Source organism: Enhydra lutris, unplaced genomic scaffold (genome assembly GCF_002288905.1).
Source record: "Enhydra lutris kenyoni isolate GAN:26980312 unplaced genomic scaffold, ASM228890v2 scaffoldscaffold65, whole genome shotgun sequence".
Classification (NCBI taxonomy): domain Eukaryota; kingdom Metazoa; phylum Chordata; class Mammalia; order Carnivora; family Mustelidae; genus Enhydra; species Enhydra lutris.
Window position 1 is genome coordinate 1,243,725 of NW_019154149.1, and position 72,089 is coordinate 1,315,813.

At 38.7% G+C, this 72,089-nt stretch overlaps 1 protein-coding gene across 11 annotated transcripts; it reads right to left on the bottom strand.

The window, feature by feature from the left end:
* Positions 1-6,943: 6,943 nt before the first annotated feature.
* Positions 6,944-44,565, bottom strand: LOC111158949 (fragile X mental retardation 1). 11 transcript variants are annotated; one of them, XM_022521297.1, is made up of 17 exons: positions 44,453-44,565; positions 35,052-35,104; positions 31,663-31,756; positions 29,006-29,077; positions 28,578-28,726; positions 27,521-27,614; positions 27,318-27,434; positions 24,928-25,098; positions 24,755-24,833; positions 20,552-20,661; positions 19,529-19,663; positions 18,954-19,016; positions 16,558-16,644; positions 13,846-14,041; positions 12,113-12,295; positions 11,552-11,634; positions 6,944-9,344 (listed from the first exon to the last, which is right to left on the bottom strand). In XM_022521297.1, exons 1-17 carry the CDS (start codon positions 44,501-44,503, stop codon positions 9,234-9,236), a joined length of 1,848 nt encoding a protein of 615 aa, XP_022377005.1. In that variant the 5' UTR covers positions 44,504-44,565; the 3' UTR covers positions 6,944-9,233. The 11 variants fall into 11 exon arrangements, with proteins under 11 accessions (XP_022377005.1, XP_022377002.1, XP_022377012.1 ...); XM_022521294.1 differs by having other exon boundaries at positions 6,944-9,395; XM_022521301.1 differs by having other exon boundaries at positions 9,234-9,344; positions 12,113-12,220.
* Positions 44,566-72,089: the final 27,524 nt, after the last annotated feature.

A 72,089-nucleotide genomic window follows, 5' to 3' on the forward strand; every position in this document is an offset into this window, starting at 1 on the left:
TTCCCGAAGGCCTCAGGATGGCAGATGCTTCCTGTGGACCCCACCTCTGTGTTACCTTAATGTTCCTGTTCTGAATTTTCAATCCTTAAATGTATGTCTAGCCAATCTCTATATTAAATTCTCTGTTAAAAGCACTAGTGTGATTTTCAGTTTCCCAACAGGACCATTACTGATACCCTGATGTGATGGAATTAGGTTTAGTGACAACAACCCATCACAGGATGGGAATGTTGGAATTGAGAATCACACTTTTTTTCTATAGTGAGACAATGTGTCCCCACCAGGACAAATAACTGTCATTCAAAAGGCAGGTACCATTCAGTGGTGTAGCTAGTATTTGCAAGGCCAACAGTTTTTCCTGATTAGGCTGTGGAATAGCTCTTTGGGCAGTTGCTTATATAGCCCCCAAGCCGGGCACTCAAGTGACCTGGTCCTGGTCTCTATCCTAATTCAAGGTCTTGCCACCTGTGCAGAGTTGAGGGCATGCATAGAGAGCTGTGAGGGCCACCGGAAAATTAACATCAAGAGAGGGGCACCTGGGTGGCTCAGTCAGATAAGTGTCTGACTCTTGATTTCAGCTCAGGTCTTCATCTCAGGGTGGTGAGTTCAAGCCCTTCATTAGGCTCCACCCTGGGCGCAGTCTACTTAAAAACAAAATATCATCAATATAATATAGCGGACTTGCCCAACTCATTACTGATACATTGCAGTTATTAAGTATTGCTGGGGAAGTTCAAAATACCCGAGGCAGGACAATAAAGGTAAACTTCATGCTTTGTCAGGTGAAAACAAAATAATTTTTTTTCTTCCTAGAGAAATCTGGAGAAGACATTAGCAATGTCTAGGGCAGCTCTGAGAATAATATAACGTGAGCCACATATGTAATTAAAAATTTTCGGGGCACCTGGGTGGCTCAGTCCATTAAGGATCTGCCTTCGGCTCAGGTCATGATCACAGGGTCCCGGAATCAAGGCCCCCATCAGGCTTCCTGCTCAGTGGGGAGTCTGCTTCTCCCCCTCTCCCTCTGCATGTCTCCCCAGCTTGTGCTCTCTCTCTCTGAAATAAATTAAAAAAAAAATCTCCAAAAAAATTTTTTCTAGTAGACCAATTTAAAAAAAAAAAAAAGACAGTAAAAAGAGGCAGGTATGTTAATGACATAGTTTAGCTAACTCAATAGATCCAAAATATTAACAATGCAGTATTTAAATGTAAAAAAAAAACTAGTTAGATAATCTTCAAACTAAGTCTTCAGAATCCATTGTATATTCTGCACTTAACAGAACATCTCAGTTCAGACCAGCCATGTTTCAAGCGCTCAAAAGCCGCCACAAGTGGCTAGTGGTTGAAGAACTGGACGGTGCCACGCTAAGGCCACATACCAGATGCCAGGCTGCCATCAGTTCAGTCACCTGCTGTGTATCAGATGCTCTGAGTGTCATGGCAGCCACCACTAAAACCATAGCGATGTGCAATCGGGGGCGACAGGCACGGGATTTACTCACTGGCTAAAGAGGACTGGGAATTGGAAGACACTGTGACCTACCACTCCCTCCTGGCAATGGGATAAGCCTTGTATATATTCTTTCTCACCTACTGGTATGTGATTCTGTTTCAACTGCCCAGTCGTGGCAGGCTTTGGCAATACAAGAGGCTCTGCATTTACTGGGAAAGATGGCAATAGCCACACCCACTCAGTAGGTCACTGTACCACGCTGGGTTGAGGGAGCCCAGCATGTCCATACCTATTATGTAGTAATTGTGCCGAGTCTCTTGGCTGTAAGTAAAACCCACCTCAAACCCTGCCAGGGAAATTCATTTACTGTGCACTTACTGGTCCAAGAACAACAGTGCTTTGGGCTCTAGTGTCTGCTAGGTCTCGGTCTGCTGAATCCTCCCCACACGTGTTCTAGGCTGTAAGGACCAGGACAGAAAGTCAGCAATCCCCTTGAAGAGGGCAGAGGACTGGGCCCTGGGCCAAGTTCACTTTTGAATGAACTCAAATCTGAATCGAAGGGCCAGCTAGCGGTTGGGCTAGAAAATCAGTCTCCTGGGTGGCACAGAGGCCTGCTGGAGATGGGGAGTCTTCGACAGTCTCTTTCAGCAGTGTTAAGCTATGGCTAACCACTTGGCTTCCTCCTCTGGAGTCTTCTCCAAGGAGGCTTTGCAGATTTGCTGGCCAGGCAGTAGGGAAAACGAATGGCCTCCATCTCCAAAGGGAATTGCCCCCATCCAGGACCTCCTGGCATCAGCTCTCTATAGGGGTGTGCTTGATGGAGAATAAGTTATTGATGGGGTGTTTGGGCCGTGCAGTCAGTTGAGCGCCCAACTCTTGATGTTGGCTCAGGTCATGATCTCAGGATTGTGCGATCGAGCCCGGTTTTGGTGGGGGGGGGGCGCAGGCGGGACTCTGCACTCAGCAGGGAGTCTGCTTGTGATTCTCTCCCCCTTCCACTCTCCCCCCATTCCCCGCTGGCTCGCTCACGTTCTCTCTAGAATAAATAAATCTTAAAAGAGTAAGTTCTTGTTGTTTCCTGGACACTTCCTTTGTTCTCTCTGCAACCTCCTTATAGTGATCTGGGTTACTTAGCCCTTAGCCCAACGACCTCACTACTTGTCCCATTTCCTTACTTAGCGATCCCTTCGTTCAAGCCCCAGAACCATAACATGCTGCCTGAGGGAGCCTCAAAAGAGATCTGAAGTGGTGCTTTGATGCCTTCCCACTTTTGCTGAGACCTGGGGCACCTTACAGGGCCCTTTATCTCTTCCCCCTTTGGATAGGGCCTAAGTCAGCCTCTGGAGGATTATCCCAACCCTTACTCCCTGACAGGAGTAAAATTAGGGCTGTCTTCCTCACGTGAGACGCCATCAGCCTTGTCAGCGGTCTCTGAATTAAAGTCATTTGCTCACAACTTATCTCAATGCCCAGGGTTTTCCTACAAGCATGGTAATAGTGCCAGAGTGCCTCAAGGCCGCTAGGACCTCAGCAGGGATGTCTCACTCTGGATTCAGTGTCTCAGGAAGTCTCCTCTTTGCGGATGTGTGAATCTGACTTCCGTGAGCATCCAATTCAAGCCCAGGGCAGGCACATCTGCTCTCTCCTCATTGGTCAGGCTAGCTAATTCACTCGGCAAAAGGGAACCCTGTGGTAAACCCCAAATGCTGGTCATTCAGTGTCACTCACCTCATGGGTGCAACTTCTTCATCATGAGATTTGTGTGACTGTCCGTGTACCTCAACCCCACCCCTGACAGGCCCCTGGGTGGTACACTGCATAACGAACAGGGTTCAAATCCAAGAAGTTAGACTGAATCAACTATTCTAAGGGCACTTGGGACCAAGGGCTCTTTTGTCCTGATTTCTTTCTTCTTAGGGCTCACAGGGCTGGCTGCCTTGAGAGCGCTGAGGGATCCAATCATTTCAATCTGCCTTACATGGAGGGGCTCACAGGTCCAGGGCCTTCGCAGTAACATGTTCACCAGCGACTGCAGCTCGGCTAGGTTTCCTACTGCCCTCGGTGGGTTGCTATCCATCCTGGTATGGCTTAGTTGATTCCTTTTTCAGTTTCCCAAAGGCCGGAGCTGGAACAAGTGGCATTTGCCTCACGCTGGGCACCATCTGTGAAAGGGTGGGTGAAGGCGAACACCACACCACCATCCGAAAGGAAGCGGTTTTAATAAGGAAAATTACCAGCAAGAGGCGGCACAGGCATGCCCATTTTCTCTTGCAGAGATGCAAAGGTCACAGGAGAAGGTTATTGCTTCTCTGGGGGTATACCCTTCCGCAGGACAAGCCTGACAGCAACCTTGTATGCAGACGATCAAATCAGGGCTTAAAACTGCCGGCTGTCAGGGGAGCTGTCTGGGAACCCAGGCCGCTGGCACCTGTGACCCTGTGGGAAGCTGGCTTTGCACTGTGGGGCAAAAGAGCCTCCTGAGAGTTGGATTTGGGCCCAGTCCCTCCTGCCAGCTAGTTACAAGGTAACTTGACAGGGGCTCCCAGAGTCATGGGACAATCCTGTCTGTGCGCCACACTTTAAGTGGAAACCGGGTCATTTCAGACCCTTCCAAGACACCGTGAGGTCCAACTCCTAACATGGCACTGTAGGCCTCCCTGACAGTACCTCGACTCACCTCTCTCTCCCTCAAATTCTGTGCCCTAGCCACATGGAAGTCTTGGAAGCTTCCCAAATACAGATTTCCTCATGAGTGGATTATTGCCCTCAGCACCTGTACACCTGGCTAACTCCTCCAATCTGTTTTAAGTAAGACTCCCTTCACCTGAGAAGTAGTCCCTTCCTGGCTCCACACCATCCTGATCCCGGCGGGTCCCTCTGCATGCTCCCACCTTGCCCTGAGCATTTTAGCGCTTACTGTGTACTGTATGCCCATAGACTCAAGCTCTCCCGTTTGACAGTGAACTTCTTAAAGGTCTGAGATATTATCCCTGCATCCCTAAGAAACTTGTCACAGGCCTGCTATATAATAAATATTTAGTAATGATTTAATGATATGAAATCAGGGGGATGGTTCATTACCACGGACTCTCTGTAGCTTTCTCCACATAAAACATGAATACTTATACATGAAACTTGAATGCATATACAACTTTGGAGTTGAGATACCTTAGCAACCATTCCTTTAACACATGAAAAACTGAAACATGGAGTTGAAATGACTTATGCAGTAACCACAGAGCCAGTCTATGCCCCGGACAAGTGTGGAATCTACCCTGCGATTCCATTTTCCGCAACATAACTCCCTATGTCCTTTCCTGTCATGTAGTGGCTACAATGCGTTTGCAACTTTTAATGATACATATTCCTTGAGAACCAGTACTGTCCATTGACACAGTATCTTACAGGTTTTGATTTCCGGGGAAATCTGACAAAGATGCCTTAGTATTTATCAAAGGAACTTTATACTTGAAGAAGTAACACTGGAATTTTTTGTTTCCTTCCTGCATAAGCCATCCAAATTTTGAATAATGCTGAATCATTATCATATACCCCAATTCCCAGGATTCTGTTTAACGGTCTCTTGTTGACACTCAGTCTTCCAATTTTCAACCTACCCCTGTAATCAAATCTATGGTATACACAAATTGGTGGGAAAACCTTTAAGCACTCAATTTTGAAATTTAGTCTTTAATCATTTAGCAAGTGCAACTTGCAGAGTTTTAATGCCTTTCCCACGAACATAAGACTCCTTCGCACTAGATTACAGGGGTAGGTTGAAAATTGGAGAAATTTTTTTACCATTTCTTTCTGAGAACTTGCCATGAAGAAATGGGAAAAAAATTTCTTTTTAAAAACAGATTTATTGGGACGCCTGGGTAGCTCAGTGGGTTAATCCGCTGCCTTCGGCTCAGGTCACGATCCCAGGGTCCTGGGATCGAGTCCCACATCAGGCTCCTTGCTTGGCAGGGAGCCTGCTTCTCTCTCTGTCTCTGCCTGCTTGTGTGTACTCTCGCTGACAAAGAAATAAATAAAATCTTAAAAAAAATAAAAAATTAAAAAAAATAGCTTGAGAGAGAGAACGAGCAAGAGGGGCAGAGGAAGAGAGAATCTCAAGCAGACTCCGAGTGCTGAGCGTGACGCGGGGCTCAATCTCACAACCCTGAGACTACCACCTGAGCAGAAACCAAGAGTCAGATGCTTCTGGGTGACGGTGCCACCCAGGCGCTGCAGAAAGAAAATTTTAAAAAATAAACATACAGTGGAAAAGATGCTCAAGATTTAAGTAATGGTACCTGTGGGGTACCTGAGTGTCTCAGTCGGTGAAGTGGCTGCCTTCAACTCAGGTCATGATCCCAGGGGGGATCGAGCCCGGCATCAGGCTCCCTGCTCAATGGGGAGCCTGTATCTCCCCCTCCTCCCCATGCTCATACTATCTCTTTCAAATAAATAAACTCTGAGAATAAATAAGTACTGGTACCTGTTAAGCTTTTTGAGCGATAAAGATCAGCATCTGCTAATGGCTATTTCAGAGTAACTGGTTATCTGAGGCATCAGAAGGTCATGAAGGAAAGATGCTATTTATGGCCACGAGACAAATGGACTCAACAGGGATCAAATCAGTACACTGACTCCACTAGTCCTAAGCACTAGGAGCTCTAAGATCATGATCAGATGGGAGAAAGGCCTCTGAGTAAGCCAAATTGAGTGTCAAGGCGGATGTTGCCAACAGGCTTTTCATACGTAGCACTGAAGACCACTGTGAAACCAGGAAAACCCAACCAAATTACTCGTAGATTGGTTTTAACCTACCACATCTAATGGACTGTGTTCAGCTCTTCTGGCCCTGGAAATGTTCAGAACGAGGCAGAAGGCAGAACAAGGTAGCAGAAAACCAGGTAAGTAGGAGAATGAAAACCCAGAAAGGCAGAAAACGAAGATGGAGTTTTCAGAGGGGGAACCGGGGAGAGGAGAGGCAGGCCATCAATATAGAAGAGACTGTCCTGCATCCTTAAATCATTTTGGATGCTAACACAGAGAACTCTGACTCGATCTCCTCTCCACTTTTAACCTTTTATCTCAGCTGTGCCCGAGTTCCTTGAAGTGACTACAACAGCCATTTCAGGCACCTTCTACCTACAAACCCATCATTTATTTTATTATGGTTTTCTTTTTTAAACTACACAGACACATTTAGTACTTTCAAATGGCAGGGTTTATTCATGTGTGCACAGACAGGAGTATGTGTTCAATATGGTTTGGTGGCACCTATGAAATTAATGTGTTGAAATATTATGACTGGGAATACGGAGAAGCATTTTCTAGTGGTTACGTTTTTGCCTTTTAAGGGCATGTAAAACATTATTTGCAAGGCTTATATGCCCTGAATGATAAATAACTCCCCCCGCAGATACTGCTAATATTTGTTATATTTAGAAATTTAAGACCAGGAGCAAACATCTGTCAGACTAATTTTTTGCTTTTTCATAAGTGCAACTTTTTAATAAAAATTTACATCTAGATAAACAATCTTCAGATTTTTGAAACTTTAATAAGATTTTAAAAACATGACTTAGAACTGAAAAACATACACGTTTAGCACACAAATATTGTAATACGAATCAACTCCAACTCCATTTGAAAACATGTGAATCAAATTACAGTTTTAGAAGTTAGTAATTCACATTTAAGCAAGTTAGCGCCTTGCTGAATTCAGCCTTTGTAAAAAAAAGAGACTTAGTGCATATTGTAATGGCACAATGTGCTTTTGTACCATTTTGTTGATTTTTTTTCCACCTTATTAAACAAGATCAAGTTCTTGAAAGTTGGTAGATAACAGCTAACTTCCTAAGACATGTGAAACTTCCAGTGGTAACAGTTACATTTTGTAACAGAACACTTTCTATAGATTTCTTTTCCTATCTTAAAATTTTAAAAGCAATCATTTGTAAGGATTGCATCAACATCAATTTAGCAGAGGAAGATCAAACTTTATTGAAACTGCTTGCATACAAAATATATTGCACTATAACCAAACAAATGTCAACATAAAATCCAATCTGTTGTCGCTAATATGTACAGAGAATATTGCCCAAGAGCAGTTACATTACAAGGTCATTCTACCTTGGTTAATTATCTACAGTATTTTAAACCAAACAGCTTACAGATGATGTGTGCAAGGTACCAATTTCTGTTTTCAAATACTATACATTCCCAGAATAAATAACTAAAAATCAACATTAATGTTTGGCAATACTTTTAAAAGACTTTTTAATATTCTTGAAATCATGTGCAGTTTGTTGCCATTTTTATATGCTTATTTGTATGCAAGGAAAAGTAACTGTAAAATGAAAAATTCAAAGAAACAAACTCACAAAATACATCAGAGGCAGAACTTCGGTTCACACGGCTCTGTACAGACTCAGTGGTACCCCTACTTGGAGTTATTCTTTAAGAAAAATATAATATCTGAAGAGTGAAGGTCCTTCACATATTTTTCCTCAGTAAATTTCATTCATAAAAAAGACTCAAAAACAGAACCAAAACCCAACACATCAAAAAAAAAAAAAACTAAAGAAAAGAAGTATTTGTTAACCAATTCTAGTCTGCTTTCCAATTCCACTTATACATTAGAGCTCATATTTCAAGGCTTACATTTAACCTGCTTCCAATGTTTTTTTAGACAAAGTACCTGTACTTCACAGGATTATTATGCACACATGAAAATGACCTTTCTATCTCCCCCAAATAACCTTGAAATTAAAATATGAAAAGCTTCACAAAACTTGGGGAGGACAAAATAAAAAAAAGGCTCTAAGTTAAAATTGGTCATCAGGCCAAAGAGCAGGCATATCCTACTAACTTTCGACCAGGAAGATTTGTTCCTAGCTGAAAACATTTTATTTTAGCCTCTCTCAAATGAAAAGATAGTTATTTCTTCTCCTGTCTATACAGAAAAATTACACATCCCTCTCAGTAACACTATTTGTCAAACTTCAGTGCAACAAAACAAAAACAAAAACAAGTTCTATTCTTTATACTGCCTAACCTGATGTTTCTGTACGGAAAAAAAATATGGAAAGCATGCATTCTTCTATAAAGTACTAATGTTTGACAGGGTTTGCTACATCTTTAACATTTAGTGTTTCCAACTTATCTTCCCTGAACTCTGCATCCAAATATAATATTCCTACCTGCCAAGATATAAAAAAGGCACAGATCATACAACTTTTTTTTTTTTTTTTTTTTTTTTTTGCTAATGAAAATGACAAACGTCACATCACACACATCTCAGGGTCCACTAAAATACTGGAAAAGTGGACCAAACATAAACTGACACAGGACATGAAATGACATAGTATTTCATGGACTTCTATAGGAGATTGAAAACAGAACTGTAATATGATTACTAAAAATGCTATTTATTCAGAAAAACTGAAATGTACCGGCAAGTTATCACCCGATGCAGGAAAATGGTCCAAATTAACAAAAAATATCACTGCTCAGTACTTTAAAAAATAAACCAAACTAAAATCCTGCCCTGAAGTGCTAATGTATACTTAAAAGCAATGTTTCAAAATTTCAACGTATCTTTTTGTGCAAATTTGACAATTGTTGCTTATGGCCAATACCAAAAAAATAAAATTCATAACAGAATTTGTATTCATTTCATGCCCTGTGCCATCTTGCCTACTATTTGTCTTTGGCCTAACAAAGTTTTCTAATATGGAATAAGAGTTATGGAAATGGTTTAGGAAATATAACTTCAGAATTATGCAGTTTAGGGTACTCCGTTCACAAGTGGTTGCTGACCATCCACGTTGTCTGGCTTTTCCTTCTTCTGGTTACGATCTTTACCCGTGCGCAGCCGATTACCTTCACTGGAGGTATTCTGTAATGTTTTAGTGTGGACACTCCTTTCATTATTGCAGTCAACTCTGATCTAAAACAAGTTATAGTTGTTATATACACAGACCATATCCTATTGTAATCTGTAATTGGCCTGACAAGAAATTTAAGCCTAAGTGTAAGTTCCACATGGTAAAAGGGGAAATGGGAGTGAGAATAGAGAAAGTGCAAGAAATTAAAGTTAGGAAGGATTTTTTATTTATTTTATGATTTTTAAAACACTCTTCTTCTTTAACTGGAACATACTGGTCATCTCACTGCGTCCAAACTTAGATAAAAACTCACAATCCTACCGTGTCTTCTTCTAAGCAGAATAAAATAGTGAGAAACAAAATAGTTAAAATTAATTACTATTACTAATTATGAGATAACATATAACTATAATACTAGAGTTCAAAAGAATGGGTTATTCTTAAAGACTGTGAAACCCACGAGGGACCCAGATTGATGCCTTCCTATTCCCCTTTACCAGGATAAGAACTCAACTTGCTTATTAAGTAACTAGCCTTTAGTTTACACCAGAATTATCTATCATAGGTAAGATTAACCTCTCTATACTAAGGCTCCCACTGTCTTAGAGTAGAAAAATTTGAGCCTTGCTTTCTTATAGCTTGTATTTTCAGTAAGGCAAGTCAGATAATCATAAGACTTGAACTCTGAAGAATAATAATGATACAGGGAAATTCGACAACACTAATGTGTGAAAGGACTGGAATGCCAAGACATGTGTAAAGATGAATGCAATTCAGAAAACAGTATCCTAAGATTTATGAAATAGTTTAAGTGCCAACACGGAACACTTAAAACACTGCTAACAATTCCAGATGCTGTATAAAAGAAGATAATATTGACCAATGGGCTTAAAACAACTACAACTATTGATCTGCTTGAAATACAAATGCTACATAGATCTCAAAATGGATTGCTCTAATTTCAAAGTGCGTTCAAGTGCTGGGTCTCAGTGTGCATTCTAAATGTCCATCAAAGGCTTAGGGCTTTGACTTGGATCTATTCTCCTACATGGAAAACACAAACCTTTTTATTCTCTGTCCCATTTTAATTATAAATACAATTATGAATATGCACCCTTTTAACCAATATGATCAGGCTGCCAAATTCCTGGAACATGTCACTTTAAGCAGAGAATTAAAAGGCCAGCAGATAAAGGCCTTCTATCTCTGCAAAATACATGTACGTACATCATTTCCTCATCTCTTTACCTAGATCTAAGGTCTTTTCTATTCCTTAAGAACCTGCCAACAGTTAACACCTATTTACAACTACCAGGAATCCTATGGAATATTCTGTCATGAAATTTGTGCTCTTGAAAAGCATCTCACTAATCTTGAATGTTGGTCCTAAACCGATCCATAGTCAATAAGGAACCCTAACTACTTGGATTAAGAATTTAAGAAGCAGAGGAGAATACGGGTTCTGGGAATCATATACCAGAGTTCAAATATCATTCCACCATATGATCATTATGTGACTGTGGACAAAGGACTGAATCTTTCTAAAAGCTTCAGTTTACTCACCTAAAGAATAAAAAATAAACCTACTTACCTCAGGGGGCTGCTGAAAGAGTAAATAAGGTAACACACACACACACAAAGCACTTAGCAATGGTGTCTGACATGCTCAGGAGTAATTTTAAAGTTAACAATGGATTCAGCATAGGTGATGGCCAACTGAAAAGGGATCTCAGAATAGAGGCTGGTTATAAACCAACAGCTAGCTGATTCGCACGTACTAGCTGAGAGCACCAGCAGCCCTGTCTACCACAATTACTACCTATGAGACAGACACCTCCTTTTCCTTACTCAAAGAGATCACCCTATCCCTGCAACTCAGGGGAAGTGGGGTCCACAGGGTTACTCAGGTCTCTCAGTACATTCCGGGATATCCCTTTCCTTGGGGGAATTGCAGGGAACCACCAATGTGGCATTCAAGTCCTAATAGACTGTCAAAGTCTTCACAAATGCTTAAGACTGCATAGTCTCTAGAGAAATTTTCTTGGTATATTTGTCACAAAGAACGAAGACTGCCCACAATTATAATGCCGAAAGGAAAACATGTCACATGTATCAATTCCGCAACTTTTCAACATGTTTAAAAATCAAGTAAAATAAACTTGTAAGTCTCAAACTACAGTAATTCAAATAATTTAGATGTAAAGAGGCACCAGTTTACCTGGAGGGATCCATCTGCTGTTCTTCCTTTAGCCTCTCTTGGATTACGTGGGCGATTATCTGTTCGGGAGTGATCGTCGTTTCCTACAGGGTCAATTTTAAAAGGTTCAACAGTTAACTGATTCTGATGTGCTTATTAGAAGTTCTTTATTCCTACACTCTCAATTTATTTAGACCACAGAATCCAAAACATAATCAACAATCTAGTGATTCCAGTTACATAATGCTTAGAAATCTAGCATGCAACTAAGAAGCAGAAAATATTTCAAAGGCATTACAATTCTGCATCAACCATGTCGCAGGTCAACCTGAGCTAATGTTCGCATTATGTGCAGAATCCCCAAAGAAGCTGAACTAGTTATCAGTGTTTATTTTTACATTCTACACAAGCCATGGGAAGGCTGACGTTCCATTGATTACTGCTGAGCCCTTCTTCTGCTGCCCAGTAGAAAACAGGAAAAATGGGGTTTTAAGTAATATATCCTTGAATCACCAAGATTTTTCACGGAACTTCGGCTGTTAAAATTCGCCTTTAATTATTAAGAAATGAACATCTCTGTACCTTTGAAGCCACCTCCACGTCCTCTTCCTCCCTGTCCTCTTCCTCCACCGCCACGTCGTCGTCCGTCTCCTCTGCGTAGAAAGTTCTCCCTCTCTTCCTCTGTTGGAGCTAATGACCAATCACTGAGTTCGTCTCTGTGGTCAGATTCTGTTTCAGAAGCATTTGATGCTTCAGAATTAGTTCCTATCGAGAGTTAAAAGTTACATACCGTTGTCCGACTTAAAAAAAAAAAAAAGTTAGGTTAACAGAAGCTTCCAGAGACGTTTCAGGGGTAATCCAATACTCTTCCCAATTTATAAACCCAAAGAGTATCATCACCTTCCATTTTGTAAAACAAATTATCTTAAATTCAAAATGAAGGGTTTCACAGTATTTGAGGTAATTTTGGTTTTAAATGTTTTTGGTTCTCGTAAAAAAAAAAAAAAAAGGTATTTTATTAGCCATCTAAGTTCAAACCTGAGTATGCCACATCATTAAACAGCTGTGCTCCTTTAAACATCTGCGCTCTCTGGAGGAAGAGTTGTCTACAACAGTTAAATGCAATACCTTGATAAATAAACCTCTATAAAGAGAGTTCCTTTTAACAAGGTTTGGCCCAGGGACAGCGGGGAATGCAGACATTTTGGTCACCTCTGAGAGGGTGGCGAAGGCCAACATGGTAACTCTCTCAGGGAAGGGTCTTCTGTGGGATCCGGGATTGAACTTAGCTGAAAGGGGATATGCTTGCCTGATGCTTGGTCCACAACCTTCCCTCCCTCTCCCACTGAAATAATTTATCATTAATAAGGGAATTATTCAGATAAGCTCATTAAGCATGAGGGGGTGGATTAATGATGTAGGGGGGATGGGAGTGGGAGAAAAGAGCTCCACGGTGAGGTGGGACTTCAACAGCAAAAAGGACAGACTGTTGGGAGCGGGGTTAGGGGTTAGGTTCAAGGTTTGCCTTAGGAGTAGGTGTCTGTCTCCCCCACTCCAGAATATCAACTCTACTACCTCTCTCTCTTCCTCTGTTGGAGCTAATGACCAATTATAGCTTCACCATTATAGCTTCTTTCCTGTGGATCTTGAAGGCTTTTCCATCTTAAAGAGTTCCTTTTTGAAATGCAAATATTTGTGAGATGGATTATACCTTATACCACCATTAGCAAGTTACATAGTAGATACACAGTTGAGCAAGAAAGACAGTAGGCACTGGCAGGTGGGGACAGTGTTCAGTGGAAGGTACTGGGAGAGAAGAAAGAAGCACGGACAGAAGAGCTGGGAAGGCAAAGAGAAACTTTGCCTACTTCTTGACTGTGCCTAGGGCTGACTTTGGCCATGACACTCAAAATCACCTTATGAGCCATAGGATGCAGAGCCCTGATTTACACAGTCCATCCAGCAAGTATGACCAGCACATGCCTGACAAAAAATGAGCCACAGTACACAAATGAAAATAATTTTGGCTATACAGTAATAAAATCAGGAAAGGCCTTAAGAAAGTCATCAACACACAAGGGCTTAAGCAGATTTATCCCCAAGTCAGAACGTGGACAGAACTCACACCTGCCCTGTAAACTCTAAGTGTTATCATCAGGTTTTAACTCTGTCTCTTGCAACACAATTTGACCCACTGTGAATCGGAAACCATGTAGTGAGAAACCGTTATAATGGGGTTCTAATGAATATTAGAGATTAGCAGCTATTAAGTCTAGGAACAGATAAAGTTACTGAGTAAAATGCTTAGTTTGTACCTGAAGTATATCCAGGACCGCGTCTGCCGTGCCCCCTATTTCTGTAAGGTCTACTACCTCGACCCATTCCTTGACCATCATCAGTCACATAGCCTTTTTCCTTATCTGTACGATTTGGTGGTGGTCTAGAACTAGCTCCAATCTGTCGCAACTGCTCATCAATTTGTAATCTCTCCAAACGCAACTGGTCTACTTCCTATTTAAAATATACAAGATAACAGTAAAAATAATTTGACATTTTACTTAATAATACCTTTCTCCTTTTCATCAGATTAAAAAATATACTGGAAATATTTCAATTTCAGTTCTAAATGTATAGTAAACACTATTACACAGAATTATCAGGAAATTGAATGGTGTCCTTAAAAAGAAAAATTACTATAGATAACAGATTATTGATGTCCATTAATTAGAGATATAACAAAAATACTCAGCATTAAAATTCTACTGAATAGAATTTAAAGTTGTTTGATTTGGCACTATTATCCAATAGAATCTGCTAAGGCACAGATATGCTAGTTGGGGACTTCTTGATGATAGGATATTGAATAAAGCAACTCTAAAATGTAGGTAAATGACATTTACGGTTTATCAAGCTAACCTGAAAAAAAATCACACACTGTAAATAATCTTAATCGAAATATATTTGCCAGCTAGTATCTTAATTTATGAAGCACTGAGTTTGGGCCATCCTCTGCTTTCAAAGAACATATATTATGGTAGGTCTTTGGATATGATTACAACATTAAGGAAAAATTATTTTCAGGGAACTGAAAATGCTCCTATTCCTTATATGGCAGGGAAGTGGGGGATACAACTATTTAAGAGCTAACCAAAAAAGTTAGATCTTAACATCATGCCTTGAAACCTCTTAAAGACTACAACTATGCTAGAACAAGTACAATGAACTGTATTAATGTTGATCAAAATATACACCTGGGGTCAATTTACAGACCCTTACACATAGTGCTTCTGATTGGTTTGATATGTTGGGTTCTGTCAAATCAAGATGAAGCCTCAATTCTAACCCCTGTCCTTCCAATCTACCCATAAAACATCTCCTTTTCTGGCTATTAGGGAACTGTATCCATAACTTTAATAGTACTGGATGTCTGAGTAAAGCAGTGGCCATCATAGGGACTGCTGACATGGACAGTCACTGGATAAGCCCCTGTTAAGCCAAGTTCTTAAAATCTTGGTTGTGGAAGCTTCTGGAAAATAAAGGGCAGATACATTTAATCTGTGCTCTGAACCAGAATTTCTGTTTTACAAAGGACTTGAGCAATGAGAGAGTGAGTAGTTTACTCCACGAGTATAGTTATAACTCATGGAATGGGTGTTATCTTGCAAAACAGAATGGTAGTCCAGGTTATCCCACTGGGGCAAAGCAGTCACCTTTTGGTGAGAGATGCCAGGCCCAATCAAGGGAAGATCTGGTGATGAAAAGAATGGCAACAGGACAGCTGCTGATAACCAAAAAAGATATTCAATTGTGAAGAATAAATAAAAAGATCTAAAAAAGAACATTAGTCAAAAGAACAAGGGATTGATTACAATGCAACCCTAACTCTCCAGGTCATCGTAATTATTTAAGCTAAGAATATGAAAAAAAAAACCACACACACACAGAACAGATTACAAATAAAATACACACTTTAAAACAAAAATAAATAAGCAAACTAACGGGGTATCCTACCCATGCAAACCTTGCTGGATGAAACCTTCCCATTTTCAATTATTAACTGACCACAATAAGATGAATGAAATGCCTAACTACTGTACATTTTCCCCCTTATGTGCATCCAAAAATTGTTTCTTTCTTTCAAGAAATCAGTAAAAACATTCTTAAGATAGGATCATAAATAAAACAGAAAGCTAGATTATTTTGAAAATCCTATTTAGTACTAGTCACTTGTAATTTTGATGCATATGAATATAAAGAAGAAATTATAAAAGTGACATGGGTAAGATTTTATTTCATTGACTTATACAATATCTTGGCTAAAAGAAATTTTTAAAAGCATCCAGTATAGGAGAAGTGACTTGCCTAAAGTCACATAAGCTAGTTCATGGTAGGACAGAGACTAGAAGCAAATCACTAGACTGCCAATCCAGTGCTCTTTCCACTATACCTCGTAGCTTCCCAGGTCCTGATTTCCAGTTTGCAATCTAGAGAAAGTATAACTGTACAAATACTAACTAAAAAGAGCATCTACAAGACACGAGCTGTTTATATTTTGTATAACAGAGTGTAGAGAAAAATACAAAGGATAAACATTTAAACAGAGGACTTCATGAAACACTGGGATTTCCTTAATAAATAACATAAAAGGGACAAACAAAGGCAAGTGTTAACAGACAAAATCTGGCCTGGAAAAAACTCAGAGGCTAGAAAGGATCAACTGGATGAAAAGGCTATGTACAAGAGTACCTACATTGAGTGTTAAGGGTTTAACAGAAAAATAATGGGAAATGGGATTTATTGAGAACTGGGATATTGGTCCTTAAATTTATAATGATAGAAAATGGACTTGAGTTTTCAAAAGAAATATAATAAGCAAAACAGAGTGAATATTTGCTCTATTACCTTTTAGAGGTCATTCATTATAATGTACAGGCTAGAATGAAACTTCACTGCTGAAAAGACTGACTCCTGGAGTTTTTATATTTTAGTACAAAAGGATTAGAAGTTAAAGTTCTTCTTGCTCTCACCTTTAAATAGTTCAGGTGATAATCCAGAAGAACAGTGGCATTAGCAATGCTGTCCTTTGTTCCCACAAAAACAAATGGTACCATACCCTGAAAAATAAACGGCAACAATAATCCTATAAAATTAATAATGGATTAATCTGACAAAAATGCAAATAATAACTAAATCCCTAGCACAGGGCCTGACAAACAGTAGGTACACAAATGTTTGTTGAAAATATAAATCAATACATGGAAACAAAAGTAGTTGGCATATTATACACATCTACTGTGAATAATGACACATCAATACAGCAACCCCTTGAGTGTACCAGATTATTATGTTTTAAATGCTACTATTAAATGTTGGCAAAATCACAAATTATGTAATTCAAAATTATACAAGCTCTGACATGAGATGCATAAACAAAACGAATACTTTAAAGTACTCTAATTCATACACTACAGGTTTTATCTGGATCAAATTCTTTACAGAGAAATTCAAAGTTAAATACTAGGGCACAAAAGTAAAACTAAATCCATTTTGCTAACCAAGTCAAGAGAGTACAAACAAAAACACAAACAAGAAGAATTAGGGTAAATCCCCTGCACTAATTATTCTGTGCAGGGGATTGAGGGTAAGAGGCAGATCCATGAGCACAAAATTGAACATTTCAATAATGTACTCTAAAAATTGTAAAAGGCTGAATCATAAGGAAAGTTTGATCTTTTCTCTATGGTACTACTTTAATATAAAGACAGATTTTCAAAAAGGAGTATACAAAAAAACTTATACTTCTAGCCCATCAGTACAAATGAGGGAAAAAAAAGTTCTAAAGAAGCCAAGGTGTTGTGCAAACTTAATAGCTGGCAATTAGGACATTCAAAATCGAGAATACTTCAATATTTTACTACTGGAGAAATACACATGGTTATTGATATTCACACACGTGACCACAGATGACCATATGGTGGCTTTGATGAGGACATAATTTTCTAGCCGAAGTTTCTAGGTGTGAAAAATCAAGAAGCTGTCTCTTTAGCAAGCATCACCTCTTTTATATAAAAAGAGCATTCATCTGATAGGTGTGGTTACTGCTGGGCTGCTTAAATGTATGTGGGGCTGGAATAGTTTTTTTTTTTTTTTCTTTTCCCTTCCACATTAACATGGCTGTTGATGTGGGAGGGGAAAAAAAAAAAAAAACCAAACCTGAACAATTAGGAATTAATGCTTGTAAAATGACCTTTATCTGGTAGGCAAGGCACTGCTTCCCAGTAGCAATGACCAGCTGAAGAGTCAGGTGCCACTGAAAACCCATGGGCTTCGTATGGATTTTTTTGCACTGAATAATATATGAACTATGGAAATGATCAGGCCTATGCATCAGATCTCCTTTTCTCAAAAACATTTTTGACTGTTTTTTCCCCAACTGATGTTGTTACAAAGCAGTTAAACCTTATCATTTTCCAAAATGTCGTATGATGAAATGTTACACTCTTCCCTCTAGATCACGTATGTCCAAAATAAACTTTAAAACCCTATGTTACAGGTTTAGTCTGATCACTTTGGAGCAAATAGTTTTAAAACATTTTCTTCTTCCCCATGTCCAAACTGTTTTTGTACCCAAATCTCACTCTAATTTGAGCACATCACTAGGGAACTAGAATAGTCAAATGAAGAAGGGCCAAGAGCACAACAGCGGCCTTCAATATGGATGCAAGGAGAAAGGGATTCCTTGCCTGGGCTAAGAAATGAGTTGCCCAGCAGAGAGGAATATCCCATCCACTTGTGGTTATATTTCTCTTTATAAAATGACAGTTCTTGCTTTTAGTCTCTGGTGAGCCATGACATTTTTCCCATAAATAGTTCTCACGGGCCAGGTAGGGGGCCCTGCACCCTCAAAGAACTCATGTTGTGGCCGAAGAGATTAACATGTGAATGTCTATGTAGGAAGTGCTACTGAGAGGGATGAGCACACTGGAACACAGAAGGGGGAAAGGCCCTTGGGCCAGTCAGGGGGAGGAGACCTGTGGCAAGTACACAAGGAAAGCTGCACAAGGAGTAAGGTCAAAGCAAATTGGGAAGCTGGAGGGTAAAGAGCACTCTGGTGAAGGATACATATGCATACAGAGGCAATAGTGTTCAGAGAACTCTAAGTACTTCAGTATGGTTCAAGCCACTCTGGAAGGCAAAGGAGGGGAATGATAAGAGGTGACACTGGACAGGTGAGCATCAAAGAAAGGCCTGATAAGCAACAGGAAGGAACTTGAGCTTTCTCCCCAGGGCAATGGATAAACATACCCCAAAACACTCCTCCACCATCCCCCAACCCTGCTGATCATTTGTAGTCTTTCTTAACAAGGGGAATAAACATTAAAATATAAAATTAAAATGTATTTTTCAAGGAATGTTTTCCTACCTGCCAAGCCTTGAGTTCAGGTTTCTGGGATTCCCCTGCTACAATTGATGAAACCACTAACACCTAAAGCAGTATAAGGAATGCAAGTGATGTCATTAACTATAACAAATGATACACAGAAGCCTGAACGCAGGACTTTCACTGTAGGACTTCTAAACCCATTTCTAAATAGTTAGGTTAGTTCAAATATTGAAAACCAGTTTCTAAAATATGATTCTAAGTAGTAACTAAATGTATCTAACAGAAGGTACATTTTGAGCTACCACAACCTGCAAAATTTCAAGAAACAGCATGAAAAAATGAAAGACCACCCTCAAAAGAAAAAAATGTGATCATTAATTGTAACCCCATATTTTATGTTTATACCATCATATTTGTCACTGTGAGTAAACTGAGAAGTAGGTATCACTTTGGTTTGTAACCTCATAAGATGGCAATCAGATTTCAAAAAAAAAAAAAAAAAATACATGAGTAGTCTATAAGCCTAACCAGAGAAAACACCCAAAACACCAACTGTGACATCTGGGTCAAAGAAATTCCTTTTAATATAATTCAAAGTGACAAATATTTCTTACCCTCTGGACTTTTGTACTGTTAGGTTGAGAAAAATGAGTACTGTTTTCCTTTATATCTATATGCTTTTTTTCTTCTGGGGGAGTAAGTCCAACCCTTGAGTTACTGGAAGGTAGGGAATTTGGTGGCATGATTTCCTTGGTAAAAAACAAAACAAAAGGGAAAAGAACCAATTTAAAAGACTGTATTTAGCCCCATTTTTATATCAATGATCATATTTTAAGAATATAAGTTATTATAAACATTTTTGGCAGAAAGAATTAGAGAATGCAAATATTATGCAGTAAAACCCCCAAAACATCAAACATCAGCTAAAAGACCTTTCACAAAAGGAAAGACTAGATAATATGTGAAAATATGGCAAAATTTGACCTTTATCTGGTAGGCAAGGCACTGCTTCCCAGTAGCAATGACCAGCTGAAGAGTCAAGTGCCACTGAAAACCCATGGGCTTCGTATGGATTTTTTTGCACTGAATAATATGAATTTGGGGGGATTTTATTTTAAACAGTATCGTTGTACAGAAAAGCATACCCTTACCTCCCACAACCCACATAAATACTTTAAAGGTTGCTACCAAAAACCATATATTCATGAAGATGAAAGTGAGGGTTATAAAATTTAATGACTGGGAAGAGATTATTGTGCCCAGATAAAAACGTAAAGAACAGAAAATAAACATACATACACACAAACTAAAAAAGAAAAAGGATAAAAGCCAGAAAACCTGATTAGTGTCCCAACTTGGTCTCTGTCAGCAACATCAAAGTTATATTTGAAAAGTGCCTTATACTCTTTTTAGAATTTATGACCATCCGTTTAAAAGACTGAGAAAGATTTGAAGGCATTCAAGTGACTAGTCCCAAGTCACTCTCCAGCTACAACAATGACTAGCATGACTGTCAGAATTTTGGTATTCCTAGCATGTGCATACTATACTATAGAAGCCTCTAAATTAACACATTGAAAAAAAAACAGTAAGAAACTTTTATCAGACAAACCAGGAACACATGCACTATAACATACCTCTTCTTGTGGAACACTTTTCTCATTTTCAGCTTCAATTCTCACCCTCACAACTCCCGACTTGTCCACAATTTCCTGAATCAGTTTTCCATTTTTTCCTATTACTTTGCCTAAGAAATGAGTAATTCATGTTTGGTTTTAAAAACATATATCTCAAACCAGTAAGCGTACCCCACTCTAAACTATCACATAAAATGTAAGATTTCAAAACCAAAACAGAAACTCTTTTCAAAAAGACAGAGTTAAACAGGCTTTCTGTTTATTAGATTGTCTGTCACTGTTTAAACTACTTTGGTCAAGTATCAGAGGTATTTAAATCTCATGAATTGATGGGATAATTTTGAATTTTTTTTTTAAGATTTTATTTATTTATTTGACAGACAGAGATCACAAGTAGGCAGAGAAGCAGACAGATAGAGAGAGGAGGAAGCAGGCTCCCTGCAGAGCACAGAGCCCAATGTGGGGCTCGATCCCAGGACACTAGGACCATGACCTGAGCCAAAGGCAGAGGCTTTAACCCACTGAGCCACCCAGGTGCCCCTAATTTTGAATTTTTAAGGAAGTTTGAAGATAGGCTCTTATTTTGCCTAAAAGGGTCTACTTGAAACTTGCTGGTACAGTGGTATATATCACTCTTTCTGAAAAGTTCTATGAAAAGAAATAAGGGAAAGGACAGATAATAGAAAATACATTTGCTTATTCATTTGGCAATTTTAGTTCTGTCTGTACCTGATTTAAATCTGCTTCTTTGCCCATGACAAATATTTTTAGAATTTTGTATGTCACATTTATAAAAGATACTCCAAGTTTAAAAGGGACTTAGGCAGCTGTACATACATCTAAAAGAAGTACACATTTTCCAGGCCAATGTGTTAACATAATATTACTCCTGTGTATCACTCATAGATTGTATCAGTATATTAAAAGGTGAAGTGTGACTTCTTAATCTTTTATTAGCCACAAAATAAAAGATTAAGAAATCACATTTTATTAAGATAACTCAAAACTACAATGAAAAACTCAAAACTACAGTTCAAGATTAACTATTATTCAATACCATCTGTTAAAACTCCAAAGACTTTGAATACTGGTAATAAATAGGCAATCTTCCCCTCATTTTAGAAAACTCAGTCATACCCTTTAACTGGGAAATGACTGCTTTCATAGCCATCATAATCCATTAGTGTAAAGCAAGACCCTGCAAATAAAAGAACTATTGGTTCCAGAAGTCCACATGTGAATTACATCGGCTTCTGAGTGCCTTCCCAAGGTACCTAAAAAGCACCCTTATACCGGCCAAGACCATCATGTGCTTGTCCCAGTATCTCCTCTAAGGCAGGGATGGGGAAAAATCTGGAAGCCAAAATTTGCTTTTGAGTCAATGCTACAGAAGAAACCAGGGAAAGCGTCACAACAGGAACTTGTGGTTCTTCTCATCAGCATTACCCCGGCACTCCAGCCACGTCAGACAGCCTCATTCGCCCTTATAACCTTTTCTGAACTGCTAAGTGGTCAGGGAACAGAATGGACATTAAATCAGGACTCCTGATATAGGCAGGGCCTTTTGTCAATTATTTCTGCTACTCCTGTCTTCAAATGAAGAGAGGTTTTTACACGGTGTTGTCCCACAGTTTGTTTTTAATCTATAACACTTACATTTTCATGAATTAATGTGATTTTAAAAAAGGTCTCAATGAGTCAGGAAAAAGAAAATTGAGCTTGGCACACGTTGCTGTTAATAGCTTAACTATCCTAAGTATTGTGTCAACTATAATTAACTGAATAATTAAACCAATTCACTGTCAAAGTGGATGAAAAACAAGCAAATTTTTAGAAAAGAATGACAAATCCATGTACGTGCTAGACAGAGTTTGTGAAAAATAAAGAGATCATAAATCATACTGTGGGACTCAACGAAAACTCATGCAATACTAATTAGACATCTCCCTAAAGATGTGTCCTGCCAACTCTCTTATACAAAAATGCTTTCTGAAAACTCTCAACATTCCAATCTCTAAAACAGACTTGCTTTATTTTATTCACCAGAAACAAAAGAAAACCGAGGCTGATTGTACTTCAGCAGGCTTTCTGGTGAAAGGTCACTGCTGGAACCCTCTTCTCTTTAGGTATGACCAGCGGTAGAATCTATTTTTAATAACAGATAATGCAATTCTATATACCACATGGTTATTTCTAAATCCCAACTGACAGCTTACTACAATTTTGCTCTACTGAACTGGATGGAATTGATCTAAATAAGGAGGAGAAAAGAGAAGTAACATTTACAGAGTCCCATACTATGTTCAGAGCTTATCTAAACCTTTCTATCAATATCTTCCTGTTTAGTTATCATGGCAACTCTGTGAGGTGGACACTATTATTCACATTTTTTAGAGGTAAGGAAAATAAAATTCAAGGGGGCGGAGTCAGTTACAAGGTCAAATTACCAAAAAGTAGAGGTAGCGACTGAAATCTACATTCAACTCCAACTCCAACACCTAAGAACTTACCCCTAGAGGCATCATGCCATGTCCCAAATGAACTGTAGTGAATGAATCTAACACATAAGTTTCTGTTTGGTAATTACTGAAAAAACTGTCTACTGGCTATATAAGAATTTCTAAATTTAAAATAACTTTTCTAACTATACATGTATACAATTGCTTGGCAAACTGTAACTAAAAGGAAAATAAGCATCATTCAAAACCCCAATTATCCTGAGGTAATAAGGACAGTGCTACACACACATAAAACTGTGTCCAAGTTACCTCAATAACATCACGTTCTTTAGCTGTCTGTACAACACAGCTGAATGAATAATTCTGCATCAATTTCACTGGTATTTACCCTTGAACTAATTTTATTCAAGAGAAAAATATTATTCCAAGTGTTTTTTAATGGCATAGGAAGATGTTTATTAATTCTATGCTGACAAAAATTTAAAGCAGGCTAAGCAGGACTGAAACTATGGGAACAAAATGCATGGAAGTTCTTATTTTCTTGTTCTTTAAACTTTCCAAAGGGCATGCATTACTTTTTATAATCAGTTGTGATTTCAAGTTCAGTAAATTAAAAATGTATAGGCAGTATGTCCCAATTTTATGTATAAAGTCATATGGAGTGTTCTTGATTAAAAAACAAAACAAAACAAAACCAAAAACCTGCAACTGGCTTGGTATGTTCTGCTAAAGAGATCTTCAGCATTTGAGAATATTGGTAGAGAGTTTCTGGTATTTGCTGGTACCTGTGATGATGATAGTAATGAAACAAAAGTATTCAAAGTCAAAATGAAGAACTACCATTGGTGTTGCAAAAAGTCCCAAAGACATTCAGAGTTACTTTTAGCTTTGCAACTCATTAGATTTAAGTAACCTACATTCAGATTCTCAATTCAGAGATAATTCAGAATGCTATCATTTTATAGTCCCATCAGAGAGATCAAATAAATACAAATATCCTCCAAATTATAAAGCCCTCAAATGTCATTCATTTTGAAAAAAAATGGTTTAAGATCGATTTTTTAAAAGATTTATTTATTTATTTGAGAGAGAGAGAACACACAGGGGGTAAGGGCAGAGGGAGAGATTCCCAAGCAGATTCTGTACAGCACACAGAGCCCAATGCAGGGCTCAATCCCACAACTCCAAGGTCACCAATTGAGCTGAGACCAAGAGTTTGGCTGTTTAACCGACTGAACCACTCAGGCGTCCCTGAAGATTTATTTATTCGACAGAGAGAGAGCACACAGGAGCGTGAGTGGGGGAGACAGAAAGACGGGGAGACAAGCAGACTCCCCGCTGAGCATTGAGCCTGACATGGGACCTCGATCTCACGACGCTGAGATCATGACCTGAGCCGAAATCAAGAGCTGGATGCCTAACTCACTAAGCCACTCAGGTGTCCCTTGAAAAAATGTTTAATTTTAAGACACAGAAACTACACACTTAAGAGGCTGTACAAAATTTATTCTTCCAGGCTCTAACAGGTTTGAACTAGCAAAGCAGTATCTTTTGTATACCTAATTTTTGAGTAGCATATTTATCAAATATTTTCTGTATACTGTAACAACAAACCATATTTCAAAGATTAAGCTTCAATTAAATGACTCTCCAAGTGAGTGAACATGGAATTCTAGCAGTATAACTGAACTATTTCCCTAACTGGTGTTTTTGTAGTGTATGTCAACAGTAATTTCTGACTCACCGACCAAGTTCCTTGGAACTTGTATGACATCTTCAGCAAATTCAAGAAAGCTTCTAGCCTTCTTCACTGCATCCTGATCCTAACAACAAAGGGGAAAAGATTTAAGATAAAAGATTAGCCATATGAAATACTGTTTATTATTTTAGAAAAAAACTACATAGTAAAATATTTACCTCTCCATAAATATGAAATGTGCAGGTGTCTTCATCTAGATCAATAGCAGTGACCCCAGGTACTTTTCTAGCTTGCTGAATATTAGCACCATGAGTACCAATAGCTAGACCCATCAGATCTTCTCGTACGATAAACTGTTCATGAAACCTTGAGGCAAGTTGCCTTGAACTCTGAAGAGAAATGCACGTCTGATTAGTATGCTTTATCAACTATCAAGACAACTGTATTTAGGTCAGCCATATAAATAATCTTGACCCTATGTATCAGGGGCCTATAAATTAGTTTCAATTGTAAACTAAAAGGTTTTAGAAAGCACCTCCCATAGCACAAGTACTTTTTAGGTTACTGAAGGTCTATACCATCTGATGTATTTGTTAATAGGAAAGGGCTTCTTGTCAACTTTCCAAGGTAACTTTTAAAAACCTATTTGCAAGGCTGCCGTAGGTAACCAATGACATCAGTAACGTAGTATTAAGAAGCAGATCAAAGGTTCCCAAATAAAAACCAGCCCACCGGATCTGACAGACTCAATGTTATTTAAGTAAAAAAAAAATTTTAAATACCATCTTTACAGAAAATTGTATTCACTTCATTTTTATTAAAGGATATTAGTATATATACATTTTTTCAGTTTTCTTCTGGAAACCGCTCCATTTATTTAACTTATCATTAGATATCGTGGTCTAGATATCCATCCCTCTGATGAAGTGGTGATATTAAAATACTTTCCTTCCCCCACCTCCCCAACCTGAGGAATGGAATCATAAAAATTGTTGGTGCAGTCATGAAATCAAATGATTATAGAATGCCAAAGATTTACAACTTATCTTGCATATGCACCTGGAACCTAATATGAGAGTCTGTAAGACCTTGTGATCTGGATCCACAAGTATGATGGATTCTTTCAAATATTCAGTAATGACTGAAATATGTTACAGTCAACACCCCAAACTTGTGGATAATTGCTCTCTCTTTAAACAGCATTATCAAAATTTAATGTTTAGTTCTAGCATGCCATAAATGAAAACCAAACATATTAGTGGCTCATGTTGAAAATGGAAATTTCTTATCTGAATATGTGGATCTCTTTAATATTAGTAGTGAGGAAAGATAGGCATGCACACTAGTTTCTCAGTCTTCAACATACCTACTAACTGGAATGTATGAGTGTTAACTACTGTAAACAATTTTAAAAAGTCTAATAGCCATTTTGTAGATTAGAGTAACAAAATGTATGAAATATTCCTAGGACTTTTCAAGAAGTCTTGTTTTTTGAATCCTGGTTCATTCACCTGGTTTATTCTTTTCACTGATAATTCACTGATAAATGGTAAACCAAAGGTACCATAACAGATCATTTAAGAAGAATTAGATGTTTAAGAAGAGGCATGAGTATATTTTCCATAATACTCACAATGATAGTAAGGAGGCTGTTCTGGCCTGAAAGTTATGAAAGAATTGCTAAAGAAACCACAAATGTGTGAACATAGGGACATCAAGAAAGAATGAGAGTAAAAACCAATTAAACAGACCTCCATGGCCATAAGGAAAACAGTAACAAAACGAAATATGAGTGTCTTCTCTCTTGCTGAGAGTTCAGCAATCACACATCAAGTGGGAAGGTGGCAAGTTTCATAGGGTTTTATGAGACTATAGCCTTGACTACCTTCTCTCTTAATATGCAATTTGGAACTCTTTTTTTTTTCTTTATTATTTCAACTGCATGGTGTTTTCCCTCTATGAAATGAATAACGATGAAGAACTCGAATCTGACAGTAATACCTTTGAGTTGGGACATTAAAATCCATTTAGTTTCTATAGTTATGGATGGAAGTACTAGATAGTTAACAATGAAAATAAATGTATGGTGATGGAAATTACTGGAAGATTAATAAAAGTAGATAAAATGCACCTGAAGAGACGAAATAGTAAGTTAGGGAAATAGCCTCTGGCAGGAATCTGAAGACAGGAGTTTTAAAGAGTGACAACCAATTAGAATGAAGAAGTTCTATACCCTTTTAAACAGAGATAAACATACATAATGAAAGGAATATGATTAGATATTTAAATATTCTCTAGTACTTAAATGACAACATGCTATATGGAAGAAGCATTGCCTCATTTTATTAACAGCTTTGATGAACTTCCAGAAAAAGTGAGGTGACCAGAAGTTCCTTAATATAATCAACTGCTGCTTAATTCTGAAACCTTAGCCATGAAAAACTTTAGTATGACTAGGTGCTATATAATTTAATTTTTCAAAATATAAAATATAGGGAATTGCTAAGACACAGTAAATAAAGGACAACCTGCCCATATTCAAGTTTTGAAACTCCACAGTTACCATTTCTAGATAGCCTTACAAGCAGCACTAGGGAAAGCCACATACCTCTAGCTGCTTACTGGCTTCTTCATTTCTCAGTATCAGAGACAGCTTAGTGCGCAGACTCCGAAAGTGCATGTCAATTAACATGTGTGCTCGTTTCGAGGTGACTTCATTGATAGACTAAGGATATTTAAATTAACACTATTATTATCAAACTAAATACTCCAAATGAAGTATATCAAAAGAGACAAGTCAAAAACACTCACCAAAATGACAAGCTGATAATTCTCTGGATCGTAAGTTACAGAAAAGGCACCAACTGCCTTTTTAAAGTCCTTATGTGCCGATTCTTTGGCACACCTAGAAATAAAAAGAATATCCACTGTGAAATTAAGATGAATGGTTGCGAACTACCGGCATTAAGTCTATGCAGAGACTTATACTTAGTAGAAGTATGAATTCATACTAAACATGATACACACAAAATGCTGTTTCTGTTTAAAAGTTTAGTTCCTTTGCTGGACATCCCTGAAATACTTTTAGCCCACTCAAGTATTTGGTTACAGAGAAAGGTTCCTTTGCTGTCCACCTCTGTTATACTCAGCCAAATCAAACATCTGAGATTACAGAGAAACAAAAAAACTACTTATGCTTTTAAGGGATGGCTAGTGGTCCTAGACTACCAAAGGTGGCATTATTTAGGACAGTCACTCTCCTCTGAAGCTTCCTCATTTCAGGTACATATGATTAGTAATTTTCTTAACTGTTGAAAACTTTTGGGGATAGCTACATGTTATCCAGTTTTATTCTGCTGTTTCTTTTCTACAGAAAAACTGCGGACCAATTTAAGGGAAAGAAGGAAATGTATATGAATCAGAAAGCACAAAAATTTACACACGTAAGTAATCACTTGAAAAAGCAGGATTTCTATGTACTTTGAATTTCGAGTTAATGTTTATCTAAAGTGTGACACATCCAAATCAAACTCATTACACCCCCCTGATGAAACCTTTAAAAAGGAATCTCTCACCTAAAAAAGTCTTTAAGCGTAACTCCAGCCCAAGGATTATAAGATTGAGACAACCTTTGGAAGCTTCTTTACTCTACTCATTACATATTTATCTGGGGATATTAAGATCTACACTAATCATTTTTAAAATTTCAAAATTCTATGAACAAAGTTTATTTCTGAACCACTTTTGCAAACCATTTTTGCCAAAGTTCATTGAATTTAAAAATTGGTGTTATTTTAAAATTTATATTCTTTTAAATTAACTGCTTATCACCTCTAAGCTCTCAGCATTTCTTGCAATATTAACTTACATTTGTCGTAAGTCTTCTGGCACGTCCAGTTTGATTTTATGGAAAGTATCTTTCGTGGCAGGTTTGTTGGGATTAACCGATCGTAGACGTTCAATTGTGACAATTTCATTGTATGTAGCATCACATGCTGCATATTCTATCACATAAAACTGATAGAAATAGATAAAAGTCATTCCTGGTCATAGTTTTTAAATTAAGAACAATAAGCTATACCTATACAGTTATTTTTACGTTCTCTAGAGGGAAGAAAAAACTCTATTTGAACAATTAACTAAAATACACAAAACATACTGAACATGTAGAGAAAACATTTTAATAAAATGACTCAAGTCAGATATTAATTTAAAATAGAAATCCACACTGAAATGTAATACCTGGGTTTAGAAAAGGCAAACAGTACAAAAATTTTTAAATATGCAGTTTCCTACCTCACCCTTTATCATCCTCACTTTAGCTAACCACCAACAGCAAGGCTCTTTTTCATTTGCTCTGGAATAAACCTACACAAAAATTACAACATAGATTATTTCATAATTAGCATCATTCAAAAATCTATAGATTATCAGACATTGAAGAAAATTCTTAAAATGAGCCAGGTGTCTTTCAAACCCGTATGCTGTATGCCTTAAAGCAGACTGCAACACTACAGATACATAATCAGAAACTACTTGATTACCTGGGAGAGCCCTGAACAAAGCACCTTCCTATTTTCTTTGTTTCAGACCAATAATAATCAGTCCTCTGCATATGAATGCTCAAGAAAAGCAGATTGCTCAAAAACCTGGGCATACTTGCCTTGGATACTCTGTCAACTATGAAAATATATCTAAAACTGTATAAACTTGTTTTTGTTTTACTCTGGTAGGTAAATAACTGATTGGAAGTTATTGACCTGGCCTACTGCCTGGTCACTAAATGGGTGAGGGCTTCTGACCACTCACAGCCACTAAGGATACCACCCTGGCATTCATGTCTCCTGGTGCCTAAATGAACAAATCCTTGGTTACTCCCTGGTCTCCTGTCCCTTCTCACTCCACTAAAATGGACAACTCTAGGCTGGCAATCCTCTGGATACAACCTTCCTGCTCTCGCACACTGGATCATTTCTTCTGATCTCTCTGGTGACCACGTTAAAGCTCACTTACAACGTGCAGCATGGAACCTTTTGTGAAGACACCAGCAAATCAAGGATAATGGGAAAAGAGATGGCATAGTATATATGGAGAGACAGACAGAAATACTCAGAAACAGAAAGCAGGGAGGAGAGGAGAAAGAGCTCAGAGCCTAAGGCTGATGAGTAACTCAAGGCTCCAATTCTTGTCTCCCTTTTACAATTGAAGTTACATAGTGACTAAACATAGCTTAACCTACCTTTCTCTCTTTCCCTATCACTTATTCTCAATTCTGCTCTAGCCAGAGAAATAACCTCAGTTAATTGTTATGTAATACAGTGAGGTCGTCCTAGCAACAGGACCTCACCGGTCCCCACATGTCATGTGATTAAGTTGGGGGAAAAGTTCCCTTAATCCATCACTATTATGAGTATTCCTGATACACACCAGAAGACCCAGTGTCTTGTGTCCCTTTTTACAACCTAATGGTTGTACAAGTTAATGGTTATACAATATAGTGACTAATACAACTTAATTTAACCTACCTTTCCCTCTTGCCACCACCCAGGCCTTTCAACTCTCTACCTACAGCAATAACCTCAGTTATGTATCACTGTGAGGCAATATAGTAAGACCACTCTAGCAACAGCATCTCATTGGTTACCACCTGTCATATGAGTCAGTTGGAAAAAACATCTGCATTGTCCACCCCAACATGATTAGAGCGTTTCTAACATAGACAGACCAAATGTCCTTGCCTTCAGGAAGCCTGTAGTCTCCTAGGGTAGCGGACAACTAAAGGTCCTTGAGTGTAGACAATGTTTTTGTTTCCTAGTAGGATCCCTCACAACACCAAGCCCAGTCCCTTATACCTAGTAGGTACTGAGTACATTTCTGGTAATTACATAGTACTTTATTCTACTCCACTTTAGAAGACAGAAGAACACAGGCCTGGACATTCAGAGACCTTCCCTGAGTATTTCTCTAGAATAGTACTCCAGCCCCTAATCACCTTCCATCCTCTTACTTTTTTCTTCCATCTGCCATAATGTTAGATACCCTGACAAGAATGTGACCTCACGAAAGGCAGGGGACTCTTCTGGTTCACTGTACCATCTGTACTCTAGCAAGCACAGGAAATAAGAATTCAAGGACCTAGTGCGCTTTACCCTATCTATATATAAATGTCTGCTTAGCTGCTTCCTTCATACCGCAAATATTCATGACGTTGCAACTATTAACAAGACACTGTGGAGAAAGAAGAGAAGCAACTTAAAATGGTGTGAAAGGGGAGGAAGGGAGAGGATACTACACAGACCAACTACAACATAAAGCAGACTCCAAGTGCTTTAAGTCCCAAAACAATTTTCAGTAGCTAGAGAAATTATGAACACAATGTTTTTGTTACTGTGTTTTATCTCTACAACACATTTTGGTCAAAGACATCAATGGCACATGGGCAGGTGGTTCACAGCATGCCCAGTGAAAAGAGGTTTTCCCAATATGTGTTTGTGTTAAAACACATAGATGGGTTTTTAATAATACACCAGAAGGATTCGTTGCTAAAGAAATTCTAGAATGCTGCTCTATCACAAGGCATGATTTCTTCTTCTTTGTAAGACTAATTCTCCTAATCCATTTTGCTTAAAATGAAGACAAACTTGTAAGCTAACAATACATTATTCAAATAAAGATTGAAAGATTGAAGGAAAAGGCAAAAGGAATTTCCTAGCAGGCAAAGGAAATTAGCAGTGACTTTCAAAAATGCACCCTCAGTGCTGCTCAGGCAGCCCCATTTAAGCATTATGTAGTATATCAGATCATTATTAAGATGGCTCAATCAAAAGCACACGTCCATCATGGCTATAATTTTCAAGGTAGTTTAAGCAGTGTTAAAGACAACAAGTACAAAAGGCGCAAATTAAATGCTCCCTCCTTCAATGCTTAGTAACTTGAGGGCAGGGGAAACTTACCTCAACTTCATCACTTTCATTTATATCTTTATTATAACCTACAGGTGGTGGGAATCTCACATCATGAAAGGGAATCTGCCTCTCTGGCTGCCAGCTGCAAATAAGCAAATACATAATTAACATGCTTCTGGTTTGATGGAAACAGTGACCACACTGCCATCAACTCTTGGTTAAGTGTGACCTTCTGTTTTTCCAGTTTAAAGAAACAAATGCTTTTAAAATAGTGTTTTGCTGAGTGGGGCGTAATGGCAATGTAGAAACATTTCAACAAAGTCTGCATGCAGCATAGCGGCCTCGTAGTTCTATTTGGAATATTCCTCTAAACATAATAGATCAACATTACAATTTTCCAAACAAGTCTTTCTTTCAGTAATTTCAACCTCTAAGAGTGCTAAATGCAAGGTCACAACAGCAATTTCCTCTGATGCTTAAATTAAATGTTAGTATCAGTAAGTGTTAGTAACATCATCACCATACTTCTACTTGCAAAGGAATTTGAACCACATTCTGGTTCTAAATGCCCTCTAATTCCCAAGCAAAATGGGGCAGCCAGCACACCGGGAATTCACAACTCACTTTTCCCCCTTTAAATTTTAGATCCCACGAGGTGGTCAATTCTTGCCACGGGTAGTTGGCTGCTGATCAGCATGACCTGGTGGGGTCTGCTAAACCACAGAAACCCGATGGAGACAGCCTACAGGAGTTTGGGAAGTTGCCTATGTTTTTAAATTTAAAACGATATGGAACAATTTTGAAAAACACCAAATTATTCTTTTATGTGCAAAATGATATAAAATATTAAAAGACAAACTTTGCAAAAATACTGGCAGATTCAACTGCTGAACAGTCACTTCTGGGTTTTTTCCCAAAGAGCTTTCTTTAGTAAAATCCTACTAAGTGCTAATTTTTTTAAAGAAATATTTTATTTATTTATTTGAGAGCAAGCATGAGGGGGTACGTGGGGGAGGGATGAACAGAGAGGGAAGAAGAGGGAAAGAATCTCAAGCAGATTCCCCTGATACAGAGCCTGACTCGGAGCTCCATCTCAGGACCCCAAGATCATGACTTGAGGTGAAAGCAAGAGTCAGATGCTTAACCAACCGAGCCATCCAGAAGCCCCTAATTTTTTAAGAAGAGCCATATATAAGGTAGGAGGGTAGGTAATTAAGTCAGAATCTGTGGAAATCTATTAGGTTTATATTAGACCGAACCCTTTCTCTGAATTACACAATTTGAAAACTATGAAGCTTTAGAAAACACTGTCTTTACTTCAGAAAAGCCTTTTTGTATTTACTGAAAATTAATAACTTTTAACAAGTCACAAATTCATTGCTAAAGGTGACTGGAAAACATAATAATACGTAATATAATTTTCTGAGTTCCAAAGGAAGAATTATTTTAAGTCTTAATTGTACAGAGATGAAAATACAAATTCTTTCCTCAAAAATGTTAAATATGGGAGGTAAAAACATAGCATCTAAAATAAGCTGGTGTTACAGTAATAGGAATTGCTTTATGACTGAAAGGAAAGAAAGGGTAAATACAGTCTGAAGTTCTATAAAAGTTTTTTTTTTTAACAGAAAAACAGAAAAACAAAAAGGAAACACCCAAGGAAGGGCAGAGACCACTTTGGTAGAGACCTATCATACACTAGTGATGTGCTCAAATCCAGTGTCGAATCTCAAATATACTCCATGAAAACAAGGAAAACAATTCATTTGTTTCAAATTCCCAGGATGACATCTTGAAGAAAAAGTTTTATGTAGCTACAGAACAGAAGAAAATTAGGAGGTCCAAATGTAGAATAATTTTAGGTTTGTAGTAGAAATCTGACTGAAAACAAAAAAGAACTAATCTTATAAGACAGTGTATTTAGCAGACACATTCTTAAATGCATGGTGGAAATGAGTGTTTGCTTAACACTTTCGATTAAAGACTACAGGAGAAATTAAAAGAGTGGTAAATAGAGATAACTCTTCCTATATGGGAAACAGTGTTTATCTAGTGATGGGAGCAAGTAGGTAAGAGTAAATTACAAAGGAAAAAATTACTCTCAAGTTATCAAAGATTCTTCTGTTCAAAGTGTGATGTTACTATCTAGTACGTAACCATGCAAATCCATGAATACTTGAACCAGCAGAGGCAAATTCTGGAAACTTTGGCTCTATGCATTCATAAAAAGTTATTCTATTATTCACGCTTGTATTCTGGACTGAGATTAGTCTAGAGCTGAGAACAGGGCTGGGTATTCTAAATCCTTTTACCTCTGTTCCCTAAATGTGTTGCAGGCATCCAAGAGTACTACTACTTTGTCCTCTTGGTAGCTAAAAGAATCTGCTAACAGTCAAATTACAGTATGCCTGGGCCAGATATTATATTTCAACAAATTTACTGATACAACTCATGTACCATATAATCCAACCACTTGTCTATGTATAATTCAATGGTTTTAAGTATATTAACAGATAGGTGCAACCATTGCCAGTCAATTTTAGAACATTTTCGTCACCTCAAAAGGCAATCCCATGCCCTTAGTTATGACTCCCCATCCCCCCTCCAGCCCTAAGCAACTAAGCTATTTCTTTTCTCTAGATTTGCAACCTAGTTTTGGGATACCATCAAATTCTCTTGGTACACAAAATCCAAAACACAATTGTTGACCATTCTTCAGAGTTCAATATAATATTAACATCATGACATCGACACTTTGGCAAAGGAGTTCATATGTACTTTAGCATCTTGAATGGCTAGTCTGAAAATAGCCTTTATCAGTATTCAAAAAATTTAGTCAACAGATTTGTCTCTCCTGATAAAATACTAACATCTATACCACCGATGTCTTCATATAGCTAATGTTCCTAGGCCTATAAGTATTTCTATTTACTCTTCTAGCACGAAAGACTGGTTACTGCTATTACTGATTATAAATACATGAAGCAGATATAAAATAAGCTAATAAGTAAATATGATTATTTCTGATAAAATGTACTAGACAACTAAAACCATCAATTTTAGATTTAACGTTATAAAACCGACATTAATTCTACCAATACCCATGAATCCATTCATTTTCATCTTGTAACAATTACAAATATTTCTATCCAAACTCTCAGTTATTAATACAGAAGAATCTGGTTTTTTCTTCACACTCAAGGGGATTGGGATGTAGGGATCAAGGTTAAATGAAAGGGATCGCTAAGGTCATTAGCGGGAAGAGTCATTCCATTGGTTTTAATACTTAGTTTTTCGGGAACTTCCTTGTGAGTAACATGAAGATCCACTCCTGAAAAACACTCAAACTAGACTTGAATTTTTTTCAACCAGTAAAAAGAACAATCAGTATAAAGTAGTACAGAACCTGAACATTAAAATTATATCAAGACACTTACTTGTTTTCAAATGCAACTGTTATTGAATCTTCATGAACATCCTTTACAAATGCCTGTAAGAAAAACACTGGTTAACTTCTAAGCTTAAAGATCATGTTTTTATTTAAATTTTATAGAGATACCAAACATTCCTGTTTAAGAAAAAAATGGAGCTTCAAATGAAAGTTTGTTAGTTTGTGAGGATGACTCATTCATGGATCACATCTGTATCTGGCCACCTACTATGTGTAAGGCTCTGGGAATATGGATTAGTTAAAACGAAATGTGAAAGAAAATGCTCCAGAGTTCAGCATCTAATGAAAGAGTGAGATGGCTAAATAATTGAAAATTACAATGCAGGTGTTGAGTACAAACCTGGAGGTGCACTTTAGGGCTAGAATTATTGAAAACAAAGAAATTTGTTCCATGTGCCACATGCCAATCAGTATAGATCTGTTATAACTTATCTTCCTCTCCTTGATAAAATTTTAGGAGAATACCACAGTAAATGACTAAATATAATCTCAAATTTAGGAATATACAAGCACACTAAATTTTCCTTAACAACAATATGCTGCTAATACCACTAAAATGTCCAATTACCAGAGTTTAATTAAATTCTCAATCTCCTAGGCACTTGGGAGGAAAAAAACAGTAATACAAAGTAGAGGTTTAAATCTTCTAAATCTGATGACGCAATTGCTAGTAATCTGCAGAAAGACATAACAAAAGTAATAGCTAACTAATTATCAAGAATTCTTTAAGCAGCATGCCGTCCGTAATTCTATAAAATTAAGTTTTTAATCGGTGCAGGAAAGGGGGTTTTGTTTTTATTTTGACAATTAGAGGAGTAGGATAAAACATAAGGAAACCCAAGAGGCTTTATATCGTAATTCATTTTAAAATGGCTTGAGAGATTTAAGCTTCTTACTCAAACTTGTTCTGTACACGCTTCTCTCCTTCCTTGGTTTCTCCCTGCCTGTGGGATTATGGCCAAGCTCTTTTCTGGCTGGAAAAGGCCCTCTAAGACACGGCCCCACCCCTCACCTCTCCAAGCTTCATCTTTCACATCCCTGGAGGCGGGGATCCAGCAGTGCTAAACTACTTGGGCCTCTCTCCCTAAATGCTGTTCCTCGTTCCCATTGTCCTTCCCCTCTTTTCATCTAGCTACCTCTAGTCTTTAGGTTTCAGTTCAGATGTCACCACCTATGGGAAAACCCAGACTAGGTTAAATTCCGTCCTCTGCATTCTTAAAGCACATCCTGTGCTTATCCCTACTATAAACTTACCCCACTGTATTATTATTATTACCATTTCCCCACTAACAGTAAGTTTCCTAAGGTCTTATTTTTTTTACTGTTGGACTTCAGAGTGACTACTAAGAACTCAATGAGTAGTTATTAAATGAACCATTGCCTAAGGGGTTCCTATTCTATCCTTGGAGGAAAGACGGTATGTGTGTGAGGGGTATGTATGTTCCATTTATCAAGGAAGACAAAGTGAAGAAGGTGAGTTTCCTTATCAAACTTTGAAGGCTGGGGAAGAATTAGCCACACAAAAGGGAGTGGAGGATACAGGAGGCCCACCAGGCCTAAGGGGTGGGGAGGTAAGGAACAAAGGCTCTGACCTGGAGAAACAGCTTAGGGTATGGTAGAAATAAATCCTTTGTGAACAAAGAAGCCAACACAATTCAATGTGAAAAAGAACAGTGTTTTCATCAAATGGTGCCCGGGGACAACTGCATATCCATGTGCAAAAAAATAAATGTTTGATCCTTATCTCAGACCATATACAAAAATCAACTGAAAATGCATGAGACCAAAAAGTAAGAGCTAGAACTATAAACAAACAATCGATCCAATGCAAAAGTCTTGGTAAACATCTTGAAAGGCTTGAAGTGAAAGGATTTTAAAAAACCCTTAAACTTCTTCAACTATAAAATTAAAACTTATCAGTCAAATATTAATTAGGTGCTCTTAAGAAAAATAATCAGGTGAGGCAGGGCCCTAGAAAACATTTATATAGAAACTACATAAACAGACACATCAATCTTCTGCAATTATGCTTAAAAGAACAAAAGAAAAGCTATGCTAAAAAAAGAAGTTTCCTTATAAGATCAAGGTGGACTATAATGGAATCCAAGTGTTCTGCTATGCCCAGCATGGCTAAATTATTATTTCTAAGTTAAATATGTATATATTTCTATAGATGTTGGTTTGGGGGGAATTAATATTTTCTTCCCATCACTTTCCCTTATTTTTCCTCAGCTGTATTTAAATCATGACTACTTTCTACAGCAGCTTTTGAAAACTCTAGCTTAATACCAACCATGATGTTTTAGAATATACTAGATTTCATAACGGTGCATGGCCCAAGACTTTAAGGGGTCGTTTTCCTATTACTTCACCAACAGAAAGGCTTGATTTTGAGTTAAAGTTACAGGAATTGGTTACTCTTAGTTTTATAAAGCCCCCCAAATTATGAAGAATGGGAATAATAGGACTCCCCACCCCATTTTTCCCTTCTCTTTACTTGGTAGCTAATACCAAATTAACATTATCTGCTTGTGGGGGAAGGGAGTCAGTCCATCAAGGATGAAAATCAAGATGAACCTCCTATTAGGAGGTGATCCATTCTTTACCAAGAAGGCCCACTGCTTCTGTTTTCATTCTTGTCTGAAGTTTTATGTTTGTATGACTTGGCTGTAATTAACATTAGCTCCATACTGTATATTACACTGAAAATGTTAAGTCCTTTAGTCAGTTAAGAGAACCTTGTTATAGCTGAGTGAGGAACTGTTCTCACTTAATCAGGTATCTTTTCCAGTGCTACTGCCCTTGTCTAAAACTATTCTGTCTACCATAGCAGCCACTGGTCATATGTGACTATATTTAAAGTAATTACAATTAAATTAAAAATCAGTCTTCCGGTTACACTCGCTACATTTCAGATGCTCAACTGCCACACATAGCTTAGTGTCTACTGTAGTGAACAGCACCGGTAGAGACCATTTCCAACACTGCGGAAAATTCCATTGGATAACGGATTTAAAACATTTACAGGGGCACCTGGGTGGCTCAGTTGGTTAAGCATCTGACTTTTGGTTTTGGCTCAGATCATGATCTCAGGGTTGTGAGATCCAGCCCCACCTTGGGCTCTGCACTAGGCATAGAGCCTGCTTAGGGTTCTCTTTTTCTCTCTCTCCCTCTATAATTAATCAACTAATTAGTTAATTAATTAATTAATTAATAAAACATTTACAAATGTTGGGGACTGTTTTCAAACCCACCTTAAAAGTATTCTAAAAGTCAGTCTCATTACTTTATTGCTGTATTTTTATTTTTCTCTCTTTGACACAAAGTTATTACACAGTTTAATCATACTCATTCACCACATCTGCCTAGTTCCTAAAATCAAATATTCCCTCAAAGGAGGAAAGTCTGCAACTGTTGTGACTACTAACAACAAAAGCTTTCAAAGGCTTCCAAGGCAATTCCGGATGTAGTGTCAGAAACGGTTTGAATAATCATCACAGCCTACTAGCCCAAGGCCTTTAAGTTAATGAGGCTTATCTGTATGTGGATGTTCACATGACTATTCCAAAATCAGTCATTTTTAGTCATTGTTTGCATATTAAGTAAATACAGAAGGCAAGTAATACCTTCTTGCTGCTATAACACACTAAATAAAAGAAACTATTGGTTGATTCTGCCCTGCGCTCACACCAAGGATACCTCTTTTGACTTCTAAGGTCTTTTTACTAAACTGTCATTCACTTCCAACAAGGATCCCATCTTTCTGCTGCTCCTATTTTCTCCAATAACCGTTCTTTGGCCACCCCTCCCTCAGCCCCACACTCCTCTGTGCCCTGGACAACCCCAGAGCACTACCACCCCACCAGCCACCAACCTGGAAAACTACGTTTTGTGGTGATCCTCTGGGGAGAAGACAGGTTCAGGGGACTCCTGAGAGGTTACCAAAGAAGGCAGACTGAGTAATAGAATGCGCAAAGGGAGCTGAACCTCACTGAATGAGAGCTAGGGATCTTACAGGAGTCCATAAACCTCGTAGTTAAGAGTTTTGCTGTAAATGAGATGTAGGCTCAAAATTTTGGTTCTACCAGATAAGCTGAGAGACTCAATTCCCCAAGTGGTCTCTGTGCCTCAGACTCCTCAAATACAAGTAACAAATGGCTATGGGGGAACTGGACCTGCCTTCTAAGGGTATTGTAATGAAATCACACATGTCTATTACCCGCTACAATGCCTGCCTGAGACATAGATGGCACTAAATAAAATGAGAGGTAAAGCAGAGAGGGGCGTATTTTATAAAAGAGGCAGAACCATAAATAGTCTTGCAGTTGAGAAAGTTACACCTTAACAAAAGCACACTAAAAAAAGATTTAAAAATTGGGATACAAAAAGAAAAGGCTGTATCCTCAAAGATACTAAATACTGAAAGGTTATTTAGACTCTGAGAAGAAAAAACATGTGATGAAAATCCCTGGGGTTTGAAAAAGGTGCTAAAGTGCAGTGCTAAAGACAGATACATGCTCCTCATCGGGGGAATAAGCAAGAAATCAAAAAGTCATTATGGGATCCCCAACTTACTGGCAAATAGATCAAAGAAGCAGTTACAAAACTGTACTTACCCAAATGTGTGATGACTAGAGTTATCCAATTTAAACATTATGTTACAAGGATTGATGAAACTAAGAAGTCCATCCTTATTTGGGTGAACTCTTACTCACCCTCACCCTCAATCTCACACTCCTTAGCTTAGTAAATTCACAAAAGAGTCACTGGTCACATGAGTGCTTATTGTATAGATAAAATTTCAAAGTAAGGCCCTGACCACCACTGAGAACAACTACTACATTATCACTGAAGACAACATATATGTAGGGCAATAATTCTCCTTAGAGAAAATGTAGAACACTGCAAAAAAGTCCCTCCTAAATAAAACACATGGTTCTGGAGGACAGGGGTACAGAATGCAAACCCAAGGCTTTAAATATAAAGTGAGTTACCACTTTGTTACCTTTGTATGTGGGCACTAACAACATAAAGGAGTGAAAATGGAAAGGGAAAGCCCCAATTAACCTCAATTAACCTCATCAACAACCCTTCCAACCACAGCACAGGTCCAGGAATACTTGACTTGGGCACTTACCACAAATTCTGAGAAAAATGCATGCTTTTTGATTCATCCTGACACAAAGACAACACACAGGTAGAGAGAGAATAGTGTGAACTTTCCTGTGAGCATGTAATCTAACTTTTTAATACTTCAGTTCTTATGTGCTTCCAATGTAACAAAAGCAAATTTCATAGCAAGGTCAGAGATTTCCAACTTTCTCTTTCCTTAGTGGGCATTCATATGAAGAATTACCAAGTAATAATAACAAGTTACAACAGTTAATAGAAAGGAAGTTGATACATAAGCTGAGTATGTCCTGACATCTTTGTTTCAAAAGTAAAAAGTGGTAACATCACTTTGCAACTGTACTTAAAGAATGCTAAGGAGGCGTTACAAAAACAAAACAAAATTGAAGGTTGCAATGAAATAAAAAAAAATGGGCAGGAAATCAAATCCAGTTCGTTTCCTCAAGCTAACTTTCATCATTTCAGGAAGTCAGACTATCTGATCTCAATCCTAGATCTGAGGTCCCTTACTAGCTCTGACACTTAGTAGCAAGCCACTTACCCAATCTCTTTGTAATCTTCATCCTCATCTATAAAATGGGAATAACAACAGTACCTCAGGATTGTGGTAGAGAATTAAATTATTCACAGATGTACAAGTGTCTGGAATAGTGCCTGGCACCTAAAAAGCTCTCAGTACCTCTTAACAGTTACCGTGTTCTTGACTGTAGTCATCTCATGAAGCAAATTCCCACAGTGGACAGGAAACAGAAACCCAATTATTATATCACTCAATTTTGTATTTAATTAATAATTTGGAGGTTTTCAGAATGTGTCAACATGAAGTTGGAAAATGCATGTTCAAAAGGGGAAAAATGATGCTTCCACAAAGACACCAAACATTAAAAAGTCAGACTCGGGGAAGAAAAAAAAAATGTGGTTGACCTGAATCATTCACTTGCTTGAAATATATAACAACACCTGTATGCAAAGTTACATCTAGAGACTTCAGAGAAAACATGAATAACGCCTTATCCAAGTTTATTTGTGAAAAAACATGGATTTCTAGCAGGCTATGTAGCTAACATGACATGCTAGGCCACCAATGTCTTCCTTAAAAATATTTCTTCCTGATTGTACATTTTCTCATAGTTAGCTGCTAGTTCCATAATATTTCTCACTATGTTAAAGTCTGTCCTCAGATACCAAACTTAAAAACCTATGATATTTGAAATGAAAATCTAAAAATAAGAATACAATTTAGCATATTCATACCATATTGCATTAATGAATTGGGTATCAGTCATTATATTTTCAGAAAACAAAAAGGTGTTATATCTTATGTTTCCAACACATGATTTATCCATCTTTAGTAATTTTCATACTGCTACCCAAAACCTAAGATCAGGATATACTAGTACATTCATATCAGAAAATCATATATTCTATACTTAAAATTGAAGTTAAATGCATTTCCATTCTCAATATACCAAAACTCAGTCCCCCCCAAAAGAACACACACACACACACACACACACACACCAAAACAAAACCAACCAACCAAACAAAAACCCAAAACATGACACTATTTCAGGCAGATGCCCTTAGAAGAAAGAACTTATCTCAACATTATGTGTTTACGAAATGTTTTGTAAAGATTTGGTGAAGTTTATCCAAGTGTCTTCATGTCTTAAATAACATAAGACTCTAAGTTGTACACAAAACTAACTTTTTCTAAGTCAAAGAAATAGCTAAGCATAAAAGTAGTGGCTCTGACAACTAAATCTAACTTTCACGTTTTAAAGAATAAACACCAGAGAGAAAAACAGAAATGAGGCGTCCGATCTTTGGTTTAGGTTTCATGGTTCTGTAGAATCCAAACATGCCCAGCTATACTCTATCCAGTTTATATTGTAAACTTGAACCATGTGCTCAGAAGATGGAGAATCATCCCTTGCAATATGGTGGTTCTGTTAGGCAAATCAAAGTTGAATTCACTAATACTCAAGTCATTTGAGTAGAGTTTTTTAAAGGCTTTTCTATCACTCTAATGAAACATGTTCCTATTTCTTTCATAAATGGAACATTTCTCCTAGTAGTTCATTTTTTATTGGTCTATTTCCCAAATTTTCTGCCCATTTTACCGGACAAGCAACTCAAGTTTACTTTTTGTTTTACTTTATAGCTCACAACAATACTATGAGTCCTATAAAAACTTAAACCTTTTCATTATAAAAACTATTTTTCTACCAATACAGACCATTTGAGGTTTCCTTAAAAATACATATTGATCAATTTTCAATTTTCACATTTCTCCTCAAAGAACTAAGGGACAATGCATTCTTTTTATTCATCTTTGAATCAAGCAAATTCGTTTAAAAAAAACCAACTAAAATGGGGGATTAATAGCAAAAACAGAGGACATTTCTTATTCTATTCCAATCAGTTTGCAAGCAAAATCAGCAGAGCAAATCATAGGTTGCTGGAAGAGAACAATAAATCCTTCAAGACCACTATATGTTACTTGCCCTCTTACAGCAGGCAAATTCCACTGAAAGACATTAAGAGGGGTGTCAATCTAAGCAAATATCACAGACAAATAAGAATATTGCTCAATCTTTAACCTCTGCTTATATTTATTACAGTTAGCACGACAAACCTAGCGAGCAAAACTACCCATCTAGGAACCAAATTATTCTACACTAACTAGCAGGAATTATTATGGATGACTGAAATAAATGCAACCAAAATTTTACCTGCAGTCTACTGAAACAATTTTATATTGGGTGAGACTTAAGAACATAAATGCTGGGTTTTTTTCCTTTTATAGTTGCAGGTTTTTTTCTTTTAGCTAAAAGTATGAAACAGTTTACATATTTTACACACTTATGAAATATGTTGATCTCTAAATATCTCCATAGAATTGGTAAACACACACATGAAGTCAATTGTTAATTTTCTCTTTGTCAAAAGAGTCTCGTTTGAAACGTTTAAGTTATGCTATAATAAATTTAAGAATTGTGTTGGACAACGGAAATAGCTAATTTCCACGTGTATCTTCTATTGCCCAAATACTGTACTAAGGTGGGATATTACCTACAGAAGTTACAGAGGAACATTCAAGAGAAAGCGATAATTTATAGATCAGTAGATCTACAGTAAGTTCGTACCAACAGACGCACGACCGATAAATTAAAATATTTTTATACCTCCTTTTGAAAATCTAAGTTATTAGCTGATCTGCAATGGTGTAACTTAAAAAAGAAAAATCCACCGTAACATTATGCATGTCTATTTAAAACCTCAATACCGTCCACCGCAACATTACATTCAGAGAAGACAGTCAAGTACTTAGAGCACAAAACAATTATTTCCACTCGCGATTTAAGAGTCTCTAGTAATGATGTACTTTCCGCTAATTTCCTTAAGTTTCACGGCATATATTCAGGCCTTTGGAGAGTTAAAAACGTTTTCCTTAAGTACCAGAGTTGCTATAACGTTTTCAGATGCTGAAGCATCCGTATTCCTGAATTTGGCCGCATTTATAACAAGGGAGGGGGACCGCGAATATTTAAGGTTAAGAACTTCTCTAATGCACTGCTCGGTTATGTCAGGGTCTTCCTGAAACTTTTGGATCTAAAATCTCTTCTGAAATTCAGTGAGAGAGGCCACTAAATATCAGTTGCCATTGTGATTCGGAACTGACTACGGCTTCTTACTACTCTTTCTCCACACCCCTTGCCCAGAACAGTGGAGCTCTCCGAAGTCCCAATGCTGGACCGGAAAAGAGAAGCCAAAGGAGATCTCAAACCCTCTCTGCAAGGCAGGAGGCGGCTCGACGGAAGCGCCCCCCGCTACTCAGCAACTACCCACACGTCAGGCCTGGATCCCACTGGGAGAGGATATTTAAGAAAGGGAAAGAAGCCGTTGCCGTCACTTCGCGCGGATACCGGCCATTCCCGCCGGATCTTGTACCTGCCGCCGGCCCTTGCCCATCCCCAGCTCTCCCTCGACTCCCGAGAGGACACCTTCTTCTCCTTGCCCGCTTTCATACCAATAGGCGCCAGGGCCTCTCAAAGGAGAGGCAGCGGGGCTCGAGGGGCTTCCTCCTATAGGCCCTAAGTCCGGTCCTTCTCTCCCTAACAACATCCCAACGAGCGCACCCTGGCCCCCGGGCGCGGCGCTCGGGAAGAGGGCCCCGGGCCTGCCTCCCGCCGAGGCCGAGAAGAAAAGGGAGGGAAAGAGGGCGAAGATGGGGCCTGCCCTGGAGCCAAGTACCTTGTAGAAAGCGCCATTGGAGCCCCGCACTTCCACCACCAGCTCCTCCATCTTCTCGAAAGCCCAGCTCGCGCCGGGAGCCCGCCCCCGAGAGGTGGGCTGCGGGCGCAAGAGGCCCAGCCGCCTCCTCCTCCTCCTCCTCCGCCGCCGCCGCCGCCGCCGCCGCCGCCGCCGCGCTCCCGCACGCCCCCCGGCAGCGGCGCCGCCGTCACCGCCGCCACCCGCGCTCGCCGTCGGCTCACCGCCCGCTCGGAGGCGGCCCCTCACCGGAAGTGAAACCGAAACGGAGCCGAGCGCCTGACTGAGGCCGAAAGCTCTGGCCGCTCCGCGTGTAAACAGTGAAACCGCGTCACGTGACCGACACCGCCCCTCCCCCCCGCGGGCTTGGCCCCTCGGCCCGGCCCTCTTTCTCCCCGCGGGCCCAGGAGCGCGCGCATGCGTGCTACTGGGATACCGGCTGGGGGCCGGGCCCAACGTAAGGCGCGCGGGCTCGGCGTGCGCGGGCTCGGTGGAGGGCGGGAAGGCGGGAAGGGCGGTGACAGGTCGCCCGGCTGGCCGAGGTCGCGCCGCTTCGGGTCTCTTGGCAAGGGCCAGAGCGTCTATTCCTGTAGAAGGTTAGGTACAGGCGTGGGAAAGGTCCTCCTGTAGCGATCAAGTGTATTCACTTATACGAGTCTGAGCTGGCTTGGGTTGGAGGGTTTGTTTTTTTTAAGTGGGGCAGAGTCTGAGCTGGAGGTGGAGTAGGGGACAAGACTAAAGGTGAAGAATTAGATTGAAGATGACTTTGAACTAGTAACAGTGGCAACCACGATGACCCAGACTGGTGTGACCCTTAGAGGCAGAAGGTGAGAGTAATGCCACCCCCTCCCCTAGAGATTTTGGGCTGTCCTGTGGATACATACTGTGCCCTCTGAGGGGCGGTGGATTGTGTCAGGACCTCTGGAAACGTCAGTTATCCCTCAGACCCAGTACTGACCCATGTGCTTCCCTTCCCTCGATTCAGTTTCATACCTGACATTTTAAAAAAAAGTCTTAAACACTGGTTAATTTCTTTACATTTTATTTTCCTAATATTTTGCCCCTACCGTGTGCCCACCCTGTACAGGAGGGTGGGGTGGGCATGTGTGCAGCAGTCAGGTGCCACAGGGGCCAGTGCACCAGTTTTCCTTGCAGCTCTCCCCCTTTACCTGCCACAGTGCAACAAACCCCAGCTCTTTCTCATTCCTCTTTCAACACTGCGCTTATATCCACTTTGAGCTAGGTTTCTTTTGGAAAGCTTGAGTAAGGTGAAGAGTAAAAAGAAAAAGATTGCCAGCATCTAACTTGGAACCTAGAGGCACAGATGGGCATAAATCAAATTATCAGAAAAATAAATGTGGGGTTGCAACTATGATAAGGACAATGAAGATTTAGGTACACCTATGATAGTGGGACAGGACCCAGTCTGGGGTGGGTGAGGGGCGGTCAGAACTGGGAAATGGCTCCAGCTGCACCGTGACCAGGGAGAGTTGGTGGAGGTGGGGTGAACTGCCCCAGGCAGGTGCCCCAGAATTAGAGGCATGCTTGGGCCTCCAGTTCCCTTCCCACCCTACTCCTGTCCAGAGCAGCAGTGTTACTGGAGTGGAGCACCAGTTTTAAAGCAGTGGATCAAGGGCCACATTCCTTGAGGCCATAGTACACAAAAATGAGCCGTTGGAATAGGGTTTCCAGGGTAGTCACAAGATGTGAAGACTGCAGGATGGCTGAAACAGAATCTCACCACAGGGTGGATAGGAGCAGAGCCCGCTCTTTAATGCCAATGTTATTAAAAGAGAACAGATTGATTAGAATGGTTATAACACCCACAGGTAGGGTGTTGTTCAGTTCACCCAAGGCCTTCAAACATTATCAGCTCTTCAGAGCCTCTATATGCCACGCTAAACCTGGTGCTGTTCCCTGCACTTATGATTCACTTTCATGCCTCTCTGTCTCTACATGTACTTCTGGTTCTCCAGAACTACCCTTCTCCTTAGAGTTATCAGATGGATTCCTTTTTTTAGAAAAAAAGATTTATTTATTTGAGAGAAAGAGCAGGGGGAGGGACAGAGGGAGAGAGAGAATCCCAAGCAGATTTCACACTGAGCACGGAGTCTGATGCGGGGCTTGATTCCAAGACCCTGAGATGATGACCTGATCTGAAATTAAGAGTCAAATGCTTAGCTGACTGAGCCACTCAGACGCCCCTCAGATGGATTCCTATTAGCTATTTTACCTCAGGTGCGGAGAGTTGAGTTAACTTTGCTCCTCAGTTCTCAGCATATTATCATCATCAGTCGCTGCCTAGCCCCTCTCTTACTTTTATTATTTTATATTGTTGCTATTAGTTTTCATTGTCTTACTCAATACACATTCCCATTCTTCTTCTAGATACCAACTACAATGTGCTGACACAGATCCTTGGTGATTTAAGACATGCAGTGTTTTGTGTATGCCTTTACATTTACAGAGATGGTATTGGGGTGGAAATATGTTTCTCACTGTTTTCACTCAACACTGTGTTCTTGAGCTATAGCCACGTTGCTGTGTGTACACCTAGTTTCTGGCTTCTAACTGCAGCTGAGTATTCCATAGATTTTACTGATACATTTTACTGATACATTTCTAACTGCAGCTGAGTATTCCATAGATTTTACTGATACGTCTAGGTTACTGCCAATTCCCTGATGTCACACTGTGTTGAAAGCCTTTGTGAACGTCTTTACAAACCTTTGCAAAAATTTTTGTGTGTGTGCTCTCATAGCAGTTTGTATACACTTCTTGCTTCCTCACCACACTGCTTGGCATATGGTGGGGATTCAGTAAATGTTGGATACCTCTCCTATGATGCTTGATGTACTACAATCACTTATTTATATTTCTATTTCCCTTATTAGACTGTGAGTTCCTTCCAGGCAGGAAAGATGTCTTATTTTTCTTTGTATCCCTGGCAGAAAGTGGTTGATTTTAGGAAATGTCTGATGAATAAATACCTGTCTAGCTTCACTTCCTGTATGTGCTCTGACTTAGCCTTACCCGCTTAATTGCATCTTAGCCTTGTTCTTATCTCTAAATCTTGCAATGCCCCCTTTCAGGACAAGCTTAGCTGAATTAGACATGGGCTCAGTCCTGTTTGTGAGCCTGCTTCTCCCATATTCTCTCTCTCTTTCTCTCAGTCACTGGCAACCCTTTCTTCAAGTTAGTTCCCTAGGCCTAAAACAGAGTCATTTTGACCCTTTCCATCACATTCCTAATCCAACAGCAATCTTTTCCTGAGTTTATGATCTTTTTCTTACCACCTGCACTGCTAAGACCATATTCCCATCCCCCATTTTCTCTCACCTGGATGACCACAAAAATTTCACAGGTCTCCCTGCAGCCACTCTTACCCTCTTGTCTATTCTGAGCACGGAAGAGACAGTGCCTTATTCAGGTGTCAGTCAAGTGACTCTGCTACTCAGAACCCCTTCAGTTGTTCCCTGATTGTCTGAGGGTCAAAGCCAAAGTGCTTATTTATTCTGGCCTCAGTGCCCTACATACTCTGGCCTCTGTTATCTGTCTCATCTTCCACCTCCCCCTTCACTCCATTCCAGCCGTACTGGCTTATTTGCACTTTCTTGAAAACACCAGGCAGGTTGCCTCTCTCACTAGAATATAAGCTCATGGAGAACAGAGATTTTGTTTCTTTTATTCACTGCTTGTCCCAGTGCCTCGCACAGTGTTTGGAACATATCAGGTGCTTACTAAATATTTACTGAGTGAATGAATGAATGAACATGTGTTGAGGACCCAGCTCAGATCAAGTCTGCTCCCCTGCCTATGTTTATCTGATAGTGGAATTGATGCTTCAGCACCTCTAGCCTTGCCTTGGCCCGTAGCTTCCATTCAATTGCTGCCTGTTGTCTTCGCATTGATTTATTTTGTGTTATTTCCTGCTCCTTCACAATTTGAGCCCTCTGAGTATTTTTCATGCCTTCATCCCAGCTGAAATGCCCTTACTCCTTTCTAATTCTAGAAATCCTGTGTGTCCTCTAGGACCCAGCTAAAGCTTCACTTCTTTCATGACACTTTCTCTGACAATTTCAACTCACTTTGACCTGTCCTTTGAACTGGGTGTTAAAAAACCTTTTAAAATTAATAATCTTTATGTTTTAGAACAGTTTTAGATTTACAGAAAAATTGAGGCAATAGGAGAGAGTTCCTGTATTAGTTCCCTGATACCCCCTCCCAGTGTCCTCTGTTATGAACTTCTTGTATTATTGTTTTACATTTGTTGTCATCGATGAGCCAATATTGACACATAGTTTTTAACTGAAGCCCATAATTTACATTAAGTTTCACTCTTTGTGTTGTACAATGTATGGGTTTTGACAAATGCATAATGCTATGCAACCAACATTACAGTATCATATAAAATAATTCCACCACCCTAAAAATCTATTGTGTTCCACTTGTATATCATCAGCTCAACCCACAAACCGTTGGCAACCACTGATTTTTTACTGTTTCCATAGATTTGCCTTTTCTAGAATGTCATATGTTTGGAATCCTATAGTAGGTAGCCTTTTCAAATTGTCTTCTTTCACTTAGCAATAAGCATTTAAGATTCCTCCGTGTCTTTGGATGACTTTATAGCATGTTTCTTTTTAGTGAGGAATAATACTCTACCGTCTGATACACATGGTTGGTTTATCCACCAACTGAAGGACATTTGTTTGCTTTCAGTTTTTGTTGATTATGAAAAAAGCTGCTATAAACATTCATGTGCAGGTTTGTATGGACATAAGTGTTCAACTCATTGGGTAAATACCTAAGAGTGCAGTAGCCGGATTGTATGGTGACTATGTCTGGCTTTGTAAGAAACTGCTAACTGTCTTCCAGAGTGGCTGTATTATTTTGCATTCTCACCAACAGTGAATGAGAGGTCCTATTGCTACACATACTCTCAAGCTCTTGGTGTTATCAGTGTTTTGGATTTTGGCCATTCTAATAAATGTGTAGTGAAATCTCATTGTTTTAATTTGTAATTCCCTAATGACTTATGATGTTGAACACCTTTTTATGTTTATTTGCCATCTGTACATATCTCTTCATTGATAAGGTCTTTGTTCAGATCTTTTGCCCATTTTTTAATTGGGTTGTTTTCTTATTGGTGAATTTTAATAGTTCTTTGTATATTTTGGATACCAGCCCTTTATCAAATTGTGCTTTTCAAATATTTTCTCCCAGTCTGTGGCTTCTCTTTTCATTCACTTAACAGTGTCTTTCACAGAACAGAGGTTTTTAATTTTAAAAAGTCTAAATTAGCAGTTTTTTTCTTTGTGATCATACTTTTGGCACTGTATCAAAAAAGTCATCAGCAAACCTAAGTTCACCTAGATTTTATCCTGTTATCTTCTAGAAGTTTATAGTCTTGTGGTCTCCATTTAGGTCTATGATACATTTTGACTTAATTTATGTGAGAGGTATAAGGTCTGTGTCTAGATTCTTCATTTTTTTTGCATATGCATATCCAATCATTCCAGTACCATTTTTTAAAATAAATACTACTGTTTCTCCATTGAATTGCCTTTGCTCCTTTGGAAGAGATCAGTTGGCTATATTTGCATGGGTCTAATTCTGGTCTCTTTCTTCTCTTCATTGATTTGTGTATTCTCTCATTAATACCATATTCACTTGATTCCTGTAGTTTTAAGTAAATCTTAAAGTTGGGCAGTGTCAGTCTTCTGACTTTGCTCCCTTCCTTCGGTATTGTGTTTCCTATTTTGAGTCTTGCCTTTCCATTTAAACTCTAGAATCAGTCTGTCAATAACTACAAAATAATTTGTTGGGATTTTGATTACAACTGCAATGAATCTATAGATCAAGTTGGGAAGAAATGATAACGATATTGAGTCTTCCTATCCATGAACATGGAACATCCCTCCATTTAGATCTTCTTTGATTTATTTCATCAAGGTTTTGTAGTTTTCCTCATATAGGGACATATTTTGTGAGACTTATGCCTAAGTATCTTAATTTTTTGGTGCTGATGTAAATGGTATTGTGTTTTCAAATTCTAATTGTTCATTGCTAACCACTGCTTTTGCTACAACCCATAAATCTTTTTTAAAGATTTTTATTTATTTGAGAGAGAGAAAGAGAGTGCACACATACCCGAGGAGGGGGTGGGTGGGGCAGAGGGAGAAGCACTGAGCAGGGAGCCTGAAGCAGGACTTTTCTGAGTGAAAGGTGGATGCTTAACTAACTGAGCCACCCAGGCACCCTTGGCAGTCTGTGTTTAAAATGAGCTATCCAAGTAATTCTGATGCATGTCCAAGTTTGAACCACTGAGATAGATACTGCTAGCAGTGTACATGGTCTAGTTTGGTAAATTATTTTTTTTAAGATTTTTTATTTATTTGTTTGAAGGCAGATGTTCAATCAACTGACCCACCCAGGTGCCTGTGCAACCCATAAATCTTGATAAGTTGTAGTGTTTTTTATTTAGTTCAAAACAGTTTTAAATTTCTCTTGAAACTTCTCCTTTTACCCATGTGTTATTTAGAAGTATGTTGTTTAATCTCCAAATATTTGGTGATTTTCCAGTTATCTTTCTGTTATTGATTTCTAGTCTAATTCTGTTGTGGTCTGAGAGTAGACATTGTAGGATTTCTGTTCTTTCAAATTTGTTAAGATATGTTTTGTGGACCAGAAGTTAGACTGTCATGAATGTTCCATGTGAACTTGAGAAGAAATTACCCGGCTGCTGTTGGTTGAAATAGTCTATTGATGTCTGTTAGATCAAGTTGTCAATTGATAGAGCTGTTCAGTTCAACTATATATCCTTACAGATTTTCTGCTGCTCAATATATCAATTACTAACAGAATGGTATTGAAGTCTTCAAATATAACAAAGATTGGTCTATTTCTCCTTGTAGTTCTATCAGCTTTTGCCTCCTATATTTTGATACTCTGTTGTTGGCTGCATAGACCTTTAGAAATTTCATGTCTTCTTGGAGAATTGATCTCTTTATTATTGTATAATACCCATCTTTTTTTTAAGATTTTATTTATTTGACAGAGAGAGAAATCACAAGTAGGCAGAGAGGCAGGCAGGGGTGGGGAGCAGACTCTCTGCTGAGCAGAGAACCCAACGTGGGGCTCGATCCCAGGACCCTGAGATCATGACCTGAGCTGAAGGCAGAGGCTTAATCAACAGAGCCACCCAAGTGCCCCTATAATACCCATCTTTATCCTTGATAATGTTCCTTGCTCTGAAGTCTGCTTTATCTGAAATTAATATGCCTACTTCACCTTTCTTTTGATTAGTGTTAGCATGGTATATCTCTCTCCATCCCTTTACTTTTAATCTATTTGTATTTATATTTAAAGTGGATATCTTATAGACAACAGGTAGTCACATCTTCTTTGACAGTCTCCATATTTTTTCATGATTTTTTAAATATAATTTAATTTTTTCAGTGTTCCAAGAGTCATTGTTTATACACCACACCCAGTGCTCCACGCAATCTATGCCCTCCTTGATACCCACCACCAGGCTCACCCAACCACCCATGCCCCCTCCCTTCCAAAACCCTCAATTTGTTTCTCAGAGTCCACAGTCTCTCATGCTTTGTCTCCCCCTCTGATTTACCCCAATTCACTTTTCCTTTCATTCTCCTAATGTCCTTCATGTTATTCCTTATGCTACACAAGTAAGTGAAACCATATAATTGACTTTCTCTGCTTGACTTATTTCACTAAGCATGATCTCCTCTAGTCCTGTCCATGTTGATACAAAAGTTGGCTATTCATCCTTTCTGATGGAGGTGTAATATTCCATTGTATATGTGGACCATATCTTCTTTATCCATTCATCTGTTGAAGGGCATCTTAGGTGTTTACCACAGTTTGGCTATTTTGGCCACTGCTGATATGAACATTGGGAGTCATATGGCCTTTCTTTTCACTACATCTGTATCTTTGGGGTAAATACCCAGTAGTGCAATTGCAGGGTCATAGGGAAGCTCTATTTTTAATTTCTTAAGGAATCTCCACACTGTTTTCCAAAGTGGCTGTGCCAACTTGCATTCCCACCAACAGTGTAAGAGGGTTCCCCTTTCTCCACATCCTCTCCAACACTTGTTGTTTACTGTCTTGTTAATTTTGGCCATTCCAACTGGTGTAAGGTGGTATCTCAATGTGGTTTTGATTTGAATTTCCCTGATGGCAAATGAGGAACCTTTTTTCATGTGTCTGTTAGCCATTTGCTTGTCTTCTTTGGAGAAGTGTCTGTTCATGTCCTCTGCCCATTTTTTTAAAAAACTTATTTATTTATTTGACAGATAGAGATTACAGGTAGGCAGAGAGGCAGGCAGAGGGGGAGGGAAGCAGGCTCCCCGCTGAGCAGAGAGCCCGATGTAGGGCTCGATCCCAGGACCCTGGGACCATGACCCAAACCAAAGGCAGAGGCTTTAACCCACTGAGCCACCCAGGCGCCCCACCTCTGCCCATTTTTTGATGTGATTATCTGTTCTGTGTGTTGAGTTTGAGGAGTTCTTTATAAAGCTTGGATATTAACCCTTCGTCTGTAATGTCATTTGGGAATATCTTCTCCCATTCTTTGGATTATCTCTTTGTTTTCTTGACTCTTTCCTTTTCTGTGCAGAAGCTTTTTATCTGGAAAAGTCCCAAAAGTTCATTTTCACTTTTGTTTCCTTTGCCTTTGGGGACATATCTTGAAAGAAGTTGCTGTGACCGATGATGAAAAGGTTACTGCCTATGTTTTCCTCTAGGATTTTGATAGATTCCTGGCTCACATTGAGGTCTTTTATCCATTTCAACTTTATCTTTGTATGTGGTGTAAGAGAATGGTCAAGTTTCATTCTTCTATACATAGCTGTCCAATTTTACCAACAGCATTTATTGAAGAGACTGTCTTTTTTCCACTGGATATTTTTTCCTGCTTTGTCAAAGATTATTTGACCATAGAGTTGTGGGTCCATATCTGGGCTTTCTGTTCTGTTCCATTGATCTATGTATCTGTTTTTGTGCCAGTACCATGCTGTCTTGGTGATCACAGCTTTATAGTAAAGTTTGAAATTTTTTGTTGAAGTTAAGGCATGGTGTAATTTTTTGTTGAAGTTAAGGCATGGTACACTGGGTAATAGGAACTGAGTTAATTAGGCTTTTAGTTTCATGTTTTATGTTAATTTGGGTAGGACCTGAGCTGTGTTTATTTGTTACAGCTGTAGGTGGCGGGTACTTCAGTTTCTTTTAGTATCCTTGGGTTTTTTTTTTTTTTTTTTTGTCTTCTTTGTTATCTTTGGGTTTCCCTGAGAACTCCTTCTTACATAGTCTGTCGCTCAGGTCTCTTAGTTCTAATCTATTACCCTGGAGCCCTGTTGATGTGGCGGCAAGGTGGCAGGGAGTGGAAGCATTCTATCATCTTATGATGAACTGTCAGAGTTTTAGGAAGCCCAAGTCCCTGGCCTATGTTCTTCAGAAACACTTCTTAGCTTTTTCCTCCCTCCCTTTAGGTGCTGCAGGAAGGTTAGAGCGGACTACATTAGCAAGTAGCCCTTCTCTCAGGTCAGGATTGGCTCTGGTAAGTAAATTTCCCTTGGAGGGCAGGCTTTTGTTGTGGAGAGCAGGGGGTATATTTTAGAATGGCTGCTTTTCCCCACTTTCTGCAGGAAACAGGAGGGACTTTTTCTCTGATCTTCACTGTGAGAACCTCATGGGTTCCTGGAGGCAAAACCCATGAAAATGTAGGCCTCCCCCCAAGATTGGTTCCCCAGAAGTTTTTAACTCTCAACTAAGTCTACACCCAGCCTGAACCAATTCATCAAAACCACCTCTTAAGCGTTCCTACCAATAATTGGCTCCAGCAACTTCTGCCTTCAGTAATCTGATCTCTGCTGCAATTCTCTGTATGCACCTGTCTCTCCACATTTTGTTGCCCTGTGACCTCAGTTCTCTGGGTCTAAGAAAAGTCATTTCTGTTTGCCCAGCATCTTTCTTGTTGTGAGGCTGGAAGTGACAACTTCCAAGCTCTCTATATGTCAGAACTCCATATTAGACATTTGAGTTGGAATTTCTCTTGTACCTTGGGGTTGTGTGTCAGGACTCCGATTCATAGCCCAAACATCACCAATAAGCCTATACAAATAGAATTATTAACTTTCAAGGTCAGTTAAGTGTCTACTTCATTTTGAGATAATTGTACTATTTTCTATTTATCTTTTAAGAACAAATATGCATGCAGTCTGTGGCAGCACTGGGCTGGCTAACTCCACTTCTATTCCCAGCCTCATTCTCCCTTGGCTGCCTCTACCATAGAGGCCAGAAAACCTAAATATGCAATTTTCCAGCTACCCAGAGGTGAAAATGGCTACATGACTCCTTCCTCCCTTCCTCCTTCCCTCCTTCTTTCTTTCCTTCCTCCCATCCTTCCTTCCTTTTAAATAAGACATGAGTTTATTGGCAAGTTTCTGAGAAAGTGCTTGTTTGAGAAAAGCAGACAAATTTGGCTGGTGTTGCTACTTCCTCTGCAATGCCTGCCTTGATTATAGATTTGATACATAAGGCTAGGGAATGTCCAGGTAGCCTCGCTGAACCATTGCCAGCAACCACCCACCACCAGATTTCTTGAGTCAGAAAAATAAACCTCTGTTTGATTAAGCCTTCTTAAGTTGGCTTTTCTTTAACCTACGGACATATGCACTTCTAACTCATGGAACACCTAAGCCATATGGAATCTGAGCTATAAAACCGAAAAATGAATCTAACAGATAAACACTAGGAAGAGCAAGAGTAAGTTTGACTACAATGAAAGAGTAATGCTGACACTCACCCATTCAAAGAACTAAAGCAAAGATTCATCTTAATGTTGAAATACCAGGGACTAGAGTTTTGCTGATTGCCATTTATTCTTTGCATACGTTATGGAAGATGTGGTGGGAATGTTGATTCTGTGGAAGTTCAAAGTCACAGGGACCAGTAGCATGAGAAGAGGGCAATTTTTTTTCTTTTTTTTTTAAATTTATGTGACAGAGAGAGATCACAAGTAGGCAGAGAGAGAGGAAGGGAAGCAGGCTCCCTGCTGAGCAGAGAGCCCGATGCGGGGCTCGATCCCAGGACCCCGGGATCATGACCTGAGCGGAAGGCAGAGGCTTAACCCACTGAGCCACCCAGGCGCCCCAAGAAGAGGGCAATTTTTAAGGAGATAGGACTATCGTAGTGTCTCAGAGCTGCACAGATGAAATTAACCAAAAGATGGATTTTTCAAATTGTCTGAAATCAGGATAAGAGGTTCTTCCTTAACCAGTCTTCTTGGGCTTATTTGATCTCTGTGTGCTTCAGTTTCCCTAGCCATAAAATGAGCATAATAATAATAATATGCACCTCACTGAGGGATCATGAGCATTAAATTAGATAATCTATGTGAAAAGTTTAACTAGTGCCTGCACACCAGAAGTGTTGTATCAACAGTATTAGAACTGGATTGTGGGCATAGCCCTCTGCCCTGCATTGTCATTACCAGCCACAAACTCACATGGGACATTGCCTCACTCTGGGGAGCAGCACACATGACTGGCTTGTTCTTCACACATCAAGGAACCCAAGAAGTGTTCTTTTTTTTTTTTTTAAAGATTTTATTTATTTATTTGACAGAGATCACAAGTAGGCAGAGAGGCAGGCAGAGAGAGAGGAGGAAGCAGGCTCCCTGCTGAGCAGAGAGCCCGATGCGGGGCTCGATCCCAGGACCCTGGGATCATGACCTGAGCTGAAGGCAGCGGCTTAACCCACTGAGCCACCCAGGCGCCCCCAAGAAGGGTTCTTAATAGCAAGGTAAAGAAATGTTTCCAAGTTGTAATGGACCTTGATTTGATCATTTATTTGAGCTCAATGAGCTGCCAAAATCAAGTGAACTTTAACCTGCAGGAAAGTATGTGTAGTCCTTCGGAAGCATGAATTTGTTGAGTAACAATCTCCTTTAGAGTTCTTCTAAGAATTGACTGAGCTTGGAGGTCTCTCCATCCTCTTTGAAATGTGAAATATTGTCTGTCTTCAGTCTTCTGGCATTTTTCTCATTCTCTTGATTTCTCAGAGATTATTTAAAAAGGTTACCAACTGTTACTGTCTGCTGTAGTACTGGGTCAGTACATGTTGCAAGTGGGGCTCTAGTTATCAGTATGATTACACTTGATTACAGATCACTCAAACCTGACAAATATTGACTTAATTAAAGGGTTTCTAAAATATTATTTATTATTCTCACATAATGAGAAGCCTGGAGACAGGCAATGTGGAGCTAATATGGGGGAATCCTTCTGCTTTCTACTTACTGCTCTTGATGTCCCCATGCTTGCAAGTTGACTGCTCCTTCTCCAGGCCTTGAGTTTACAGTTTATGCAGAAAAAGAGGGAAGAAAAGAATGCACAAGGTGCAGGCCAGCTACTCCTTCAAAAAAATCAGGAAAATCCTAGTTTTTCAAAAGCCCCTTGTAATAGACTTCTGCTGACGTCTCACTGGATGATGTTCCATGGCCACAAATAGCTGCAAGGAAGCCTGAGGATTGCCATCTTTTAGCCAGACACATTGCAGCTCTAAACAAAACTGGGTGTTGTTTTTTTGTTGTTATTGTTGTTGTTTTTGTTTGTTTGTTTGTTTAGAAGGAGATGGGAATGGTATTGGTTATGCAGCTGGCTGTGAGTGCCACATTCTGAATCCATAGTGTCGACTGTGGGACAGTAATAGCTGAGGAGCCCACACTTGCAAACTAGTCAAAAGAACAGAGGGGGTCAGTGAAATGTAGAGAAGTTTGCCCCTGGCCTTGATGGAAATGTTGCCTATTTTGAAGGAGTAGAGGAAAGTCTAACCTCAGAAATATGTAATTGTTATATTGTAAAACTATATTCCAGAGCTTTCTTGCTCCTCTCTTTATTGGCAAACATGTCTTTTCAGAATTTATGGGGAAAATATTTTGCATAACCTTTAAAATCTAGCCAGAGCAGGGCTCAGACTCTTCCTATAGAACTCACATAAAAATATTTCAACCATTTAAAAATTAAAGGGACAGTAAAAGACTGAGGAATGGTAATAAACCAAAAGTCACTAAAAAGAGATGATGACAAAATGCAATGTGATGTTCTAGTTTGGGTCTCAGAAGAGGTGAAAGAAGGTAGCAGAAAAACTAGTGAAATCCAAATAAAATCTGTAGTTTAGTTAACAGTAGTGTACAGAAGTTGGTTTCTTAGTTGTGACAAATATAACAAGGTGATGTGTTTGTTAATACTAGGGTAAACTGGGTGAGGGCTTATGCAAGCTCTGGATTATCCTTTGTAATTTTCTGTAAATTGAAAATTATTCCAACATAAAATGTTTTTGAAAGAATTAGGGAAATGTTGGAGGGAAAATTATTACATGACGAACTAGGTGTTTCTATTTAATTAACAGCAACTGTAATTAGAGTGAATGGAATCCAAGTGTAATAGTATGAGTGTAAGACATATTCACAGCTCGAATTTAGGTATGTCCAGAAAATTGATGGGAGGAAGGCCCACCATGAGTCTGTTTTTCATGAGGGATAAAAAGCCTAATATGACAGAACTTATCTTTGAAGTGGAGGGATCAAGCAAACGTGGTTCAAAGACTGAGGCCACCATGGGACAAGAGGACCAATTCTAAGTATAGTGTGTTATCAGTCATTCAGATTATATCCCAGTTCTAGAATCCCTGGCATCATGCCAGAGTTCTAGAAGTAAGAAAAACAATAAAGAGCTCGCAAAGCTTGCCGACAGAGGATGTAAGGTGTCAGTTGGATTAGGTCCATGATTTTCTCCAAGCAATAGACATGACATGAAGTGTTTTAGCAGTGATGGGAGCGTGCATCCTTTATTTTCTTATTGTAGGACTGTTAGCAATGGGCCTGAGCATCAGTAGTCTAGTTGGAGGGCAGTGGTAGCATAATTTTAGTGATACGAGATGTCAGCATGGGAGAAGAGGGACATAGAAAATGCCGCAGGAACCAAGAGGGCTGGTTCTAGGAGAACACATGAAGCAGAGCCAGGGGACTCACCAGAAGTATGTTTGAGATACTGAAGAGGCCAGTGTTTCTTCAGAACTGAAGAGGAGCATGGGCAGAGAAATACTAACATGCAACTGCCATCGCAACTTTCCTTTTACATTGAGGTTGGTATGACCCAAGAATCACAGTTTATATGAAAATGCATTTTGCAAGGCCTCACTGTAGAACTGATTGCTACTTGCTGGGTTCTTTTAGTACATGAAATCTGACTCATGGATGCTGACCAAAATACAGAATGATAAAAAAGGAAATGAAAATCAGTTTGGCTTGGAAGATGTGTATTTGAAAATGCTACTTTCTTCAAGTAAATGGTGATCTTGTCTTGTAAGAAAGAAAATGAGCTACAATTTAAGCATTATTATTATTCATGGAAACTGACCACTTAATTATTCAGGAGAAATTAATTCCTCAGCACTAGGGTTTGGGGCTGGTGTCAATCTGATCACTGACAGTTAAGTCTTATGATAAGAAGACTAGATGAAGAACATCAAAAAATGTTACAAATATTGTAATTTTTAAAATCAGAAACTTCTTTACCATAGTGAATTTCTGAAAATGCTTGCAATAAATCTAGAGGAAAATCAGGCAGAGTTTAAAAATCCAAACTCAATATATAGCTTGAAATAAAAAATTCCCTAATTTTAGTGGAGTTACAAAGTCTTGGAAATGGAGAGGGAGGACTTGAACATATAGTTCCCAACTCTAATCTCTCTCCCTCTCTTGAGACAGATGCTGACACTTTCAGATATTGAGTGCAGGTAAATAAAGCTTTGGGCTCTGCTTGAGAGCTCCAGTGGAGACAGTTGCTATGGGGCTTTCTCCTACATGAGCTACAGAAACACCTGGTGACCAGCATCCAGGAATCCTGGGATTAGGGGAAGAATGCTTTACATCCCAGGAAAAGCTTGGTGGTCAAAGCAAAATGGAGTCATCTTCAGTGCCTGCTTGCTGGGGACTGGCAATCTACTTGTTTCCATACCCATGACCTGCGGGGCTGAATCTTTTTCTTACCAGCCTCCAGCTGGAGGACTGCCTCAACTGAGGACTTTCTAAAATCCAGAACTGAGACCCTAAGAGGGAAGAGTAACAACAAAATAACCATCAGCTCAGGGGCTCAGCAGCCAGAGAGAAAGATCCATCAAGACACCTCCAGGTAAGTGGCCTGCTAGAGGAAACAAGACAAATTGAATAGAAAATAACAAGAGCATTTGAGGATATTCAAGAGCACAAAGAAGAAGTCTAAAGTTCTACAACTGGCTCTCCCAACTAAACAGTACAGTAGATGAATTGAAGGAGAGTCACTGTTGGGATCTAATTTTGCAGACTGGAACATCAACCCAAAACATACACAAAAAATAGAAAGACATGGAAATCATGAGAGAAAAGAAAGGACATTTGGAGGACAGGTACATATTTAATGTGAAAATTAGTAGGAGACCTAAGAAGGAAAAAGGAGGAGATAGGGGAGAGTCTATGTGAGAGAAGGAAGACCACGGTCTCTAGGATGAAGGAGGTCACCAGGTTTCCAGCTGGGGTGATGGGAAGAGTCACTGAGGGTAAATGGGCTTTCCAGAACACCAGAAAGCCATGGGATGAAGTACTCCACAGGGACACCATTGCATGGACTCTTCTCCCTGCCCTGGCTGATGCCAAGTCCTGCTCGAGAATCAGGAGAGCTCAATGTTTGTAAACTTTGCCTTAAAGGAAAGCACCCAGATTATTCAAATTGTCCAGAATGTGATGCGAGTTTGAGAATAAAAGGGCAGTGGTGTAGCTATAATTTGGCTACTTTCTCTGTTGTGGGGGCATCCTGCCTGTGGGAAATTGACACTGGCAGCTGCACCCCCAAGTGGAACTTAGAAGCAAGGGAAGAGCCATGGAAAATTATGCTGCATCTACTCCCTACCGAGGTTGCCATTAGTGCTGTTTATCAAATATTTATAGTTTTCCCCTGTTCTGGGAAATTGGTACGATCTTAATGTTTATGCAATCCCCCCCTTTTTTCTGTCTTAGGTCTTTTTAATTTCTCATTTGTATTTTTTAACAACAAAAGGTAGTTGGAACCCTGAATAAAGGGGAAACCAGACATTCAAGCAGGGGCCTGAATAAATATCTCAAATGGATGACCCAGGTCCTATTACTGCAGATGGTAACATAGGAAATTAGGGATGTGTTGAGAACCACCTCATGACCCCAAGAAATGAACAGTTGCTAACTTTTCAGGCAGGAATTTGATTGTACCCAGTGTTTTTAGAATCAGGAAGTGGTGACAGCTGTGATGAAAAACTTTCAACTTTCATGGAGCTCGCTCTCCTTGTAGAAATTGTCTGAAATATGGAGACTACAAAATCAGGGGATTTGAATAGATACCTAAAGTTTTAAATGTAGGAATGGATAATAGTAATACCAGTGAAGTTTAAAAAAAACTTTGCTTTTATTAACTTTCCCTGAAAAACTGGCTAAGGAGGAAAAACACTTCAAGTTAAAAGTTTTTGTTAAAAGTAAGTCTTGTAAAATATGTACTAGATCTTTCCCTTTTAAAGGCAGCTAAAATCTTTGAGCTCTGTGATTTATGTAGGTGAATTCTTTTACTTTTAAGTGATGGTCAGAGGACAAGGATTCAGAAATGATTTTCTACATGGAACTTTACCCTTTCCCCCAAAATGTATATGTAAATATTACACAAAACTTCCACTGGTTAATGATCCAAAAAACGATTTCTGTCTGACATTTTCTTTAGAAGATGACTGAGTGTATGTATGCATTTCGGGCAGGTAGATCAGACAGTATTGGGACATTTAATGGGTCTGAACAATTTGGCATTGCCATAATGATCTATGCTCTTCAAGTGTACTGAACTGAAATGGCCTTGAGGTACTTTACCTAACGGATTAAAATAAGTATAATTTTACAAATTAGATACCTCATTTTACTTCAGACATGATTTTATTGAAGGAAGAAGATGATCTTGCTGGAGTGGGATGCTGCTGAGACTGGGGGCAAGGGAGCAGTTGTCAATAAACCCAGGTTTTTGTATTGAATAGCTTTTCTCCAAGTCTATAAGACTTGGGAAAAGAGTAGTTTGCTTTTCTTTTATTTTCTTACTCTTAGAATGTTTTAAAATCTCAGCTTGAGGCTGAGGTATCGGAGCTGGCAAGTAGAGAATTTGGACAGTCCCTTTAATAAAAGTGGAGAAATGTAGATTGTAAAAGATGGCAGGGGTATTAAAGGGACAGCATCAGACAGGGTAGAAATCTGTTGTGATCACAGTGCAATAGTACTTCTGGCATTGAACACTCAAGAGAGAGTAGGAGGACATCCAACAAGACACTGTGAGAACTCCCATCTCCCCACGTTGCCAGGTCATAAGGGGCTCCTCTTGCAGATACAGCCAGAGTTAGCCAAAATGAAAGATGTCGGAGTCTCATTTGAGACCTAAAGACACCTGCAGATTGAAAGTAAGGGGATGGAGAAACATCTATCATTCAAATGGATGTCAAAAAAAGCTGGGGTAGCAATACTTACATCAGACAAACTGAACTTTTAAACAAAGACTATAACAAGAGAGACACAGGATAATAATAAAGGAGACAATCTAAGAACAAGATAGAGCACTTGTAAATATTTCTGCCTCCAACATAGGAGCACCCAAATACATAAAATAGTTAATAACAAACATAAAAGACCTAATCAATAGTAATACAATAGTAGAGAACTTTAATACCCCACTTATATTGATGGACAAATAATCTAAACAGAAAATAAGGCAATTATGGCTTTGAATGACACACTGGAACAGATAGATTTTACAGATATATTCAGAACATTCCATCCTGAAACAGCAAAATACACATTCTTTTCAAGTGCACATGGAACATTCTCCAGAATAGATCACGTATTAGTCCATAAAACAAGCCTCAACAAATTCAAGAAGATCAAAGTCATACCATGCATCTTTTCTGACTACAAGGCTATAAAACTAGAAGTTAATCACTAGAAAAAATCTGGAAAGACCACAAAAACATGGAGGTTAAAGGACATGCAACTGAGCAATGCATGGGTCAACCAAGAAATGAAAGAAGAAATTAAAAAAGTATATGGAAACAAATGAAAACACAATGGTCCAAAACCTTTGGGATTCAGCAAAGTGGTTCTAAAGGGAAGTTTGTAGCAATACAGTCCTACCTCAAGAAGCAAGAAGGGGCGCCTGGGTGGCTCAGTGGTTAAATCCTCTGCCTTCAGCTCGGGTCATGATCTCAGGGTCCTGGGATCGAGCCCCGCATCGGGCTCTCTGCTCAGCGGGAAGCCTGCTTCCTCCATTCTCTCTCTATGCCTACTTGTGATCTCTGTCTGTCAAATAAATAAATAAAATCTTAAAAAAAAAAGAAGCAAGAAAAATCTCAAATAATCTAACCTTCTACCTAAAGGAGCTGGAAAAAGAATAACAAATGAAGCCCAAAGCCAGCAGAAGGAAAGAAATAATAAAGATTAGAGCAGAAATAAATGACACAGAAACTTAAAAAATGATAGATAGGTCAATGAAACCAGGAGCTAGTTCTTTGAAAAAAATCAAGAAAATCGATAAACCTCTAGCCAGACTTACCAAGAAAAAGGGAAAGGACTCAAATAAAGTAAATCACAGATGAGAGATGAGAAATAACAATGAATACCACAGGAAAAAAAAACAATTATAAGAGAATATTATGAAAAAGTATATGCCAACAAATTGGACCACCTAGAATGAATGGATAAATCCCCAGAGACATGTAAACTACCAAAACTGAAACAGGAAGAAATAGAAAATTTGAACAGATTGATAACCAGCAAAGAAATGGAATCGGTAATAAAAAAATCTCCCAAAAAACAAAAGTGCAGGACCAGATGGCTTCACAGGGGAAATACACTAAATATGTAAAGAAAAGTTAATACCTATTCTTCTCAAACTATTCTAAAAATTAGAAAACAAAGGGAAACTTCCACATTCATTCTCTGAGGCCAGTCTTACCCTGATATCAAAACCAGATAAAGACACCACTAAAAAAGAGAACTACAGGCCAATATCTCTGATGAACATAGATGCAAAACTCCCGAACAAATCACTAGCAAACTGAATTCAATAATATATTACGAAAATCATTCACCATGATCAAATGGGATTTATTCTTGGGTTGCCAGGATGGTTCAATATTCACAAATCAACCAATGTGATACATCACATCAATAAGAGAAAGAATAAGAATCATATGCTCCTTTCAGTAGATGCAGAAAAAGCATTTGACAAAGTATAACATCCATTCATGATAAGAACCCTCAACAAAGTAGGTTTAGAGGGAACATACCTCAAAAGGCCACATATGAAAAACCCACAGCTCACATCATCCTCAATGGGGAAAAACTGAGAGCTTTTCCCCTAAGGTCAGGAACAATACAAAGATTTCCACTCTCACCAGTCTTAAACAACATAATACTGGGAGTCCTAGCCATAGCAATCAGACAACAGAAAGAAGTAAAAGGCATCCAAATAGGTAAGGAAGAAATAAAACTTTCACTATATGCAGAAGACATGATACTCTATGTATAAAACCTGAAAGAATCTACCAAAAAAAAAAATCTGCTAGAATTCATAAACAAATTCAGTAAAATCACAGGATATAAAAATCAGTGCCCAGAAATCTGCTGATCTCTATATGCCAAAGATGAAGCAGCAGAAAGACAAATTAAGAAAACAATACCATTTATAATGACATCAAAAATAATAAGATGCCTAGGAATAAATCTAACCAAAGAGGCAAAAGACCTGTACTCTGAAAACTATAAAACGCTGATGAAAAAATTGAAGAGGACACAAATAAATGGAAAGACATCCCATGCTCATGGATTGGAAAAACAAATATTGTTAAAATGTCTATATTACCCCAAGGAGTCTACACTTTCAATGCAATCCCTATCAAAATATGAACAGCATTTTTAACACAACTAGAGCAAACAAGCCTAAAATTTGTATGTTATCCAAAAGATCCCAAAAAGCCAAAGCAATCTTTAAAAAGAAAAGGAAAGCTAGGGGCATCACAGTTCTGGACTTCAAGTTATATTGGAAAGCTGTAGTAATAAAGACAGTATGGTACTGGCATAAAACCGGACACATAGATCAATTGAACAGAATAGAAAATCCAGAAATGGATCCATGACTATGTGGTCAATTAATCTTTGGCAAAGAAGGACAGAATATCCAGTAGGAAAAAGACCATTTTTTCAGTAAATCGTGTTGGGACAACTGGACAGCAACATGCCAAAGAATGAAACTGGGCCACTTTCTTATACCATACACAAAAATAAATTCAAAATGGATGAAAGACCTAAATGTGAGACCTGAAACCATAAAAACCTTAAAAGAGAACACAGGCAGTAACTTCTTTGATACTGGCCATAACAGCTTCTTTCTAGATATGTCTCCTCAAGCAAGGGGGAAAAAAGCAAAAATAAACTATTGAAACTACATGAAAATAAAAAGCTTCTGTACAGTGAGGGAAACAATAAAAACTAAAAGAACCTGTGGAATGGGAGGAGATACTTGCACATGGCATATCTAGTAAAGGACTAGTATCTAAAATATATAAAGAACTTATAAATCTCAGCACCAAAAAACAAATATTCCAATTCAAAAATGGGCAGAAGACATGAACAGACATTTCTCCAAAGAAGGCATATAGATGGCTAAGAGGCACATGAAAAGATGCTCATCATCAGTTATCATCAGGTAAATGTAAATAAAAACTACAATGAGATATATCACCTCACAGCTATCAGAATGGCTAAAATCAAGAAAGACACAAGAAACAACAAATGTTGATAAGGATGTAGAAAAACTGGAACCCTTTGTGCATTGTTGGTGTAAATGCAAACTGGAGCAGACATTGTGGAAAACAGTATGGAAGTTCCTCAAAAAGTTAAAAATAGAGCTACCTTACAGTCCAGCAATCACACTACCAGGTATTTACCTAAAGAATACAAGAACACTAATTCAAAGGGATGCATGTACCCCTATGTTTATAACAGCATTATTTTCAATACCCAAGATATGGAAGCAGTCCAAGTGTCCATCGATTGATGTACTGGATAAAGAAGTGGTACATTGGGGTGTCTGGGTGGCTCAGTTGTTAAGCATCTGCCTTTGGCTCAGGTCACAATCCCAGGGTCCTAGAATCAAGCTCCGCATTGGGCTCCCTGCTCAGTGGGAAGCCTGCTTTTCCCTTTCCCACTCCCCCTGCTTGTGTTCCCTTTCTCGCTTTGTCTCTCTCTGTCAAATAAATAAATAAATAAATAAATAAATAAATAAAATCTAAAACAAAAAAGAAGTGGTACGTATACATGATGGAATATTATTCAGCCATAAAAATGAAATCTTACCATTTACAATGACATGGATGGAACTGGAGAGTATAATGCTAAGTGAAATAAGGCAGGCAGAGAAAGACAAATAGCACATGATTTAACTCCTATGTGGAATTTAGGAAACAAAACAAGCAAAGGAAAACATATATAGGGAGAAATCATGAAACAGACTCTAAAGAGAACAAACTGATGGTTACCAGAGAGGAGGTGGGTGAATTAAGTGATGGGGTGAAATAAGTGATGGGATGGATGAAATAAGTGATGGGGTACACTTATCATGATGAGCACGGGGTGACGTGTGGAAGTGTTGAATCACTATATTGTATGCCTGAAACTAATATGACAGTGTAAGCTTTCTAACTGGAATTAAAATTAAAACTTAAAAATAAAGATGTCAGAGTCAGACTTGCAAAGTAAGTCAGATGGGACCTGGTGGAAGAGAAGCTGCAGTTCTCACCTCCAGAGCTCAGAGAAGAGTCTGAGCACAGACACAGGGAAGATATAGAATTAGAAAAATGAAAAACTGTTCTGAAAACTGAACTCTGGGGAGAGAAGCTTGACTGAGCCCTGCCCCTAAGCCAGATTGCTGGTGAACACATGTGCTGGTTGGACATGCAAAATGAGAGCTTCTAGTATTACTGACCCCTAGAAAAGGGTTAATTTAAAGCAGTTAAAATCCTAAAGAATATATTACTGACCTTAGTCCCACCCAAGTTTGAGTAGGAATTTCATCCTCTAGTTGGCCTGTTATGGGTCTGGCAAAACCATATTCCATACTTGAGTCTCTTGTGGGTTGTATTCACTGGATTACTTGGAAAGAATGGACTTTGCAGTTTTTCACTATGTTGATCATGAGGTAACCACAGAGTGCAAGACTAGGCTATTTTGTTTCTTTGGGTTTCTATGATTGGAGCATAATTTACATAAATCACAATGTACTCTTTTCAATGTATGGTTCTCTGAGTTTTGACAAACAGTTGTAGTTGTATAACTACAACCTTTCCCTCTCGCACCCAGCTCCTGGCAACCACTCTAATCTATTTTCTTTCCCTACAGTTTTATCCTTTCTACAATGTCATATTAATGTATTCATATATAGCCTTTTGAGTCTGAATTTTTGCACTTAGCAAAATGCAATTAAAATTCATACATGTAGTGCATGTTTTAGTGATTCATTACTTTGTATTGCTGAGTAGTATCACATTTTGTATATATGTACATGTACTATAGTTTGTTCATTCATTTGCTATTTGGAAGCCATTTGTGTTGTTTCCTGTTTTGGCAGATTATGAATAAACCTGGGATGAACATTTGTGTGGAGATATTTGTGTGAATACAAGTTTCTGTTTCTCTCATACACCCAGGAGTGGAATTGCTGGGTCATCTGGTAATTGTGTACTTCACTTTATAAGAAATTGCCAACCTCTTTTCAAAAGTGGCTGTATTATTTTGCATTTTGACCAGCAGTGCATACTTCTTGCTCAGAATTTTTGCCAGCACTTGGTATTGTTATTTTTAAGAAGAGCCATTCTAATAGGTGTGTAGTGATATCACAGTTGGTTTTTAGATTTTATTTATTTATTTGACAGATAGAGATCACAAGTAGGCAGAGAGGCAGGCAGAGAGAGAGGAGGAAGCAGGCTCCCTGCTGAGCAGAGAGCCCGATGTGGGACTCGATCCCAGAACCCCGAGATCATGACCCGAGCTGAAGGCAGAGGCTTAACCCACTGAGCCACCCAGGTGCCCCTCACAGTTGGTTTTTAATTTGTACTTCCCTTGGGAGTAGTCAAGTTGAGTTCATATGCTTATTATCCATTTGTATATCTTTCTCGGTAAATTACCTAAAAATCTTTTGTCCATTTAAAAAATGTGTGTTTCTTTTATTGTTCTGGATCCATGTCCTTTGCTACATGTGTGTTTTGCAAATATTTTCTATAGCTTGTCTTCATTATTTTAGTGTGTCTTTTGAAGAGCAGTAGTTTTTTTTTTTTTAAGATTTTACTTATTTATTTGGCAGAGAGAGATCACAAGTAGGCAGAGAGGCAGACAGAGAGAGAGGGGGAAGCAGGGTCCCTGCCGAACAGATAGCCCAATGCAGGGCTCTATCCCAGGACCCCAAGATCATGACCTGAGCCAAAAGCAGAGGCTTTAACCCACTGAGCCACCCAGGTGCCCTTGAAGAGCAGTAGTTTTTAATTTTGATGAAGTCCAACTTATTTATTTATTCTTTATAGACTTTATAGACTTTATATTTATGCTTTGTGAGGTCTACCTAAAAATTCTTTTCTTATGCCCATGTGGTAAAGCTTTTTTCCTATGTTATCTTCTAGAAGTTTTATAGTTTCAGCTTTTAGGTAGGTCTATCATCCACTTCATTTTAACTTTTCTATAAGGTAGGAGGTGTAGGTTGTGCTTCACTTTCTTTTCAAATGGATATAAAATTGTTTAACACCAGTGGGTAGGGCCTAGGCTGGAAGATGGGAAGTGAGTGGAAATAAAGGCCTTTTAAAAGATAAGGAGAGGTGGGTAGGGTAGAGTGAAAGTATTCTAAATGTTTCATCTTACTGGCATGGAGAAAAATGGGGGAGGAAAGTAAGCATTTTGATATTTCATTTTATATTTTTAGAGAACATGTGTAGGGAGGGGGAACAGAGGGAGGGGGAGAGAGAGAATATTAAGCAAGCTCCATGCCTAGTGCAGAGCCCAGTACACGGCAAGTCTCACAACCCTGAGATCATGACCCAAACCAAAATCAAGAGTCAGACTCTTAACTGACTGAGACACCCAGACACCCTTGATATCTTATTTTAAATAAATAGTAACAAAATATGTATATTAGAGGAAAGGAAAAATTAGCAAATGGTAATATAAGATAAGTAGTAAATGTAAAGCAAGATGCAAAACACATAACCAAACACATCAGACTTTACGTTATATTTGAATAGACTGATTTCTCCCAGTAAAATACAGGGACTCTCAAGTAGATTAAAAATACATTTAGGAGCACCTGGGTGGTTCTGTCAGTTAAGTATCTAACTCTTGATTTTGGCTTGGGTCATGATCTCAGGATTGTGAGATCAACCCTGTGTCAGGCTCCATGCTGGGTATAGAGCCTGCTTAAGATTCCCTCTCTATCTCCCTCTGCCCCTCCCCCTGCTCATGTGAATTCACTCTAAAATAAAAATAAGTAAATATATAAATAAATACATTTAAATAAAGTGATAATGTTTCACATTAGGGAATAGGCAAAAATGATTAGGCAAATACAAATAAAAAAGGAGTGCAGGAGGAATTTAATGTTAAAAGCACCAAAGAGGACAAAGAAGGAAATTATGTAATTATAAAAGTCAAGGTTATAGTAAACATAAGCATAAACTTATATGCAGTAAATAACACAGCTGCCAAATACATAAAGTAGGAGCAGTCACTGATCTATAAACAGAAATCATTGGATGGGGGTTCTAGGAAAACTCTTTAAAGAGGGCTGCCTCAACTGTAAGTTCTCTTTTACCCTCCCCTTTCCTATTCTTGCTTAGAATGTTCGATGTGATGGCTGAAATAGCAACAGCTATTGTTTGGCCATGAAGCAACTTTGAGGAAAGAAGGTAGCACTTAAATTTGCAAAGCAGAGAGATAAAAGGAACCCAGAGTGTTAATGACAGAGAGATGTCATGTCAGTTCTGGGCTATCTATTGCCAAATTTGCTTTTGAGTGTCTGTGTGTGTGTATGAGAGAGAAAGAGAGAGAAATAAACCTCTGTCTTACAAAAGCTACTGTCATACTGGTTCTGTTTCTAGCAGCTGAACACAATTTCTTTCTGATACATACAGTCCTTGAATACCATAATAAATAGACTTGAGTTAATAGCTGTGTGTGGTTTGGTAAGCATGTTATTTTGTGGGGATAAGGAAATGATGGAATATTTACACTATAACTCATGAGTTGGTCCAAAAAGAGTCAAAACACAAATTTAAAAGTAGTTCCTTTACAGATTATATTCACTGATCCAGGTTGAATAAAATTTGAAGTATATAATATAGACTTACCAACAGATATTTATTTATTTTAAAGATTTTATTTATTTATTAGAGAGCGATATATAGCATGAGAGAGAATGAGCAGGGAGGAAAGGGAGAAGCAGGCCCCATGCTAAGCAGGAAGCCTGACCTGGGGCTCAATCCCAGGACCCTGGGATCATGACCTGAGCTGAAAGCAGATGCAAACAACTGACCCACACAGGTGCCCCTCAACTTGGGTATTTAAAATCACATTTTAAAATAATATCTGCATCAAAGAAAAAAAGAAAATTGAAAGGTACTTAGAAAGGAATAGAGTAATTAATATATATTTTTAGGGGAAAATTCATGACCTTAAATATTTTCATTTTAAAAAAGAATGGTGAAAAATAAAGAAACTAAGTACTCATCTAAATTTCTTTTAAAGATTTTATTTATTGATTGATGGAGAGAGAGGGACCACAAGCAGACAGAGAGGGAGGTGGGGCAGGGGGAGCAGGCTCCCTGCTGAGCAGAGAGCCCAATGCAGGGCTCCATCCCAGGACCCTGAGATCATGACCTGAGCTGAAGACAGGGGCTCAACCCACTGAGCCACCCAGGTGCCCCTCATCTAAATTTTTTTTTTTTGGAAAAAGAATAATGAAAGAAACTGGGAAAAGCTATGAAAAAGTGAGTAAGGAAAACAAAAGGCTGAGTTAATAAAATAGGAAACAAAAATGGTAGTACATAGGATAAAAATACAAAAGCTTGTTCTTTGAAAATACTGCAAATTAGATAAACCCTTTTGCTAGACTGAATAAGGGGAAAAAGCAGAAAAAAACCAAAATCCAGTAAAATTTATAAGCAGAAATTAGACATAAACTCATATGTAACATAACGATAGAATTTTAGATCAATATTACATACAGGTCTTTGAGAGCAGATTTGAAAACATAGAGAGATTTTACTGATTTCTTTGTATTATGTGATGACCAAAATTGATCAAAGCAGAAGTAGGAAACCAAGAAAGATTAATTTCATAGAAGAGATTGGAAGAGAGATTTAAGGTCTACTGTGTCAAAATCCATCAGAGAAAGTTGGACAAACTATTCCAAACATCCTTTGAAAAGCATATCTGAACTCAAAAGAAAGTAAGGGCAATTCCTGGGGAATAGATCAAATGGAGCTGAAAACCAGAGAGGTAACTGGAGATGGGGCTGAATCTACCACTGTCATGCATGCCAATTTCAGTAACAAAGGGTTTAGAATGCAGTGAGTAAGGCAGGGCAGGAGATAAGCCCATGGGACTGCATAACATGGAGAGCTGAACTGAGACCCCAACGTAAAGCTGAGTGAGGCAGTCTAAATGAAAAGTGAACTAGAAAAATTTCATCTTCTAGGAAATGGGAAGAACAAGAGAACTTGTCTCAGCCAGGGCTCTGGGTGGTATATCCACCTGTATACTCCTTCCCTCTTCTATCTTTGTGCCTTCTCCTAGAGGTAACTATTAACCTAAATTTTGTGTTTATGTTTATATAAACCTCTGCTTATTTTTGAGCTTTATAAAAATGAAATACTGAAGTAGTATTGTCACTTGCTTTTTTAAATCAATATTGTCTTCATAAAATTCATTTATGCTGTTGTATGTAGTTATAGTGAATTCATTCCTTGCTATATAATATTTCACTGACTGAGCTTACCACCATTTGTCTGTAGTCACCTGTTGTTGGACATTTGATTTTTCCCCTTCTAATTTTTTTGAATTATTTTTTATTATTTTTTAAAAGATTTTATTTATGTATTTGACACAGAGAGAGCACCAGTAGGCAGAGTGGCAGGCCGAAAGAGAGGGAGAGGCACGTACTCTGCTGAGCAGGGAGCCTGATTAGGGGGGACTCAATTCCAGGATCCTGGGATCAGGACCTGAGCTAAAGGCAGCCACTTAACCAAACGAGCCACCCAGGCGCCCCTCCCCTTGTTTGCTACTGTAAACTGTGTAGGTTTAAGGTTGGCACTCATATACAGGAATATCTAGGTCACATTCCTAGGAGTAGAATTGTTGTTTTCAGTTTTTGATTACAACTTCATAACATAGTGCAAAATTGTTTTCCAAAGTGTTTTATATTTTGTATTTTTTTTTTTTACCGAAGTGTTTTTACCT

What these genes read in the sequence shown, in the direction of transcription:
- LOC111158949 (XM_022521294.1), bottom strand. Translation starts at nt 44,503, where the DNA reads ATGGAGGAGCTGGTGGTGGAAGTGCGGGGCTCCAATGGCGCTTTCTAC. An exon ending in AAGCCAGTAAGCAGCTAGAG is followed by an intron (nt 25,099 to 27,317) that starts GTATGTGGCTTT and finishes ATTTCTCTTCAG; the next exon opens with AGTTCAAGGCAACTTGCCTC. An exon ending in AAAGTGTTCCACAAGAAGAG is followed by an intron (nt 19,664 to 20,551) that starts GTATGTTATAGT and finishes TTTTTTACCAAG; the next exon opens with GAAATCATGCCACCAAATTC.